General features: G+C 51.6%; 4 protein-coding genes across 10 annotated transcripts; 2 read left to right on the forward strand and 2 right to left on the reverse strand.

Moving 5' to 3' along the window:
- MAD2L2 (MAD2 mitotic arrest deficient-like 2 (yeast)) lies at positions 2,620 to 7,914 on the forward strand. The gene is made up of 9 exons (XM_005690676.3): positions 2,620 to 2,759; positions 3,196 to 3,247; positions 3,350 to 3,468; positions 4,772 to 4,843; positions 5,411 to 5,511; positions 6,309 to 6,403; positions 6,724 to 6,797; positions 7,253 to 7,345; positions 7,568 to 7,914. Exons 2-9 carry the CDS (start codon positions 3,208 to 3,210, stop codon positions 7,607 to 7,609), a joined length of 636 nt encoding a protein of 211 aa, XP_005690733.1. The 5' UTR covers positions 2,620 to 2,759; positions 3,196 to 3,207; the 3' UTR covers positions 7,610 to 7,914.
- Positions 8,004 to 28,551, reverse strand: LOC102183714 (F-box only protein 6). Of its 6 annotated transcripts, none has more exons than XM_018060343.1 (8): positions 28,458 to 28,551; positions 25,645 to 25,791; positions 19,643 to 19,906; positions 12,495 to 12,789; positions 10,296 to 10,422; positions 9,682 to 9,777; positions 8,639 to 8,774; positions 8,004 to 8,411 (listed from the first exon to the last, which is right to left on the reverse strand). In XM_018060343.1, the coding sequence occupies exons 4-8, from the start codon at positions 12,757 to 12,759 to the stop codon at positions 8,238 to 8,240; spliced, it is 798 nt and encodes a 265-aa protein (XP_017915832.1). In that variant the 5' UTR covers positions 12,760 to 12,789; positions 19,643 to 19,906; positions 25,645 to 25,791; positions 28,458 to 28,551; the 3' UTR covers positions 8,004 to 8,237. The 6 variants fall into 6 exon arrangements, with proteins under 6 accessions (XP_017915832.1, XP_017915835.1, XP_017915830.1 ...); XM_018060346.1 differs by having other exon boundaries at positions 19,643 to 19,954; XM_018060341.1 differs by lacking the exon at positions 19,643 to 19,906.
- Positions 31,653 to 36,742, reverse strand: LOC102184360 (F-box only protein 44). Of its 2 annotated transcripts, XM_018060349.1 has the most exons (7): positions 36,636 to 36,742; positions 35,460 to 35,731; positions 34,232 to 34,358; positions 33,993 to 34,088; positions 33,749 to 33,884; positions 32,724 to 32,812; positions 31,653 to 31,833 (listed from the first exon to the last, which is right to left on the reverse strand). In XM_018060349.1, coding segments are annotated over exons 2-7 (714 nt in total). In that variant the 5' UTR covers positions 35,725 to 35,731; positions 36,636 to 36,742; the 3' UTR covers positions 31,653 to 31,832. The 2 variants fall into 2 exon arrangements, with proteins under 2 accessions (XP_017915838.1, XP_017915837.1); XM_018060348.1 differs by having other exon boundaries at positions 31,653 to 32,812.
- Positions 36,803 to 43,152, forward strand: FBXO2 (F-box protein 2). The gene is made up of 6 exons (XM_018060347.1): positions 36,803 to 37,295; positions 40,756 to 41,127; positions 41,577 to 41,706; positions 41,779 to 41,874; positions 42,329 to 42,467; positions 42,703 to 43,152. Exons 1-6 carry the CDS (start codon positions 37,274 to 37,276, stop codon positions 42,835 to 42,837), a joined length of 894 nt encoding a protein of 297 aa, XP_017915836.1. The 5' UTR covers positions 36,803 to 37,273; the 3' UTR covers positions 42,838 to 43,152.

Below are 68,505 nucleotides of genomic sequence, written 5' to 3' on the forward strand. Positions count from 1 at the left end.
TGATTTGGCCCCCTGCCCCTGCCTATCCCCAGTCTTGGCCCCTTTGGAACCCCGAGGTCATCAGAGGTTTAGGGAACATCTGTCCAGCCCATTCATTTCACAAATGAGATGGAGGCCTTTTGGGAGATGGAGTCAGATTAGTTTGATCCCTCCTCATCTGTCTCCTAGCCCCCCTTCCTCTGTTTATGGCTAGCTCTGAATCCAAAGCCCCAAACAGGTATTTTTATGCAGTTTCTAGTTGACAAGGTAGGTACCCCAGGGTCAGACAAAGCTGTTTGGACCTCAGTGTCCTCACTGGAAAAATGTGAGTTTTGGGGTGTTTGTCTACCAAGGTTTCTCTGAAGTTCTTTAGCTGTGTGTGGCAGGAGACCTCTGAGTGGCTTGCACTATGTCTTCTTAGGGCAGGGGGCTGGAGCTTAGGGTCAATGGAAGGAACACCGGCATGAGTCCCCAGGTCACTTACACTGTGCATTGGAGGCCACCCCGAAGGAGTAACTGGGCTCTGAGCTTCTGCTACCTAGAGCTCCATCCTAAGGGACTTTTCACAAGAAACTGCCCCCTTAAGACTGCCACTTTCTATTACCAATGAAAATTCTGCTTGAGCAGCCTTCCGGGGGGGCAAAGAGGGACACTCATTTTCCCCAGTTTCCCAAGTATCCACAGTGATTAAGTCTCAAGGAGCCAAGGGACACCTGCCTACAAACAAGTGAGCTGCTCAGCTGGCTCCATATGGAAATGGTCCTCTCCTATGTGATGTGGGTGGGGTCTCCAGATCGGGGGAAGGATTGCTGTGCCCAGAATATGCTGCCAGGCACATCCATTTCTAAATTAAATCCTTCATTCTATTGGGTTAAACATTGCAATTTTATGAAATGCAGACTTTCCCTAAGCAATTAGGTTGGTTGCAATTCCCATACCTTCTTCAGCATCAGGCCCCTGGGAGCTTGTTAAAGGGCCAGTGCCCTATTGTGCACCCCGACTGATCTCATAGGTCTGGGAAGCCCAGGTTCCAAGTGTTTAACAGGCTCCCCGGGGATTTTGATGCAGATTTCCTGGGACTGCTTCTGAGAAATGCTCTGCTAGCATTTTTGGCTTAATGGGCCAGGTTACTTATTCTCTCCCCCATCACCACTGCCATATGAAATGTGTGAAGGCAGGTTTGAAAGCATCTGGGGTGAAAGGGGTGCAGGTTTCTGATACTAAGCAGTATACAGTAAACTTTCCTGGCTAGATCTGTGTACCAACAGATGGGCGTGATTTCTAACATGCTTTCGTGTCCCTGGAGGTCAAAGACAAGATCCCCGGATTTCTGTCCCTGGTCTGTTGTCCATAACTCCACAGCCACTTCCCTGACCTTGGTTTTTCCACCTGTAAAATAAAGGAGTTGAAAATATGGTGAAGCCCTGGAGTTAGAGTAGAAGTCAGAACTGGGTTTGTATTTCAGCTGTGTGATTTGGGCAAATTAGGAAACATCTCTGAGGCAGTTTTGAAGGCATCTATGAAGTAGGACTGTAAAATGGAGGCTTGGCTGTTATTGTTAATGACAAAATTAAAGAAATCAGTACTTGAAACATAGTGGGTGTTCATGTCAGTAATTATTTTAATATTAATATTATTTCCCAGGATTCTCTCAGCCCTTCCAGAGTCCATGCCTCTGGGGAACAGTTGGGCTATAAAGTGAAGTGGCAGAAGACATCTGTGTCCACACCCTCCCCCAGTAGCTAGGTAACCCGGGCAGGTTACTTCACCCCTCTGACCCTTGTTTGGCTCGTCTGTAAAACGGGGACAATAATAGCAACTGTTGCAGCGGAATTGTTTTGAGAATTTAGTGAGCTGGTTCACGGACACACTTAGCTCAGTCTCTGGCACTTGGCTTGTTCTTGTGCTTTGTGTACATGCTCAGTCGTGTTCGACTCTTTGAGACCCCATCCCATGGATTGCAGCCTGCCAGGCTCCTCTGTCCATGGGCTTATCCAGGCAAGAACATTGGAGTGAGTTGCCATTTCCTCCTGCAGTGGATCTTCTTCACCCTGTCTCCTGCGTCTCTCGCATGGGCAGGCGGATTCTTTACCGCTGAGCCACCCGGGAAAAGGCTCTATAAATGTCAGCTATTGTTACGATGCATATCCCGGGAGGTTTTTTCTTCTTGGGAGGTAAAGACTGGCTGCATTTAGGCTCCAGATGAGGGTGGGAACGGGGACGTCCCAGGTGTTCGCCGGCCCTCCCCTATCCCCGCCCCGGAGCCGGCGGATTCGCTTTCGGTTGGGCAGCTGAGATTCCGGGGATGGTGACTTTGGAGCTAGCGGTAGATGTCGCTGTCCAGAGTGCCCGTCTGTGACCTCCAGTGGCTCTCACCAGCAACATCTACCTGCCCTCGTCCCTTACGTCCTAAAGCGGGAGAAATCCCCTGAGGAGGAAAATATGTTGCGATCCAATGTGGAGACCAAAGTTGTGTGTGTTTTTTTGTGTGCCCACCTTTAATTGGAAGGAAGCGGCGTGGCGCAGCATTAGCGGACTTGGGATCACTTTGGCGCCCGGACAGGGCCCACCCCTCTGACAGCCCCTCCCTCCCGCACCCGTGGTTGGCTGAGAGGGAAGTGGGCGTGGCTGAAGCCGGCGTTAGGACCCGGCGGAGCGCCGCGGACGTCACGGAGCGGCGCCCCTGCCGCGGGTTGAGCGGGAGGCGCGCGGGAGTAACCCGGTCGGTGGTCTCCCTCGCTGGGGGCCGGGCCCCTAGCCGGGAATCGAGGCAGGAGCCGGTACGGGGAGGGAGGGGAGGGGCGGGATTCTAGCAGGGGAGGAATCCAGCCTCGCAGGGGGTGAAGTCCTAATTCCAGCCTAGTTTCGCTTTCCGCGTGTCCAGTTTTACGTTCCCGGCCCTGCGCATCCAGTTGTTCCCTCTGCGGCCGCTGCCCTGCCCTTTTATGCGGGCACAACTCTGGCCTTTTCTAGCGCCACGAGACTGCAGGCCGAAGCGGCCAGTGCACGGAGGCTGATCGTAGGCGTTAGGCTGCCTCCCAGCTCTAACACCTGCGTGGGGGGCGGGGGGTGGGCTTTCCCAGCTGCTCTGGTTCTATGAGAACGGACGGGCAGCCCTACCCGGGTTCCCTCCCAGGTCGAGGGGAGGGGCAGCGGGAGTGGGCGGGCCTTGCGGCTGCCTGGGCCTCTGGAACGAGCTCCTGCCCCACCCCCCAGGTGTCGGGAAGGATGACCACGCTCACGCGACAGGACCTCAACTTTGGTCAAGGTAGGGAGGCTGGACCTGCGGATCTGGGGCAGGGGGCGAGGGAGGGCCAGGGCTAGCGGGCTCCCCCCTCCACGAGCGCACCGGGTTCTGTTCCCCTCTCAGTGGTGGCAGATGTGCTCTGCGAGTTCCTGGAGGTGGCGGTGCACCTGATCCTCTACGTGCGTGAGGTCTACCCGGTGGGCATCTTCCAGAAGCGTAAGAAGTACAACGTGCCTGTCCAGGTGAGCCCCCACAGCCAGGTTGGGTGCACTGGGTCACCCCCGAATCACAGAGCGGATGGAGAGGGGATTTTTCACTCTTCCACCTTCAGGCTCAGCGCCCTCATTCCTCAGCGGCCTGACCTTGCCTTCTAGTTCACAGAAGCAGCTGATAGCTCCACAACCTCCCATCCCTCACTGCCATGGCATCTCCTTCCCTCCTCTCTGAACTGGGAATTCCCCTTGCCAGAAGTTAGGGACCAGGTCCTCTGATTAGAGTCCCCCCACCCCGCCATCTTTTTAAAGGTCTCCTGAAGCTGATGAATGGTTAGTTTGGAGGGGATTCCTATAAGCTCAGGCACCTTCTCTCTCCTCTCATTTACCCTAATTGTAACAGTTTGTTTTAGGTTAAAAGGCAGAGGAAGCAGTAAATACATGTGACTATATCACCAGCCTCTAGAAGTTCTTGCCCCTTAGAAAGCACTCAGTAAATATTAGAACAAATGACTGAACACTGGAAGGTGGCGGAAGCTTAAAAGATACACGTGGGGGGTGGGAAAAAAAAAAAGCAAAAGGATATATAGGGAAAATGAAAAAAAAGAATCAGCACTTACTGAGGACCCACTGTGTAGCATGCTTCCCTGGTGGCTCAGTGTTAAAGAATCCACCTGCCAATGCAGGAGATCCGGGTTCAATCCCTGGGGCCGGAAGATCCCTGGGGAAGGAAATGGGAACCCACTCCAATATTGTTGCTTGGAGAAGTCCATGGATAGAGGAGCCTGGTGGGCTCCAGCCCATGGGGTCACAAGAGTCAGACCCAACTTAACAACTAAACAACACTGTATACTAGGTACTTGTCTCACTTACTCCTCCCTTTTTCTTTTTAAATGAGATCTTCCACAGATGAAGTAAGGAAAGAGGAGTTAAGCCTGAGGCCACTCAGGTCCTTAGTTCCAGATTCTTAATGTTTGAAAATGGATTAAATTCCTGAATCCCTTCTCTGGAAAAACGCCTGTATACTCAAACCTCCACAATTTAGAGACATCTTAGACTCTGGAGGAGCTCAGTGGCCCTGCATTAGGAACTCCTAATGCTGTATTAAATGCTAATGTTGGAACTGAATTCTTAGGATCTTCTAACTTCTTCCCCTCTGTGGATAGTTCAGTTCTTAGCCTCATAATGGGTAGTCTGTCTCCTGGTGGGGAGCCCTAGGGAACAGCTGGGCCTGTCTCCAAAGGCAGGCAGGGCCTTGGGCAGCTGGAGAGGGTGTCAGGGTTCCCCCCAGCAGAGCTGCAACCTCACCAGCCATCGTGGGGGTTGTGTGTAGATGTCCTGTCACCCGGAGCTGAACCAGTATATCCAGGACACATTGCACTGCGTCAAGCCGCTCCTGGAGAAGGTGAGAACACCAGGCTGCCAGCCTACCCTGCCTCCAGTGCCCCTCCATGGTCCAGGATGGGGCAATGCTGGGACCCTTTCAGGTCCATATGACTAATAACACCCAGAAGCCTATTCCCTGCTCTCTGGAAACCACCCTTGCCCAGGGACAGGCCCCAGGGCATGGGGGTATGTTCAAGGCATGCTGGGCCTGGAGCCTTGGTTCCTGGAATTTGCTGAGTGGGGCCTGCCTTGAGGGTTTGGGGTCATTCTCCCAAGTTCCTTTCTCTTCTTCTGCCCCAAGTTCTGTCTGGGCTTGGCCCTTCAGGGATTCCCCCATCTGTTCTGCTCCCTGAGACATCCTAGCATCACAATGGGACCCAGCATCCTTTCCTCTCCGTGGGTACCACTGGGGTGCCTGCTCAACTTCTTTCTGGGATCCCAGGGATTCTGGGCCTGGAAGCTGAGCAGGAGTGCGAGTGTCTTTCCCAACCTTCCCTGGGCAGGGAGCAGGTGGCAGGGAGGGGAGTGGGTGGGGGAGGGGGAGGCGGGGACCCAGCTCTGGAGGAGGGGGTTCTTGTCCTTGCAGAATGATGTGGAGAAAGTGGTGGTGGTAATTTTGGACAAGGAGCACCGCCCAGTGGAGAAATTCGTCTTTGAAATCACCCAGCCCCCGCTGCTGTCCATCAGGTGCGCTGCCTTGTTCCCCATCCACAGGCTCCCTAGCAATACCCCTACTCTAACCCCTTTAAGGCAACCCCTGAATGCCTTGCTAAAGGCCCGGGAGGACACGTGGTGAGGTGTGCCACCTTAACGAGGCCTGTTAGTGGCCGAGGCACAGCTGGCCACCCAGCAGTCTCTGTGGACGTCACACAGGTTACACAGAACACCCTCCTGTATGACACCTGGAAAATCACGGCATTGGCAAATGCCTGGTCCCAACCTCATTTTATAGATGCAGAAATCAATCAACTGTGTCCTGGTTCTCAGATGATCTTGACCTGGTCACCCAGAGCCAGGACACAGACCCAGTTTCCTGACTTCCCAGTCAAGCATCCAGTCCATAGTCAACTAGAAGTTGACCTTGGGTGGCTGTGTTGGGCTGGTCAGCTGCTGGCTTCCTGTGGTAAGGTCAGGGCACTAGAATCTGTCCCTACTTGCTGTGTGGCCTCAAGCAAGCCCTGTCCCTTCCTGGCCTGGTGTCCTGGTTCTCAGACTGGGCTGCACATTAGAACCACCTACTAGGGTTCTTTATGCTCGCCGCCTACCCCCCTCCCCCATCCCCAATTCTGACTTAATTAGCCTGGGATGGGACAAGGCCTTGGTTTTAAACTCCCCAGAGGATTTTAACCATGTGGAATCAAGTAGGCAGGCCCTCAGAAGCACCAGGCCCTCTGTACCCCCAGGGCTGCTTCCAGGGTTGATTGCCTGCCAGGGGGAGGGGGCCGTGCATGTGCTGGGAGACTCTCCTCCTCTCTCCTTCCCAGCTCCGACTCCCTGCTGTCTCACGTGGAGCAGCTGCTCCGAGCCTTCATCCTGAAGATCAGTGTGTGTGATGCTGTTCTGGACCACAACCCCCCAGGTGTGCTCGTCCCCACCCCTTCCTCCCCGGGCATTTCCATGGCTCTGTGTTGGCCTGTGTCCTTGGGTCCCTACTTGGCTGCACCAAGCCTCTTCTCTTCCTTCCTGCCTTAGAACCCCTCTTAAGAACCCTCCTACTTGAGGAGGCCTCCTTGATTGACTCCATCTGGGGTTAAGACTCCCTGTTGAGTGTCTTGTCTGAGCACTGGGTTCACGCTCTGCTCTGTGGGGCTGCCGTGCCAGTTAGGCTCTGTGGGAAAAGGCTGTGTCCAGTGGCAGGCATGGGGTGGCCCAGGCTTGACCGAACTCTGGCCTCTTTAGGCTGTACCTTCACCGTTCTGGTGCACACGAGAGAAGCTGCCACTCGCAACATGGAGAAGATCCAGGTCATCAAGGTGAGAGATGGGACTGGTCTAGGAGGGTGGGCAGGAGACAGTGGGAGGTGCTGAGAATCAGAGTTCTGTGTGAGCAGGGGTGTTGCCTTAGCAGGGTACTCATCACACTGCTTATGGCAGTGCCTGGCATGAGTAGCTCTCCTGCATCAGCTCTGTGGTCACCACCTTGTCAACGCCCCACCTGGGCACTCAGCGCTGAGAGGAGAGGAGCCTCGATCCAGTTTCCGAACTGGTGTTTGGGGCATGTTGAGTCACTGGGGCCCCCAGGCCAGCTCAGATCTACAGACTAAGCCTTTCTGGTGGGGGAACCTGGGAATCTGCACAACAGCAATTCCCTGGTGGCTCTGATGCTTCCTGAGGTCCGAGGATGCCAATTCTGGAAGGGGAGCAGGGAGCAAAGTGAAGATGGGCAATGGGCCGGCCCCCTGCCACCCTTCCCTTGGTCCCCTCCCCAGGACTTCCCCTGGATCCTGGCAGACGAGCAGGATGTCCACATGCACGACCCCCGACTGATACCTCTAAAGACCATGACATCAGACATCTTAAAGGTGAGCTGCTTGGAGCCCCTGTGCTGAGGCCTCGCCAGATGGCTTGTGGACAGAGGCTCAGGGGAAATGACAGGGCATGCCTGGCATAAGGCTCCCAGTCCCCTCTTCTCTTGACCCCTGGCGGTGGCCACACAGCCCCACCCTGGATGCAGACCCCATGGGTTCCCCAAAGGCGGTGCCATGGTTGTCTGTCTGACTATGGTGTCTGTTCCTGTCTATCAGATGCAGCTCTATGTAGAAGAGCGGGCGCATAAAAGCAGCTGAGGGTGCACCTGCCCTCCCCAGTACCCCCCAGGAAAGCCACAACTGTCGGACTTTGGGGGCCATGCTGCAGGGCCACCCTGATTCCAAGTGCTCTTATTGTCTCTGTGTATGGACCACCCCTGCCTCCAGCCCCGGGCTGCTCAGGCCTGGTTGCCTTCGTGGAGGCATCGCTCCCTTCTCCGCCAGGAGGGCAGGGAAGAATGCTGGGACCTCAGTTTCTCAGCCTTCTGGGATTCAGCCGGCCAACGCTGTCTGTCTCAAATGCTGTGCTGTGAGTTGTTTCAATAAAGAGCTCCCAGGGCTGAGCTGTGCTGTCACTACCTGGAGGGAAGGGGCTGCTTCTCTGCCCAAGCACCAAGGACCTTGTAGCCCCACCCTTAGCCCCAGCCCCAGGTGAGTTTTGCTGAAAACATTTATTACAACAAAAAGTCAGAGCTATGTGACAGTAAGCCCCAGGTCAGAGCTGGGGCTGCCCCCTACAGGCTCAGCTCTTGCCTGCAAGGGACCTTTGGCACTCGGCTGGCCCAGGCAGAGGACGGATGGATGGCTGTCAGAGGACAGTCAGAGATGGCTTGTGGGGATGGAGTGCGGAGGGCAGGTGGGGTGCCTCCTCTGGCCCCTGCAAGGTCTAGGGCTGCGCCACGGTGTGGGGCGGGTTCCTGGTCACCCTGTGGCTGATGACAACGCTGCTGTTGGTGACGCGGGGCCCATACCAGCCTGCCCAGAACTGGGTGTCTTTGCCTCCGTGCTGGAAGAAGATGTGGCGGACGCCTGGAGGGTAATCAGAGAAGGTGTGGGAAACCTGGGGGGAGGGGAGAGAGAGCAATCACTAGGACTGGAGAGGTGATGATAGCTGAGCTGGAGAAGGGAAGGGTGGAGCCAAGTCCTGCAAGGCTGAGCCTCCAGGCCAGAAGGCAGAAGCTCCAGGCAGTGGACTGGGGCATTCTGGGCCTTGGGGCTGCCCCTGATTTCCTGCCATCCTGGCCTCGGGAGAAGCAGGTGGCGAGGGGCAAGCAGATGAGGCCTCACCTCTGTCCACTTGGCATCGTTCCACTGGTGGATGGTCACGGGTGGGGGCTCGAAGGAGGCCAGGACGAGGTAGTCGGCCGAGGCCAGTTGTACTCGAATGTGGTAGGTGCAGCCACAGTCTGCTCTAGGGGCGAACCTGTGGGAGGGCGGGGCTCAGGACTGGGAACCCAAGACAGAGGCGGCCCTAGAAGCAGGCAGCCAGCAGGCCCATTAACTGGGGGCCCGAGTTTCATTGCCTTGCTCTGCCCATGAGGCCCAGGTGGCTGTAGTGCTCCCTGTGCCCCACTGTGCCCGTGGGAGTACAGTCTGCTCTGGGCCTCAATGAGCCCATCTGAGAAAAGGGGCAACAACCTTCTTGGGTGTTCCAGTGGAGATTTCAACGTAATCTTTTTTTTCAACCTAAAAAGCAACAGGCTCTCTACAGAGATAAAGCCTGGGCTGTCAGATATGTGTCACCTGTACATTTTAATGGAGGTTTGGGAGGGAGGGCCTGTGTGATGGGGCTGGCACAGAGCTCAGCCTCTGGTCAGCCCCACTGCACTCCGAAACCTCTGTAGCTCTGCACACCTCAAACCCCACCCTCCCCCCTCAGAGTAGTGGGCCTGGCTGGCACCAGGGTTCAGCTTCTGCCCTGAGCCAGGCCAGAGTGTTGCAAAGCACTGGGCACAGAATAGGAGCTTGGGAAAGAGTTATGGGATGAAAGTTTAAAGGGGCAGGGGCGACAGACAGGCAAGGAGGCGTGTGAGTATCTGTGAGGTCCAAGGAGGCTGGGTTCTGGTGTCTTTTGCTCCCGTGCCTGTTTGTGACATCTGTAGGCCTCAGTCTCCCCATCTGTAAACTGGGGTTAACATCTGCTGGTGCAAGGCAGTGGTGGTGGTGGGAGGCAGGTGTTGAATGAGTAAGTGCTGGCTCTGTCAGCAGGAAGGAGGGCAGCCCGTGCCCCAGGACACTGCCGGGTTCAGCAGGCACTCCCTACAGGGGATCTCAGGAAGAGAAGAGGGAGGGCTGCAGAGTGTGAGACTCAGGTGGGGGCCCCCACTCACCAGTCCTTAACCACGATGTCTGGCCGGAACTTGTCCAGTAGCTCCTCCCAGTAGCCCTCGGCTCTGAGGTCTATTATCTGGGACTTGAGACACATGCTGGGGAGCAGAGGGAAAGGCATGTGTTTGCAGGAATGGCCTGGACCCAGGGGGGTAGTTTAAGGGACCCAGCAGTCCCCACTCGATCACTGTGGGCCAGTCACTGCTGCTGCGGACTCTGGCTCCTGCTTCCTGGCAGCCCCGTGGGGAACATGTGGGGAGCCTGACCCACTTGTGTTGGGCTGCATCCATCCCAGTCCTTAGGCCCAGTCTCCCAGCACCCTAAGGAGGGCGCCTGTAAACTCAGGTCCCTAGACTGGGGATAGCCTGTATCGGCCCTGACTTAGCCTCACCACTCAAACGGGCTCCCTGCCTCCTCAAACTGCTTTCCATCCCTGCTGTCTCTTCACGTGGCTGCTGAGTTGACTCCTACTCTAGGCAGCAGTAGACCTTGAGCTGGTTTTGGGAACTCCTTCCCTGGAGCTTTATAGGCAGGCCTTCACTTAGGCCTTGGGATTTGGCAGAAGGTGTCTGGACCCTCCTCCCTCCACACAGCTTCTTGGCTCATTGTGTCTTACTCATAGGACGTGACAAAGTACTTCTTGACTTCGGCGTCAGGAAAGCCTGTGCCATGTGCTCCGGGGAGGCTCTCCACCTTCCACTGGTCCCCTCCGTTGGAGTCGATTTTCCAGAATCTCATATCCTCTAGGAAAAACAGAAGCCCCAGTGAGATCCCTTGTGTGAATGCTCAGCCTGGCCCTCTCCACTTGGTCTTAGGAGGCGGGGCAGGGGTTGGGGAGGCTCAGATCTCAAGGCATGCCCCCCACACCACTTTGAAGCCACCCTGCAAAGACCCACCCCCCACTGCTCCACATTCCAACCTGTGCCCATCGCATCAGCTCTGATCCGAGACCCTCCCCTCCCACTTTCCCACTTTGTTTCTGACTGGCTAAATTCCTGACGTGAAGCTAGGGGCAAAAAACAAAAAGTATAAGCAGAAATTCTAAACCACACTTTCCTCACTTCCGTATTGGTGGGGGGGCGCTGGGAAATACCCAAATTTCAGTTCTCAAACCACTGAATGATGCAGGGCCCGTCCCGTGAGGGTAATTATGTTCTGAACGGTTAGTGTGACCACTTTCTGGCAGTCCCCCTGATGTTGACGTATGGGAGGTCAACTACGGAACTGAGATCCAAGGGGGTTTGCTGGTGGATGGTGGGAACCTGCTGCCCTGGGCAGGATGGAGGACTCGGGGGCTGGGCATCCTCTCGGTTGGTGCCGTGTAGTAACCCTCTATTTGTGGACAGGTTCCCCACCAGGTTGGCAGAGTAGGTTTGGAGGCATAAGGCTGTCCTTTCTGTCTTCCCCAAAACAGTGATTCCTCTCCAGGCTTTCCAGAACAATCACCAGGGGAGCTTTTCCAAATTACTCCTTTGTTTCCTCTACTAGGACTTCCCTGTAGCTCATATTGTAAAGAATCTGCCTACAGTGCAGGAGACCTGGGTTCAATCCCTGGGTCAGGAAGATCCTCTGGAGAAGGGAATGGCAACCCGCTCCAGTATTCTTGCCTGGAGAATCCCATGGACAGAGGAGCCTAGCGAGCTGTAGTTCACGGGGTCACAAAGAGTCGGACACAACTGAGCAACCAACACTATTACATACACTACTCCCTTTACTAGGAGCCTACATCTATTCCCCAGGTTCCCTGGGGGCTCCCCCAGCAGAGAACCAGAAGAACTCAGAAATCCAGGAGCTGGGCCACTGCCCAGGGCAGGCCCACAGGGAGAGCTGAGCAAGGCTGGGTGGCCGGCTCTGCAGGGCTGGATGAGCCAAGTTGGTGGCCTGGACCTGCTGGGCAGCTTCTGAGCAGAATTTAGGGCAGGCCAGGAGACTGAATGGGGCGCTGTCTATGGGGCCTGAGGACCTTTAGTAGTCAGGACCAGACTCCAGAAGCTGGGCAGTTCTAGATCTTTGGGCAAGACACTCATCTTGGGGGGCCTCATACTCCCCAACTATAAAATGGACCCTACCTTTCTTTGGCTAACCTGCGTGATGCTCGTGAGAACAGAGAGAGAAAGCAAGCATGAAAAGGGTTCTAAGCGTACAGACTAGGCCTCTTGATCAGTTGCTGCTATATCCCAGCAGGAAGCATGATGCCTGATATGAAATGAACATGCTAACAAAGGGGAAAAAATAAGCAAACCCTGGCAAATATAAGAGAACGTAAGCAAAACTGGAGCCTCAAACTACGTGATCATAGTCACCTCTCAAAATTCCTCATTTTCCTCCTCTGTATCATGAGGTGACAGGAGGATAATGACTCAGACCAGGCACATGGCCCACTTGCACATAGCCCTTAGGCAGCAAAGACTGAACTAGATGGGAAAGGGTGCTGGGTGTATGCTCATTCATTCAACCAGTGTGTCCTGAGCACTTGCTATGTGGGCATGGGGTGCCAAGTGGCAAGATCTGTCAGGCCCCAGGAATTTGAAATTTGTAGCAGAGGGGAAAAAAAAAAAACCCAAGAGATTGAGTCATTCTAGGTTATGACCAGTGCAATGAAGGAAGGAAATGGGGCGACATGACAGAGGTGGGGGCACTGTTTTCAGATGCAGGATCAGGGCACATCTCTGAACTGAGATCTGATGGATGAGAAGGACCAAGGGAGCGTGGCAGGTGTTGGGGCGGGGGGGTGAGGAACAGTCCAGGTAGTGTGAGAACAGCAAGTGCAAAGGTCCTGAGGTTCAGGAAAGGGAGGGAAGCAGCCCCTGCTCACCTTCGGCACACGGGTTGCGCAGCAGGTTCCTGCGGAGACTGCACAGAAAGTAGAAGACCTTCCAGTCGGACACAGGCTGGTTCCAGTCCTCGGTGACGTAGCCCTCCCGCAGGCACTTGCGCTTCCAGAGGGACACGAGGTCAATGAGGTCGCGCCAGAGGCAGCACACGGGGCGGCAGTTCCGCAGCAGCTGGCGGGCGGGCACGTGTGTGAACACCTCCAGCAGGATGTTCTCGGGCAGCTGGTTGATGCTGACCAGGGCCATGGCTGCGGGGGGTGAGGTGCACACACAGGCCTGTGGGGAGCAACAGTCGTCATGAGCTTGGACCAGGAAGGTGGACGCCACAGATCCCCAGGGACCCAGGCCAGGAAACATCTGAGCCCCCTTCTAGTACACGGTGGGCTTCCCAGGTGGCTCAGTGGTAAAGAATCCACCTGTCAATGCAGGAAATGCAGGAGATATGGGCTTGGGTCAGGAAGATCCTCCAGAGAAGGAAATGGCAACCCACTCCAATATTCTTGCCTGGGAAATGCCAGGGACGGAGGAGTCTGATGGGCTACAGTCAATGGGGTTGCAAACAGTCGGACACAACTGAGCAACTGAGTATACACATTAGTATACGGTAGACTGAAGTGACGTAGCAGCAGCAGCAGCCCCTCACAATAAAGTGGTCACATGTTATGCACGTTTGAAAGAGCGCAATAATATTGATAAAGTCTTCAGGGATTAATTTTTTAAGAGGCTCCATCCCCCCATTAAAAATTAACGGCTTAATTTTTAGTTGGTGGGCCTGATGAACTGTAAGATTTTGCCAAGACCATGCTGTTGTCTGTAAGCTCTGCAAAAGCTTTCAGTGATATTTTAAGGATGTGAATTCACCGTTAGAATATAAAATCTTTATCGCATCCACAGACTAGCTCACAACTTAAGTAATGGGCTAGTCCCGAGAAAACAAACTTCTCTCCCCAAATTGTTCACTTTAGCCTGGAAAACGAATGTGATAAAATGTTCCCTTGAGGAGGTCCCCCCTCCCCCACCCCCGCCCCTGGAAAGTTCTGGCTTGGGCTTCAGATCACTCCGAAATGCCCAGAAACTGAAAAGCAGATTGAGGGTGAAGATGCAACATCGCTTGTGTTTTAGTTGTGGCCTTCAGTGACTATCTGGGAAGACTGTTGTCTAGTTGCTAAGTCATGCCCAGCTCTTTGTGACCCCATGGATTGCAGCATACCAGGCTTCCCTGTCTCAGGAAGGTAATCCCCCCACACTGCCCCAGGTGGAGATAGTAGGTGTCCTGACCTCAAAAGGCCTGGGAGGACTGAATAGGTACAAGTAAAGCATTGAGCACAACTGGTCAAGAAGCGCTCCAAAGCATCATTGACTCTTTTGTTCTTGTTTAGTTGCTTAGTCATGTCCACCTCTCTTTTGTGACCCTGTGGACTGTAGCCCGCCAGGTTCTTCTGTCCATGGGATTCTCCACGAAAGAATATTGGAGTGGGGAGCCATTTCCTTCTCCAGAGGATCTTTCCAACCCAAGAATTGAACCCCGATCTCCTGCATTGCAGATTCTTTACCAATGAGTCACCAGGGAAGCCCTGAATTGCACAGGGTTTTGGGAAAATTAGAGTGGTGTCACTAAGTGCGGGCGGCGGCGACCGGTGCACTAAGCGTGGCCGTGAGGAGCTACCCCACGTCCGAGGTCAGGGGCAGAAGCCGGGAGGACCCCATGCCTGAAGGGCAGCGGCCAAGAGGAGTTACCCCATGTCCGAGGTCAGGGGCGGCGGCCAAGAGGAGTTACCCCATGTCCGAGGTCAGGGGCGGCGGCCAAAAGGAGCTACCCTCTGTCCGAGGTCAGGGGCGGCCGGGAGGAGCCACCCTGCACCCTAGGCCAGGGGCGGTGGCCAGGAGGAGCCACCCAGCACCAGAGGCCAGGGGCGGCGGCCGGGAGGAGCAACCCAATGTCCAAGGAGCGGTGGTTGTAAGGGCGCTGGAGGGCCTAGAGGAGCTATCCCACATTGAAGGTTAGGAAGGGCAGCAGTGAGGAGATACCTCTCCTCCAAGGTAAGGAGCAGCAGCTGCACTTTGCTGGAGCAGCTGTGAAGAGATACCCCACTCTGAAGGTAAGAGAAACCCAAGTGAGACAGTAGGTATTGCAAGAGGGCATCGGGGCAGACACACTGAAACCATACTCACAGAAAACTGGTCAATCTGATCACACTAGGACCACAGCCTTGTCTAACTCAATGAAACTAAGCCATGCCCGCGGGGAAACCCAAGACGGGGGCGTCATGGTGGAGAGGTCTGACACAATGCAGTCCACTGGAGAAGGGAATGGCAAACCACTTCGGTATTCTTGCCTTGAGAACCCCATGAACAGTATGAAAAGGCAAAATGATAGGATACTGAAAGAGGAACTCCCCAGGTCAGTAGGTGCCCAACACGCTACTGGAGATCAGTGGAGAAATAACTCCAGAAAGAACGAAGGGATGGAGCCAAAGCAGAAACAATACCCAGCTGTGGATGTGACTGGTGATAGAAGCAAGGTCCGATGCTGTAAAGAGCAATATTGCATAGGAACCTGGAATGTCAGGTCCATGAATCAAGGCAAATTGGAAGTGGTAAAACAAGAGATGGCAAGAGTGAACATCGACATTCTAGGAATCAGCGAACTAAAATGGAGTGGAATGGGTGAATTTAACTCAGATGACCATTATATCTACTACTGTGGGCAGGAATCCCTCAGAGGAAATGGTGTAGCCATCATGGTCAACAAGAGTCCAAAATGCAGTACTTGGATGCAATCTCAAAAACAACAGAATGATCTCTGTTTGTTTCCAAGGCAAACCATTCAATATCACAGTAATCCAAGTCTATGCCCCAACCAGTAACGCTGAAGAAGCTGACGTTGAACGGTTCTATGAAGACCTACAAGACCTTTTAGAACTAACACCCAAAAAAGATGTCCTTTTCATTATAGGGGACTGGAATGCAAAAGTAGGAAGTCAAGAAACACCTGGAGTAACAGGCAAAGTTGGCCTTGGAATGTGGAATGAAGCAGAGCAAAGGCTAATAGAGTTTTGCCAAGAAAATGCACTGGTCATAGCAAACACCCTCTTCCAACAACACAAGAGAAGACTCTGCACACGGACATCACCAGATGGTCAACACCGAAATCAGATTGATTATATTCTTTGCAGCCAAAGATGGAGAAGTTCTATACAGTCAACAAAAACAAGACTGGGAGCTGACTGTGGCTCAGATCATGAACTCCTTATTACCAAATTCAGACTTAAATTGAAGAAAGTACAGAAAACCGCTAGACCATTCAGGTATGACCTAAATCAAATCTTTTATAATTATACAGTGGAAGTGAGAAATAGATTTAAGGGTCTAGATCTGCTAGATACAGGGCCTGATGAACTATGGAATGGGGTTCGTGATATTGTACAGGAGACAGGGATCAAGACCATCCCCATGGAAAAGAAATGCAAAAAAGCAAAATGGCTGTCTGGGGAGGCCTTACAAATAGCTGTGAAAGGAAGAGAGGTGAAAAGCAAAGGAGAAAAGGAAAGATATAAGCATCTGAATGCAGAGTTCCAGAGAATAGCAAGAAGAGATAAGAAAGCCTTCTTCAGCGATCAATGCCAAGAAATAGAGGAAAAGAACAGAATGGGAAAGACTAGAGACCTCTTCAAGAAAATCAGAGATACCAAGGGAACATTTCATGCAAAGATGGGCTCAATAAAGGACAGAAATGGTATGGACCTAACAGAAGCAGAAGATATTAAGAAGAGGTGGCAAGAATACACAGAAGAACTGTACAAAAAAGATCTTCACAACCCAGATAATCACGATGATGTGATCACTCATCTAGAGCCAGACATCCTGGAATGTGAAGTCAAGTGGGCCTTAGAAAGCATCACTATGAACAAAGCTAGTGGAGGTGATGGAATTCCAGTGGAGCTATTTCAAATCCTGAAACATGATGCTGTGAAAATGCTGCACTCAATATGCCAGCAAATTTGGAAAACTCAGAGTGGCCACAGGACTGGAAAAGGTCAGTTTTCATTCCAATCCCAAAGAAAGGCAATGCCAAAGAATGCTCAAACTACCGCACAATTGCACTCATCTCACATGCTAGTAAAGTAATGCTCAAAATTCTCCAAGCCAGGCTTCAGCAGTACATGAACCGTGAACTCCCTGATGTTCAAGCTGGTTTTAGAAAAGGCAGAGGAACCAGAGATCAAATTGCCAACATCCGCTGGATCATGGAAAAAGCAAAAGAGTTCCAGAAAAACATCTATTTCTGCTTTATTGACTATGCTAAAGCCTTTGACTGTGTGGCTCACAATAAACTGTGGAAAACTCTGAAAGAGATGGGAATCCCAGACCACCTGACCAGCCTCTTGAGAAATCTGTATGCAGGTCAGGAAGAAACAGTTAGAACTGGACATGGAACAACAGACTGGTTCCAAACAGGAAAAGGAGTACGTCAAGGCTGTATATTGTCACCCTGCTTATTTAACTTCTACGCAGAGTACATCGTGAGAAACGCGGGACTGGAAGAAACACAAGCTGGAATCAGGATTGTCGGGAGAAATATCAATAACCTCAGATATGCAGATGACACCACCTTTATGGCAGAAAGTGAAGAGGAACTAAAAAGCCTCTTGATGAAAGTGAAAGTGGAGAGTGAAAAAGTTGGTTTAAAGCTCAACATTCAGAAAACGAAGATCGTGGCATCTGGTCCGATCACTTCATGGCAAATAGATGGGGAAACAGTGGAAACAGTGTCAGACTTTATTTTTGGGGGGCTCCAAGATCACTGCAGATGGTGACTGCAGCCATGAAATTAAAAGACACTTACTCCTTGGAAGAAAAGTTATGACTAACCTAGATAGTATATTCAAAAGCAGAGACATTACTTTGCCGACTAAGGTCCGTCTAGTCAAGGCTATGGTTTTTCCTGTGGTCATGTATGGATGTGAGAGTTGGGACTGTGAAGAAGGCTGAGTGCTGAAGAATTGATGCTTTTGAACTGTGGTGTTGGAGAAGACTCTTGAGAGTCCCTTGGACTGCATGGAGATCCAACCAGTCCATTCTGAAGGAGATCAGCCCTGGGATTTCTTTGGAAGGAATGATGCTAAAGCTGAAACTCCAATACTTTGGCCACCTCATGCGAATAGTTGACTCACTGGAAAAGACTCTGATGCTGGGAGGGATTGGGGGCAACAGAGGATGAGATGGCTGGATGGCATCACTGACTCGATGGACGTTAGTCTGAGTTAGTGAGTCTCCGGGAGTTGGTGATGGACAGGGAGGCCTGGCTTGCTGCGATTCATGGGGTCGCAGAGTTGGACATGACTGAGGGACTGAACTGAACCACCTTGGCCTGAATCTTGCCTGGGGGGATCGTGGTTATCCAGCTGTCTAAGGGGATTCCCTTGGGGTGGAGGTGGGGTGGGCCTGTAGCCACTATCACTCAGGGCCTTATCTGCTTACATGTGGGAGGGAATAGTCTCCTCCCACATGTAGGGACACTGGGAGACTTCTCATTTTCCATTGTGACTTTGGCCAAAAAAGCAGTTGTTAACCTAAAACAATAAAACAGCCAGATATTTTACCAGCAAAAGAGATTTATTTGGGAGTGGCAAGGAACTGCTTCCCTGGTGGCTTGGACGGTAAACAATTTGCCTGCAATGTGGGAGACCCAAGTTCGATCCCTTGGTCGGGAAGATCCTCTGGAGGAGGGCATGGCAACCCACTCCAGTATTCTTGCCTGGAACAGTCCATGGACAGAGGAGCCTGGTGGGCTACAGTCCATGGAGTCACAAAGAGTCAGACACAACTGAGAGACTAACACTAACACTGGCAAAGAATTGCAATTTGGGACCTACAACTGGTGAAACGCTTGTAAATTTTCTTAAGCAAAGGAGAAAGTGAAAATGAAAGTCCCTCAGTCGAGTCGGACTGTGACCTCATGGACTATAGTCCATGGAATTCTCCAGGCCAGAATACTGGAGTGGATAACCGTTCCCTTCTCCAGGGCATCGTCCCAACCCAGAATCCAGATCTCCTGCATTGCAGGCGGATTCTTTACCAGCTGAGCCACAAGGGAAGCCCAAGCAAAGGAGAGGGAATTCTTTTATAGAAGAGACATGGAAGTCAGGAGGGACAGTTATAAAGCTGGAGGAAACTGGGAGTTCCAAATATGGTTGACTTTTCAATGGCTGAGTTGTGACAGTCTCCCATTGGCTAAGCTGTTGCCAGGAAAGGAGAAAATTTTTCTTCCTTCTGCTGGCACTAGTAGTGTTACTTCCTGCTGGAGATCCATATTGATTCTTCCTGTTGGGATGTGTATTGACTGTCAAGTTCTCCCCTTTCTGTCCTCCGCAGTCCATTTTAGTAAGGTTTCCCTTGATTAATTTTCACGTTTCTCCCTTTTGATCAAGATCTTTCTCCAAGAGCATCCCTGATCAAGACTCAGGGTTTTTTGTTTTTTTAACTAGCATTCAATCACTTTTTGTCTCTGGATGCCAGGAAGGACCTTTCCTGAATGTCTTGTCCTATGTCAGAGGGAAAGTGCACATATTGGACACCCACTGTGGTCACATTTAAGTATGAAGGGGGGGTGGGCAGGAGGAGATCTCTCAGGAATTTCCCATCTAAGAGTCTGTATCTTCTAAGAGTGAATACAGCAATTTGTTGCTAAGTCGCTTCAGTTGTGTCCAACTCTTGTGACCCTATGGACTGTAGTCCACAAGGCTCCTCTGTCCATGGGATTCTCCTGGCAAGAATACTAGAGTGGGTTGCCCTGCCCTCCTCCAGGGGATCCTCCCCACCCAGGGACTGAACCCAAATCTCTTTTGTCTCCTGCATTGGCAGGCAGGTTCTTTACCACAGGTGCCAACTGGGAAGCAAAGTTATGCTCAAAACTGAAGGAATTAACAAGAACTTTGGAATGACACAGTGTAGGAATAAACATGGAGTAATTAGACAGTATTGTTATCTCTAAAGAAACTCTTCAGAATCAGATGTTTCATCAGCGATACAGATTGTAGGTTGCAAACGCAGAGACTCAATTTGGCTAAGAATCCAGGGTCAGTTTTATAGTCTAGATGAAAGACACCCACATCTGTGAATACTGAACCTTCTAACAGGTTGTCTAGACATCTGGGTCAAGCCACCTCATTGGATGTCATCTGCTTCAATTCCAGGAAATCTTTATTTTCAGGTCACCAGATGGTGTGCAGGTCCAGTCAGGTTCTGGCGCTTTCTTTAGATGCGTCACATGAATCCAAGAGTCTGTTCTCTGGGGTCTGGCAGCACAACAGGAGGTTAGCAGCTGCTGGGGCCTTTCCAGGGAGGCTGAAGAGAGTCCTTCTTGAGGTGTCTTTTCCAACAGATGAAATCTCTAGGTTGAAAGGTGTGATACTTAAGGTCTTCATCTCCCAAGAGCACACTATGAAGAAGATTTTATAATAAAGGCTTAATTGCTTCCATTAAAAATAACAATGCTGTGGTAGAGCAATGTTCTTCATAGTAGCTCAGCTGGTAAAGAGTCTGCAGGCAATGCAGGAGACCCTGGTTTGATTCCTGGGTTGAGAAGATCCCCTGAAGAAGGGATAGGCTACCCACTCCAGTATTCTTGGGCTTCCCTGGTGGCTCAGATGGTAAAGAATCTGCTTGCACTGTGGGTGACCTGGGTTTGATCCCTGAGTTGGGAAGATCCCCTCAAAGAGGGCATGGCAACCCACTCCAGTATTCCAGTAGCTGATGTACTTAGATTTTTGTTTTTCTGAGCTCCTCGGGTAGCTCAAATGGTAAAGAATCTGCCTGCAATGCAGGAGACCTGCATTCGATCCTTGGGTTGGGAAGATCCCCTGGAGAAGGAAATGGCAACCCACTCCAGTATTCTTGCCTGGAGAATCCCATGGACAGAGGAGCCTAGCAAGCTATAGTTCGTGGGGTCGCAAAGAGTTGGACACAACTGAGTGACTAACACACACAATATTAAAATAGATCTCCTTTTATCAGCTGTGGGGACTTGCGCAGTGACTCAGTGGTAAAGAATTCACCTGCAATGCAGGAGATATGGGAGACGGAGGATTGATCCCTGGATTGGGAAGATCCCCTGGGGGAAGGAATGACAACCCACTCCAAGATTCTTGCCGGGAAAATCCTAAGGAAAGGAGAACCTGGCAGGCTACAGCCCAGGGGATCACATGTTATCCCAAATTCATAGGCTGCCCCAAAGGCATAGTGACTGTCAGTATAAATATAAGCAGTTTTGCCTTGGCTAAACTTTGAAGCCTCCGTGAGAATATATAGTTCAGCCTATAGGGTAATTAAGCCACAGGTAAAGATGTTGCAAGGGGATCAAACCAGTCAATCCTAAAGGAAATCAACCCTGAATATTCCCTGGAAGGACTGATGCTGAAGCTCCAATACTTTAGCCACCTAATGCAAAGACCCTGTTGCTGGGAAAGATTGGGGGCAGGAGGAGAAGAGGGCAAGAGAGGATGAGACGGTTGGATCACATCATTGACTCAATGGACATGTTTTTGAGCAAACTCCGGGAGACAGTGAAAGACAGGGAAGCCTGGCATACTGTAGTCCATGGGGTGACAAAGAGTTGGACAGGACTTAGCCACTGAACAATGAACAAAGGTGTTGCTTCAACAATATCAAAAGGAGCTGTAATAGCATACACAGCATAGTATTTACCACTTTCTCCCTTTAAATAAGGACCATCAGTAAACCATGAAAAATCTGCAGTGATTAGACACATCTCCTCTAAATGTTTATGTGGAGTCAAAGAGTGACCTGTGAGGGTCAGGCAGTGCAGGGGTTTCGTGGTGAAGGAGGGGAGAAGAGCAGCTGGGCTGAAGTTAGTAAATGTGAAAGGGTTATGTGGGGAGCAGTCAGCAAAAGGATTTCATACGAGGTGAGGCAACTGACTGAAAAGTGTCGAGTGGGTAAGAATTCAGGAGGGCTTCCACTACCTGGGGTACAACCGTGGTTGAATGGGATCCCATGGTTATCTCTTCAGTGGCCTTAAGCAGAGGGCAGCGGCAGAAATGGCTGAGGCATGGGTGGAGGTCGGGGGGAGGTATTCCTGCACCGCAGGGTCCAGCTGTTGGCTACAAAAACCTGCAGGTCGATGATGGTCCCCATGTTTTTGGGTGAGTGCTCTGAGGACAGTGCCTGCCTTCTCATACACAAAGAGGAAAATGGGAAGCTGGTGATTAGGATGTTCAAGGGCAGGTGGTCTCATTAAGATTTTCTTTAAGTCTTCAAAAGCTGTATCATCTTGACCTCTCCAATTAACGGAGTCAGCTTTACCAGTTTTTCATATATCACGTAAGGGCTGAGCCATAGAGAGAAATTTGGGATCTGATTTCAACAGTAACTAGAGAGCTGAGAAAGCCTCATAACTGGTGCTTAGTTTTTGATTTGGTGAAGTTTAGGATGTCATGGAGCCTGTTGTGCAAGTGTGTTAAGTCACTTCAGTCTTGTCCGACTCTTTGCAACCCTATGGGCTGTAGCCTGCCAAGCTCCTCTGTCTACGGGAAGAATACTGGAGTGGGTGGCCATGCCCTCTTCCAGGGGACCTTCCCGACCCAGGGATCAAACTTCACATCTCTTCCATCTCCTGCATTTGCAGGTGGGTTCTTTATCACCAGTGCCACCTGGGAAGCCCATTATGGAGCCTAACTGGATCCAAACATAGTCCCTGTTCTGAGATCACGTGATCTACATATCAAAGCTGAATTTGAGCAAAGTGCAGTTTTTCTTTGGAGACTTTATGTTTCAAAGTTTTAGCAAGTGGATGCTGTCTTCCTGTGAGGCGGTTTGAGAAGGAGAGCACAAGAGCAAGTCATCTGTGTATTTTAACAAAGCAGAATCTGTAGAAAACTTTATATCATCTAAATCCGCTTTCAAGATATGTGAAAAGTAAGGACTTTCCGTGAAACCCTGGGGCATCACTGTACAGTTGTTTTGCTGTCCATTCCAGGTGAAGGCAAAAAGATTACTGGTTAGCTTTATCAACTGGAGTACTGAAAAATACACTGCATAGATCAGTTGCAGTGAAAAACTTGCTTCCACAGGGAACAGATGTCAGTAGCATGTGGGGGTTAGGAACAACTGGGTGTTGAGAGATAGTGTTTGATGCTTGGAGGTCCTGGACAAACCATCTTCAGCACCTGGGTTTTACCCCTTGGGTAAAATAGGGGTGTTACAGGGACTATTGCAATGGATAATGAGACCATGAGCCTTGAAATCTTCTATTATGGGCTTTACACCTTGAAGGGCTTTTTTACTTATAGACTATTGATTAATTCTGGAGAGTTTAGAGGGATCTATTTGAATCTTAATGGGAGGTACACTGTGAATTTTTCCAGTATCAGTTTGAGATTTGGCCCTTAAGGAGGGTGGTAGTTGATTCATCAGGGACAAACAATTGGTATTTCCAGAATCAGCCCCTGTAGTGTTAGACACAGAACAAATAAAAGATGTCAAAAGGTCTTTTCATTTACCTGGCTGGCTATTTTGATGGCTACTGTCAAATTCTAGAATTATTTCCTCCTTTTGGGAGGAAGAAATTCTGGTATAATCTTCTTTCAAGAAGCCTTAACCTAATAATAAATGGAGTTGGAGGAGCTAAGAGAACGGGTGTGTATCTCTCAAAAGGCCCAAACAAAAGGGAGAAGGCTTGGAGAGAGGAGCCTATTGAGGGTTATTAGAGATTCCCCTATCTGAACTGTATTAGTTCTCTGCAGTGGGGTTGAGCACCAAAAGCGTGGCTCTGCTCTCAGTAAGGACAGAAATTCCTTCCTAAGCTGGAGAGATGTTCCTTCGAGCTGATCAACAGGGAAGATTGGGAAGAGCCCCTGTAGTTCTCAGAGCCCTCTCACTGGGCATTAGAAGGACACAGGAAAGGCTGATAAGAGACTTGATGAGAAGACTGGAAGCTCCTGAAATGCTTAAATTAGTAAAAATCTTTTTTCTGATACCCTGATTCTCTTCTAGTTTCTCAGAAACTAGAAGGTTTTGGATCTGTTTAGGGACCTTCACTTGCTGGAGCTGAAGATTAAGAATTTTAGAAGTCTTTCTTTCTGGTGGCTCATTTAGGGAGCAAGTAATCTGATTTACCAAATGAATCTAAGAGTGGACACAGTTTCCCATTCCATTCTCATGCTTTTAACTAAAAGAAAAAGACCCCAGTTCAGTCCACTAATAAACATGGAAGTAACAATTACCCAAGGGGACTCAACATCTGAAGGAAGCTGAATATTTCTTTAAAAATAACCTGAAATCATACAAATGCTCAGGGATTGGTTTTTCCCTCCAGAGCACCAGAAATGCTTCTAATGAGCAGTCATTATTTAAAAACAACTGGGCTATATGATGATCTTTTACTTTAAGTTTGTTTCACTTTTTCTATTTCATATTCAGTGTTCCCATTTCATCTAGTTTATGTTCTCCAATATCTCCATCTCTTTTTTTTGATGTTCTTTCTCAAGCCTTTATCAAGTGTAGTAGAAAAGCTTTTGTATACATATACAAATATGTATTATATATATTTTAGAAAACTTATGAATTTTTGCCTAACTAAAAAATTTATGACATTTTGATTCCACTTGTTTGACTAAGTATGAATAGAATGCTAGATTTTTAATTAAAAAATAGATATGCCACAAGCAACAAAGGTTTATGTATAGCATAGTAAACTATAGTCAATATTTTGTAATAACACATGATGGAAAATAATTTCAAAAATAATATGTGTATTTGTATAACTGAACAACCTTGTTGTGCACCTGAAACATTGTAAGTCAACTATACGTCAATAAAATACATATATTTAAAAAAATTAACCTTAAGTCGATTAGACTAATCATGAACAGAATAATCATCAGATTTTTGTGTTTAAGGCCGCATTTTGTTCCAATCAACAGGCTTAGGAAAAGCTACTGTCATTGTTCAATGGAGGTTTTCAATGAGTGTTCTAGCCTCTTGCCAAAAGGTAGGGGTTTGCTCTACTAAAACCCTTCCAGAATATTTCCATGGGGCTACTTTCATCCAATGTTTACTTGACACTCACCAACAAGCACGTGGACTGATGATCTGAGAAAGCAGACTGGCAGGTTTGAAAAACTATTAAAATCTCCAGCAAACCTATGGGGGATCCTCAGTTACTTTAGGAAACACTTTTAACTATGGCTCACAATTGGTCCAGGGAACATAGGTAATCTGCGATTTATTTCAATCCTCAGAAGATTAACTTTAAGGAGCATGTTCCGATAGGCTCTGAGCAAGGGAGCATCAGGGAGCCAGCATCCACAGACGAAGAAGAGGGGGTAGGGAAAAAAATACCTCAGAAATTGTTTTGTCTTTAAGGTTTGCTTCAGTTACTTTGAATAATTTTAAGAGAGGCAATTTGGGGAGTTCAAAAGTTTCCTACATTGGTCACTGATGTTCTAAATTACATCTGTTTCAGTTGGTCCATTTAGTTAAAAATGCTTATAAGGAGAGACAGCAGGTTTTTTTTTTTCTTTTAACATAAAATTGCCTCGGGTCCCTGAAAAGGGGAGCACCCTCAAAACATTTTTATATAACTAGGATCCCATTTTTCAGGGCTTTTTCTCTGGAGCAAAAGAATCATTCTTAAACAGCCCCCAGGCCAAATATCAGCACAGTTTCAATAGGAAAAGCCTGGTTCCAAAAGTAGCCGGACCGGAAGCTAGCACAATTACACTAGGAACAGTCTGATTTCAACATGGAGTGAGGCCTAAGAGCTAACCAAGTACTCACAGACAAACAACGCCTTAATAAAAAAGGATGGCGCCTTCAAACTGATTCCAAATAAAGCCTGTGTGTTAGTCACTCAGTCGTGTCCAACTCTGCTACCCCACGGACTGTAGCCCGCCACACTTCTCTGTCCGTCGGATTTTCCAGGCAAGAATACTGGAGTGGGTTGCCATTTTCTTCTCCAGGGGGTCTTCCTGACCTGGGGATCGAACCCGAGGCTCCTGCATTACAGGCAGATGCTTTACCATCTGAAACTACTAGGGAAGCCCCCAAATAAAGCCTGGAGAGCTTCAAGACACAGGAAGAGCGGAGCTCAGATCCAGGAGAAAAACTTACCCTCAAACTGCCAGGTTGGGAAGAAAGTAGTGAGCCCAGTGTGTTCCTTGAATTGCGGCACTTGTTTGCTCACCAGCCTTGGAGTTGTTGGAAGGTCTTCTCTGGATCTCTGCAAAACCTCCGTGGAAACCTCTGTGTAAAGTTAACCTAAAACAGTAAAATGGTCACTTTTTTACTAGCAAAACTGGTTTATTTTGGAGCAGCAAAGAACTGCAATTCAGGCTGTGCAACTTCAGCAAACCACTTATAAGTCCTACTCAGTAAAGGAGAAGGGACTCTTTTTATAGAGGAGAAGGGAAAGTTGGGTGGGGCTGTTATAAAAAAAAAAATTCACTGGAAGATACTAGGAGTTGGAAGCATAATGGCTTTTCATTGGTTGAGTTGTTAGTCTCTCATTGGCTGAGCTGTTGCCAAGCGAGGAGAAGATCATTTTTGTTTTCTGTTTGCAGCAGTATTGTCACTTTCTGCCAGAAATGCCCAGTATGCCTCTTAATGCTGGGATTGTACTATCAGTTTCCCTTTATTAATTTTCACACAGTTCACAGTCTTCTAAACACATTCATCCCATAATAAAAAGAGAGTGGGCACACTGGCACCTGCCCAGGGAGAAGGTTTTACCATTACTAGAGACAAAAAAAATCGAAGGTGATGGCACCCCACTCCAGTACCTTGCCTGGAAAATCCCATGGATGGAGGAGCCTGATGGGCTGCAGTCCACGGGGTCGCTAAGAGTCGGACACGACTGAGTGACTTCACTTTCACTTTTCACTTTCATGCATTGGAGAAGGAAATGGCAACCCACTCCAGTGTTCTTGGCTGGAGAATCCCAGGGACAGGGGAGCCTGTGGGCTGCCGTCTATGGGGTCGCACAGAGTCGGACACGACTGAAGCAACTTAGCAGCAGCAGAGAAAAAAATAAACAGATAAATAAGATATTTGTCCCCGGGTTGAGAAGATCCCCCGGAGTAGGAAATGGCAACCCACTCCAGTATTCTTGCTTGGTAAATCCCTTGGACAGGAGCCTGGTGGGCTACAGTCCATGGGGTTGCAAAGAGGTGGACATAACTTAGTGACTAAACCACAACCACCATCATCACCACAAGGTACACGTAGCTCCTGCAAGGACTCACCTTCTCTCTGCTTCCTCCTCCCTCTGGGAAGCCAGAGTCCTCCTGACCTAGCCCCTGCCCTTCGGGGCCACACCCTAGACCTCTCCCTGCCGGGCCACGCCCTAGACCTCTACCCTGGTTTCCTGGATGCAGGGAGGGAGGTGGGCCCCCACGTGGACAGCCTGAACAGAGACTGTTGAAACTTTGACCTTGAGCCTGGTTCCTACCGTCCCCTGGTCCCTGGGGCAGTGATGGAAAAAGACTCCTTGTGGCCAGGTCTTCCCATTTTTCACGAGAAATTTTAAACATTTTTTTTTAAAAAACATGAAATCTGTCGATTTTTAAAAGTTGGTAACTTCTAAAAGCATTGTCTAGACGAAGTAAAAGTCCCTGGGCTCAAAGTTCAGTTCAGTTGCTCAGTCGTGTCCGACTCTTTGCCACCCCATGAACTGCAGAACGCCAGGCCTCCCAGTCCATCACCAACTCCGGGAGTTTACCCAAACTCATGTCCATTGAGTCGGTGATGTCATCCAACCATCTCATCCTCTGTCGTCCCCTTCTCCTCCTGCCCTCAATCTTTCCCAGCATCAGGGTCTTTTCAAATGAGTCAGCTTTTCACATCAGGTGGCCAAAGTACTGGAGTTTCAGCTTCAACATCAGTCCTTCCAATGAACACCCAGGACTGATCTCCTTTAGGATGGACTAGTTGGATCTCCAAGTTAGAGGTGTCTTAACCTGTGGTCCAAAGTCTGGTCCCATATTGGGCTTCCCAGGTGGCTCAGACAGTAAAGAATCTGCCTGCAATGCAGGAGAACCAGGTTCCATTCCTGGGTCGGGAAGATCCCTGAAGAAGGAAATGGCAACCCACTCCGGTATTCTTGCCTGGAGAATCCCATGGACAGAGGAGACTGGTGGGCTACAGTTCGTGGGGTTGCAAAGAGCTGGACATGACTGAGTGACTAACAACATCAGGTGGCACCAGCAGTAAAGAACCTGCCTGCCCAAGCAGGAGACATAAAAGACGCGGGTTCGATCCCTGGGTCGAGAAGATCCCCTGAGGGAGGGCATGGCAACCCACGTTATTACTGGACCCCATCCCCAAAGCCTGACTGCAGAGGGGGTAGCTGGGGATGTTGGGTGGGTGAAGGTCATTCTGGGGCACTCTTAAGCGGAAACGACTACATCAGCGCTACGAAGCAGCCTCTCGCACCTACTGGGCTTTCTGCGGACCAGTCCAGAAGCCACGCACTAGCCTTTACTCCATAGACTCTCCCCAGAACCCTTTGAGACCCTGTTACTAAGTCCATTTCCGAAAGCGGAAGCTGAGGCTTCGGTAAGTTTGGCCTCGTCCCAGGCCCCGCGGGCGTGACAGTGCCCAGAGTCCCTAGACTGTCTCCTGGCCAGGGCGCTGCTCTGGAGGTGAGGAGGCAATGGCCCCGGAAGCCGAGGATGCTTCGGGACAGCCAGGCCGGGAGGCGAAAGATTAAGCGCCGCGGCGACCAGACCCCGGCGATTGGCTCCGCCCTCGCCACGCCCCCAAGAGGCTCCCTCAGTCCCTTTCCGCCTGTCGCGGGTGTCGGCCCGCCAGTGACGGCGTCCTCGGGTTCGGTCAACGTTGAGAGACCCAGAGACCCGCAGCGCCTGACATCCAAGCCCCCTCCCGCGCCTGTCGCCCCCCTACCGGTCCCCTAGCTGGGCTGAGACCTGGGCACGGGGCGGCGCTCCCCGCGGGACCGGAGCTCGGGAACGGCATGGAGCCTGCGGCCTCCTAGCTGCCGTGCGCTCTCGCCCCGCCCCGCGCCTGCGTCACCGCGCCGCGCTGCGGCCGCCTCCCTCTGGGCCGCTCCTAAACCAACGTAGCGCCGGAACCCCTTCACCCACGGTGTGCCAGGGAGTCTGGGGTTCTCAGGGCTGGGGCCGCGTCAGGGGAGCTCCAGACCTCAAGCTTTCCCTTCTGGCGGCGGGCGGCTTAGCGGCGGGGACCGATCTTCTCTCCTCTTTCCGGGGAAGCCGGAGCCGCCTCCTGACTCAGCAGGTCCTCCCCTCTGGGGCCACTCATATCTACCCGGAATCCCGGGACCCCGGGAGCGAAGTTGCTCTAGAGGGAAACTGCTGAAACTCTGGCCTTGAGCTTGGCTCCTACCATCTCTCGGGTAGCCCTAAATTAACTCGAAGGTAATCCGCTCTGTGTTTTTTTGTTAGGATTAAGTTAATTCCTTTCTCTATTCAGGGCTTCCCTTATGGCTCAGCTGGTAAAGAACCCGCCTGCAATGTGGGAGACCTGGGTTTGATCCCTGGGTTGGGAAGATACCCTGGAGAAGGGAAAGGCTAGGCACTCCAGAATTCTGGTCTAGGGACTTTCACTTTCTCTATTCAATAAATAATTAGCAAGCACCTACTAAAGGGGCTTCCCAGGTGGCTCAGTTCAGTTCAGTTCAGTCGCTCAGTCGTGTTCGACTCTTTGCGACCCCATGAATCGCAGCACGCCAGGCCTCCCTGTCCATCACCAACTCCTGGAGTTCACCCAGACTCGCGTCCATCGAGTCAGTGATGCCATCCAGCCATCTCATTCTCGGTCGTCTCCTTCCTCTCCTGCCCCCAACCCCTCCCAGCATCAAAGTCCTTTCCAATGAGTCAACTCTTTGCATGAGGTGGCCAAAGAACTGGAGTTTCAGCTTTAGCATCATTCCTTCCAAAGAAATCCCAGGGCTGATCTCCTTCAGAATGGACTGGTTGGATCTCCTTGCAGTCCAAGGGACTCTCAAGAGTCTTCTCCAACACCACAGTTCAAAAGCATCAATTCTTCGGCACTCAGCCTTCTTCACAGTCCAACTCTCACATCCATACATGACTACTGGAAAAACTATAGCCTTGACTAGACGGATCTTAGTCGGCAAAGAAATGTCTGTTTTGAATATGCTATCTAGGTTGCTCATAACTTTTCTTCCAAGGAGTAAGCGTCTTTTAATTTCATGGCTGCAGTCACCATCTGCAGTGATTTTGGAGCCCGAAAAAATAAAGTCTGACACTGTTTCCACTGTTTCTCCATCTATTTCCCATGGAGTGATGGGACCGGATGCCATGATCTTTGTTTTCTGAATGTTGAGATTTAGGCCAACTTTTTCACTCTCCACTTTTACTTTCATCAAGAGGCTCTTTAGTTCCTCTTCACTTTCTGCCATAAGGGTGGTATCATCTGCATATTTGAGGTTATTGATATTTCTCCCGGCAATCTTGATTCCAGCTTGTGTTTCTTCCAGTCCAGTGTTTCTCATGATGTACTCTGCATAGAAGTTAAATAAGCCGGGTGACAATATACAGCCTTGACATACTCCTTTTCCTATTTGGAACCAGTCTGTTGTTCCATGTCCAGTTCTAATTGTTGCTTCGGCTTCCCAGGTGGGAAGAATCCCCCTGCCAAGCAGGAGACCCGGGTTAGATCCATGGGTTGGGAAGATCCCCTGAAGGAGGGCATGGCAACCCACTCCAGTATTCTTGCCTGGGAAATCCCATGGACAGAGGAGCCCAGGGGCTGCAGTCCATAGGGTCTCAAGAGTCGGACATGACTGAGCAACTGAAGAACAACGCTTCAGGTAATCACAAAGGGTCATAAAGGCCGCGCACTGCCCAGGGGTGCCTGACCCAGGCTAGGCTGTTAACTCAGGGCTGTGTCTCCTCCAAGACAGAGTGTCCTTTGCTAACTTACCATACAGTTAACTGGGTGGTGGTTCTGAGACAGGCTGGGTGGGACCAGGGACTCTTTGCTGCAGGGCTTGCACCTGCTCAGAAGTCCCCTTGAGCAACAAAATACAAAGAAACTATAAGAGACTGAAAATAAGTGCCTGCATGCTAAGTTGGGGAAAATTATGGACTAGATACAAAAGACCAAAAACCCAGTTGTCACTTCTGAAGAGCTGGGAGCCAAAGCAAATACTGCAGATGCCCCCTTGCACACATCACCAAAGGGGTGGGCAAACTACCTAGGCCACCCCTCCAGCGCAAGCCCTGGAACACACCCCTAACAACCCTACCGTCACCCTATGTAAGGAACCAGCTCACCAAGCTGAGTCCCCCCACCCCGACCCCTGCTCCCACCCCTGCACTCCTGGAGCTAGCCAGGGAGCAAGGAAACCTGTTATTTGGATTTCTTTCCTTCCTACTCTAGTGGAGGTCCCAATAAAGGCTTACTTGAACTTCCTATCTGGCATCTTATCAATTTCTGTTGCTAAGGAGGGCAAAAACCCTGGTCAGTAACAGTCCCTGCCCTGGTTGAGGCCCTAATTTAGCTAACTGTTGAGTGAAGATAATGCAACTTAACAGTACTTATTGAACACCTGCTGTGTGCAAGTTCTTGAAAGTGAAAGTCACTCAGTCGTGTCTGACTCTTTGCGACCCCATGGACTATACAGTCCATGGAATTCTCCAGGCCAGAATACTGGAGTGGGTAGCCTTTTGCATCTCCAAGGGAATCTTCCCAACCCAGGGTTCGAACCTAGGTCTTTTGCATTGCAGGTGGATTCTTGACCAGCTGAGCCACTATAAATTCTTAGGCTTCATCCAGTGTCAGTAAAGCTCTGGACAGTGAAAAAAACAGCAGTAAGTAGTGCCTGTGGTGGCACTGCTGACCCAGCAAGAGGTGTAGGCAAGAGCTGCCCAAGAAACCTGCATGCCTCACTCCCCAGCTGGTGGCCAGGCCTCCAGAGGAAGCTGCTGGGCTGTGGGGGTCAGCAGCTCTTCCAGTGGTCTGTCCCAGGACCCTCATTCTTCGAAGTCTGGCTCCTGAAATGTCATCCCCTCTATGTACCTTGGACAGGGCCATACAAGTTGTACCTTCTGCAGGCCAGAGGCAGGACCTCCCATGAAGTTTGCCATTTTCCCCCAGAAAACACAGGGCACGTGTTGGGCTGGGAATACCTTTTATTTGGCCACATGCAGCAGGGGTAGGACCAGAGCACAGCTCTCTTTCCAGCAGGAGGGAGAGGTGGGAATGTGGGCAGACAGGGTGGGAAGGTCCTGGGAATGGTAGTTCTGAGGGTAGGGTGGGGGCCTGGAATGCTCTCCAAGTTCCAGAGAGTGTGGTCTAGGCATGGAGATAGACAGGTGGTTCTTGAAAACCCCTATCCTATTCATTCAGGGTTCACATATCCCAGTTCTCAGGGACCAGTCCTGGCACTACCCCCACTCCCACCTGCCCTGGCTTACCCTGCACAGAGTTCCAGGGGGGTCTTTTGGAGAGCCCTGCCCCCACTTAATACCTATGTGGCTTCTGGGGCTTCCCTGACAGTGAAGACCGTCTAGACCTGGCCAGGACCCCACCCACTGGGCCTATCTCAGACCAGGCCTGAGCCTCTGGGCCAAAGCCACCTCCCTGAGTAGGGGCATAGAGTCAGAGAGTTTGAGGGTGGTAGAGAAGGGGTCAGAGGATGGGCCAGCAGAACCCTCTTTCCACTCCTAGACCTGTCTGAGCTACACGGTTACCTCCCAGCATCTGTACTACATAGGGCAGTCACTGGCTTGCCGGAAGTCCTGACTGTCCCTGCTCTGAGGGCCCTGAAAGAAGACAGTGAGAAAGTGGCCCAGGGAGAGAAGGTAGACACACAGATCTGGGTTACCAGCAGAGCTTGGAGACCCTCCCTCAGAGGTGATAGGGGGAGGAGCCTGGGGGAATGACCTGTGCCTCCCTAACCTCAGGGGCCCCATCATTCAGACTGAGACCCCTGGCAGAGAACTAGCTACCCATAACATATGAAGGCTGCACAAACAAAGAGGCTCCACAAAGTGGCAATTGGGGAGCTGGGGGCAAAGATTAACTAGGAGGTCTGGGGGAGCCTGGCCTCTACCTCCCTTTCCCAAGCCCAGCCCTTCTCTGACAGCAGTTTTTCAGTTGGGATTAGGTGGCTGGGGGCTTGGGGGTGTCATGGCAGTGGGGGCCCGATGGTGATGCTACTGTTGGTGACCCTCGGGCCATACCAGCCAGCCCAGTAGTGAGTGTCCACACCGCCATGCTGAAACCAGATATAGCGGACGCCGGGCGGATAGTTGGAGAAAGTGTGGGAGACCTGGTGGGGTGGGGCAGAGGAGGAAAGGAGAGTGGTCAGGGGAGTTGACCCCGAGGGTGGCACTGCCTGAGGGGGTGATGGGGCCAGGATGGGCTGAGGCCTTAGTGCTTGACCCGGAGTCAGGAGAATAGAATTTGAGTCCTTACTCTGATTTTGGGCAGACTACCTCCCTTGTCTATGCCTCAATTTCCTCATCTGTAAAATGGAGCAAAATCTTGCCGGATCCACTCCATGGGATTATCTAAGTGCAGCTCAAAGGAACTGAAGGAAACTTCACAAGCTGCCAAAAGACGTCCAGTCATCACTGAGCACATGTGGCTATTTAAGTTAAAATTAATTAACGTTAGATAAAATTAAAAATTCAGTTCCTCAGCTACACTACAAACTGGCTCTTACTAAGTTTTCAGTTGTTGCGTGTGGCTCTGGGCTATCAAACTGGACAGGGCAGACAGACCGTTTCTGTCACTGCAGAAAGTTCTTCTGGAGATCACTGGTCTAGATCAGGAGTTAGGAAACTGGTCTAGGGGCCCACTACCTGGTTTTATAAATAAAGTTTTATTGGAACACAGCCATGCCCTTTTGCTAAAGCTGCTTTCATGACAATGGCAGAGCTGATGAGCTGAGTAGTTGAGACAGAGACAGTACAGCCTGCAAAGCTTAAACTACTTGTATCTGGCCTTTTAAGAAAAAGATCACTGATCCCTGACCTAGACAATAGTTACAACTGGTAGTAATTAGTAGTAGTCAACCTTTTTGAACATATCTTTCCAAGCATCATTTCATTGAAGTCTTTTAGAGGTCAGAGCAGCCAAAGCCTAGGTCAGAAGCAGTGGAACTGGAATCTGAACCCAGGTCTGTGTGACTGCGGTCTCAGCCTTGGACAGTATGCCCCCATCCCCTTCACAACTCACACACCTCCCTTCATGACTCACACACCTCCCTCCACTTGGCATCGCTCTTCTGCTGGATCATTGCTGGGTCTGGCTGGAAGGTCCCCAGAGGTGCGTGTGCTGACGATAGGAGCTGAACACACAGCTGGTACTTGGACCCGCAGTCTGGCCTGGCTGCGAACCTGCAGGCAGTGGGAGGGCCCATTAATAGGGCCTTGGAGATGGGGGGCAGGGTAGGGGTGGGGCACCTGAGTGGCAGGCCCCCCCACGCCCTTACCCCAGGCACTTACCAGTCTTTGACCTGGATATCTGGCCTTGTGGTGTCCATCAGCTCCTCCCAGTACCCTTCGGCCTTGAGATCCACCACCTGGGACTTGAGGCAGGTGCTGGGGGTAGGTGGAGGGGTGGGAGGGGCTGGGGCTCGCCACCAGGGCCCTCTAGGGCTAGGCCTGCCCTTCCCAGAGCAGGAGAGGCCTCAAGGTGCAGTGACTTGGGCTTCCCCACCTCCCGGAGACCCCATGGATCTTACTAATAAGAAGTCACGAAGTATTTCTTGACCTGGTCATTGCGAAATTCCTTCCTCTGGTCTTTGGAGAGATCTTCCACCTTCCACTCATCACCTCCATTCACATCCAGGCTCCAGAATTCAAACCCCTCTGGTGGGAAAGCAGAGTTCACATCAAAGGGAGGCCCCCCTAGTGGTCAGCGCCTAAGCACCCCTTGCTCCCAGCATCTCTCCCTGGATTTCAGCAGCTTCCCTCAAGCCCCCAGCTGGGGAACCCTGCACATCCGGTGTGCCAGGCACCACCATGACTGACTTCTACTGAGAATCCCGACAGTGGGAATGACCAGAAGACTTCTGTTAGGGAATGCTCTGATGCCAGGCAGATCTGGATCTAGTCCCAGCTCTACCAATACTGGACTCTGTGACCTTATGCAAGCTGCTTTCTCTCTCTGAGCCTTGGTTTCATCCTCTGTAAACGGGTCAGGAACAGAGACTGGAAAACTTTTTCCACAAAGTGTCAAGTTTTGTGGGCTACATATTGACTATCACATAAAACCTTAGAAATTCTTCTTAGCTCCTGGGCCAGATTTGGCCTATGGACTATGGTATGTCAACTGCTGGTCCAGAACATAGCTGTTGGGGAGTCAGGTGAGGAGGCATCTGAAAGCTCTGGACAGCTTTGGGTGGTTTTATTATTTCACTCCAGAATTTGACCACATAATGGAGAATGAGGTTCTCATCCCATCCCAGTGTCTAATTAATCAGTTACAACACAGCAACAGAAAGGGGGGCCTCTGGATAACCACAGAAGTCATGTTGCACCTGCTGCTGGAATGTGTTGGAAAGATTAGATCTCTCCCTCTTTCATGAGCAAAGTCACCTTTGTCCTCTGGGACACTCCTAATAGGCTTAATCCTGGAGTCTGGGAACCAGGCCAAGAAAATATGGTTCTGACTTCCGGGTCTTGTGTCCTGGGCACAATTAGTCCCAACTGGCCAACATTCCTTCTCAGAAAGGTCACTGGGGAAATAACCTTAAGAGTGGAATAGGAAATGCCACTGTTGGCCTCAGTTTTCCCATCTGAAAGATGGGTGCCTAATAGCACTTACCTCTTAGGATTACTGTGAGAGGATGAAAGGCATTAAGCCCCCTAAAATGCCTGGCTGGCTCATTGTTAGAGCTTAATGAATGTTAGCTGACATCACAACAGTATGTGTGTTTGGGGGCATGTCAGATCCAGTCAGCATCCCACCTTCGGCACATGGGTTATGCAGGAGGTTCCTGTGGAGGCTGCGGAGGAAGTAGAAGACCTTCCAGTCGGCCACAGGGTGGTCCCAGTCCTCGGTGATGAAGCCCTCGCGCAGGCACTTGCGCTTCCAGAGGGTCACGAGATCGATGAGGTCACGCCAGAGGCTGCAGACCAGGCGGCAGCGCAGCAGCAGCTGGCGGGCAGGCACGTGTGTAAACAACTCGAGCAGGATGTTCTCAGGCAGCTCGTTGATGTTCCCCACCGCCATAGCTCTCCTGTGGGCATTGGCAAGCTACACTGCAGACCTGGCCCCCTCCCAAGGACCAGGTACTCACAGCACCCTGGTGGAGGTTCTCCTCCCAGCTCTGCCACTGATTGTCTCAGGAAAGTCACCGGGCTTCTCTGAGCCTCAGTTTCCTGCTCTGTAAAGTGGGGCTAGGAACAGTACTTACCTCCTGGAAAGGGTTCAAGGACCTCTCTCAGGAGAAGCTCAGTAAAAGGTGAGCTCTGGTTTTTTTTTTACTGGCACCTCACAATAGCCCCTAAGGGAGGCGAAGGAGGCAGAAGAGGTGGGATCTGCCCGAGGCCACACGGACAGAAGCAGCGAAAGGAGCCTGAGCCCTTTCTGAGTCTAGAGCCAGCCTTTTTCAAAAGGCCAGTCTTTCGCCTGGAAATACAAACGCAAAGCCCCGCAGGCTGTCTGGCACCTTCTCATTCTCTCTCCCATCCTCAAAACAGAGGAGGGGAAAGCATAATTGTCATTGTCTTCGACCGACGTCCAAAGGGCTCAAGCCACGTTTCCGAGACCACGGAGGAAATGACCTGCCTGGGTGAGACTGGAGAAGCGGTAGGCGAGGGCGAGCCGCCTTTCCTATACCTCCATCCCCATCCCCGTGGCTGGGCTCCAGGCCCAGGTGCCCTCGCGCGTCTTCGACTTCCCATCCCTCCTTGTGGCTTTCAAAGTCTAGGCTTGGACCCCTGCCCATCGATGGCGACCCCAGTTGGGTCTCTTGCCCGCGCCGCCGCCCGAGGCCGCTCCGCGCAACCCAGCCGCCTGGGCCTTGTTCGCGCTGGGCCTCTCTCGGCACACTGCGGCGGGGCCCGGAAGCACCGAGGCCCCCGACCCCCGCAACCCTCATCCGCGCCCCGGCGCTCCCCACGCCAACTCCCACCGGTCACCTGCGCTCGGCCGCCGCTATGCGATCCCGTTTGGCAGCCGGGGCTGAGCCTGCCTGGACCTGCAGTCGCGGTGGGTGGGGCCTCGCCTACGCCGCCGACCAAGCCCCGCCCCGGCCCGCCCCCGCGGCCCGCTCCGGTCCCCGCCTCTTGGGGAGCACTAGGCTTGGGACGCCCCCCTCACTGATGTAGGAAAATTACCTGGGGTGGCGGGGGTGGGGCGGGCGGTGCCGGGAGGAGCTTCTGCCCTCTTCCTCCAACTGGCCCGCGCACCCCGCACCCTCCGCCCCTCACCGCCTCCTCCAAGCAGTCACCCCAGGAGGGTGCAGGGAGACGCCCGGAATTGGGCTCCCCCTCCTCCTACATTAAAAAACAAAAACAAAACCCGACCTTTCCGGGCCTCCTGGGTCTGCCAAGGAACCGGGAGCCTCCGGCCTCTGGCCGATCGCTCCGGACTGCAGGGCGTCCCGGCGCGGGGCCAAACGCTGGGCGGGGGCGGAGGCGGGGGCCTTTAAAAGGCTCAGTCGGCCGGGACCCGACCCAGACGCGGGCAGCGCCTGGACTCGCCGCCGCCGCCTCGGGACTCGGACAGCCCCGCAGCGCTCCGGGTCCTCCTCCTCTCGCGAACGCCCTCCGCAACGATGGACGGAGACGGTGACCCAGGTAGCCTCCGCCACCGGATCCACTCGCTCAGTCTAGGAGGGGTGACCGGGGCAGGCGGGCGAATGCTATGGAGAGGGCGCATCAGAGAGCGAGGGGGCCCCCCAGACCCAGAGCGGCAAACTTTCACCCAAGCAGAGCCCTTGAGACAGTCTCTAAGGAGCACAGCCTTCTGTCTGGTATCTTGATGTGCGGGAGGCCTTGAGAGATGACAGGCAAAGGGAGGACTCCTGGGTCCCATTTAACCCGCAGATAGCATAGGAGCACGTTCCTTCCTCCTCTTGGCTTCCTGAGGGTCTGATGACCGGGATCTGGGACCCATCTGCGATGGAAGAGGCCGCAAGCCTTTTTATTCCATCAGCTTCTTGCATTTGCCAACTCTGGGCCGTGAGTTGTCTGAATCCCCACGAATTTCTTGGGGTTACTGCCCTCTCCCCACCTTATCCAAGCCTTCCTCCTGGGATCCCTTGTCTGGAGGGGCTATCCTCATTTGGTTGGCTGGATGCCCAGTGGGCACCAGGCCAGTGGTGAGAGAGTTCAGGCGTCAGCTCTAGCTGATGCTTAGAGCCCTTTGAGACTGCCCAGTCATCTTGTCTGGCACCAAAGACCCCCTCCTCATCTCTAGGAATTCCTGCTGGGCCTGGAGGGGTTGCTTGCTGAGTCAGGGTGGGAACAAGACCTGCCCACTCCCAGATTCCCTCACCCCTTTGTCATTAGGCCCATCTGAGAGGCCATTGCTTGGGGGAGACAATGGGTAACAGTGATGCTCACTAAGGTGGCCGAGATGCCCTGCCCCCACCTCTAGCCCTGAAAATCCTACCTCCTTCAGCTCTTGCTCCCAATCCATGGCCCCCTTGCCACACCTTTCATAGGACCCAGAATGGGTTCCTGCTTTTTCCCAGGGCCCAGCTATTCCCCGGACTCAAGGGCCCAATCCAAGTGAGTGAATAAGCCTCGGAGGCAGTTTCCAGGACCCAGATAACTTTCCGAAGGCAACAATGTGGGGAGTTGTATTTGCTCCAGAGAGGGTGGGGGGCCTGTAATCAGATCTGGGGCCTTGAGTGCCAGGCCTGGGGCCAGGAGAGGGGACTGGGTGAGGTGCACCTTTCTGGGGAGCATCAGGTGTCCACCAGGGCCAGGGCAGGGCAGGGCAGGGGGAGGGGTAGAGAGGTGAGGACACTGGGCCCAGCTCCCTGGAGAGCTGTGGGCAGCAGGGCAGGCAGGTGACATGGCTTCAGGGCAGGCATTTTCCTCTACGCCATCTCCACCATTCTACGGTGTGACTTGGGAGAGGCCAGTAAGCCTCTCTGGGCCTCAGTTGCCTCCTGGCCAGAGGGGTGGGTAAAGCACCATATCATAAAGATGTGGCAAAAAATAATAATAAAAAAAGCTAATAATGAAGGGAACTGTGCTAACTAATAAGATCCACTGAATAAGATATCCTGAGGACTCCCTGTGTACTCCGGGGTCTGAAGAGGTAAACCCTGATTCGGCTCTCAGGGGTCTGACTGGGGTTTAGGGGTGGGGAATGCTGCATGTGAGGAGGTGAAGGACTGGCTGGCCAGGTCCTGGCAACCCCCAGCCTTGGGTCTGGGCCCTACCTGTTCCTCCCCTGGTGTCTGGCCTGTTTCCGCCACTGCCTTGGCTTTCTAGGGCCCAGCCCTTAGGGAACCCTCCCCACCCCTTCTTAGGTCTGAGAGCAATGGCTTCCCCCATCACTCAGAGTGGCTCCATCTCCTCCTCACTGTCTCCAGGGAAACTGGGCACACAGTATCTGCTTATTCAAGGCTCGGATGGCCCAGCTGAGGCCAGCCAGGATCCAAAAGACAGTTCAGCCCACAGCTCCTGACATGGGTCCCTCTCATAATTTAGAATGCCCTTGCCCACTCCTCAGCGGAGGTGATCATCAGTACCATTGGAATGCCTTGGTGCAGGGATTATTCCTATTTTATAGACAGGGAAGCTGAGGGCCAGGGATAGGAAAAGGAGTGAAGAAACCCTCCTTCCCAAGTACGTATTACACCTCCCTGTTTGACACACACATTGTCTTTTAAGGAGCCTCCCTCCCCCATCTGCAAGCCCCTGTTTCTTCTTCCCTTCAGGCCTCAGGTCCCTGTGTCCCCTGCCTGAATACCAGCATTGTGACCTTTGGCAAGTCATTCCACACCTCTGAGCCTGAGCATTTTCACCTGTGAAATCAAAATTATAACTCCCAACTCCACGAATTATTTTCTCAAGGCTGTGGCGGTTAAAGGCAGCTCTGGAGCCTGACGGTGTGCTCAGTTGCCTCAGTCATGTCTGATTCTTTTTGACCCCATGTGACCAGGCTCCTCCGTCCATGGGATTCTTCAGGCAAGAACACTGGAGTGGGTTGCCATGCCATGCCATGGTTGTCATGCCTGACCCACAGATCGAACTCACATCTCTTGTATCTCCTGCATTGGCAGGTGGGTTCTTTTCCGAGAATCATCTCGGAAGCTCCATTGCCCGAGTTCAAATCCAGGTTCCAGTCACTCATTTGCTGTGTGATTCTGGGTGGTTTCACCTTTCAGTGCCTCAGTTTCCTTATCAATGGAATGGGATGGTAATACCGACAACCTTGAAGAGATGCTGTGATGATTTAAAGAGTAAATACAATTAAAATGCTTAGGATGAAATAGGGCCCAACTCTTGGTAGTGTTAGTTGCTCAGTCACGTCCAACTCTGCAACCCCACGGACTGTAGCCCTCAAGGCTTCTCAGTCCATGGGATTCTCCAAGCAAGAATACTGGAATAGGTAGCCATTCCTTTCTCCAGGGGATCTTCCCAACCCAGGAATCGAATCCAGGTCTCCTGCATTGCAGGCAGATTCTTTACGGTCTAAACGATCAGGAAAACCCAGCGCAATTGACAATAGCTGCTGACAGTGGGCAGGGCAGTGTGTCAGATGCCAGGCACTGGGGGTGAAGCAGTGAGTTGCCCAGATCCTGTTCTTCCCCTCATTCCCTCAGTCTAGTCCAAAGAAAGGTGTTTATAAACCATCACATTCTTGGATAAAAGCTAGAAAGGACGGAACTCCCAGTGGTGAGGTGAGAAGACTTTGTAATAGGGGAGGTCCAGGAGGGCTCCTTTGAGGAGGTGACTGGAGCAGAGATCTCAGAGGGCTGGCTGTTCAGAGGGATAAGGGACTTCCATGTGTCAGAAATATCATCAGTTATTGCTCTCGGCTCAGGTATGTATGTGGTGTACTGGCTGTGCAAGGGAAACAGTCCTCTGAGGCCACTCTTCAGACCTGGGCCTGGTCGGTGGCCCCGGTCCCCTGGGCTTCCTCCACAAGGCCCTACTCTCGGGTCACGGAATCCGGCCCCAGTTGCGGACTGTCGGAGCGTGGGTGGAGGCGATGCCCTTCACATAGAGGTTGTGGGGCGCGGCGGGGGACAGTCGTGGGGAATCTCAGCCGCACCCCCGCCCCGCCCACCCTCAGAGAGCGTGGGCCAGCCGGAGGAGGCCAGCCCGGAGGAGCAGCAGGAGGAGGCGTGCGCGGAGGAGACGAGCGGCGGGGAGGAGCGGCCCGAGGACGAGCGGGAGGAGGAGGCGGCATACCTGGACGAGCTGCCCGAGCCGCTGCTGCTGCGTGTGCTGGCCGAGCTGCCGGCCGCCCAGCTGGTGCAGGCCTGCCGCCTGGTGTGCCTGCGCTGGAAGGAGCTGGTGGACGGCGCCCCCCTGTGGCTGCTCAAGTGCCAGCAGGAGGGACTGGTGCCCCAGGAGGGCCTCGAGGACGAGCGCGACCACTGGCAACAGTTCTACTTCCTGAGCAAGAGGCGGCGCAACCTGCTGCGCAACCCGTGTGGGGAAGGTGAGGGGTCGCGCCCTGTCACCCTGGCCTTGGGAGCTCAGCTTCCCCTTCTATACAGTGGGCCGTAACAAGGCCAGCCTGCTTTGAGCGGTAGATGAGATAAAGTGCTTGGTGCTGTGCCCAGCAAAGAGTATCCCCAATACAGACTGTAGTATTATCTTTCTGTCTTGCTCCCTGGGTTAGGTTTGTGGGGGGGGGGGGGGTCCGCTCTCCCTGGGGGTCCTTTCATCCCTGGGAATCTGGGGCAAGACAGATCCCGCGGAAGACCCTCCCGAGAGCGTGAGGAAATCCGGGAGAAAACCAGGAAGTGTTCACCGTTTACCTCCACCACCCTCTGCCCAACGTTCAAGGACCACGTTCGCCCTCCCTCCACGATGGGGGCAAGAGCCAGTCCCCCCACACCGTCGCAGGGACGGGGTGGCCAGCGTGGGGCTGTTGTGTTCCTACAGAGGACCTGGAGGGCTGGTGCGACGTGGAGCACGGTGGAGATGGCTGGAGGGTAGAGGAGCTGCCCGGAGACTGTGGGGTGGAATTCATCCATGATGAGAGCGTCAAGAAGTACTTCGCCTCCTCCTTCGAGTAAGGGGAAGGGGGACGGATGGGAAGGGGAGGGGAGGAGCCTCCACTCCATCCTAACCCCCAGTCTCCCAGGTGGTGTCGCAAAGCGCAGATCATTGATCTGCAGGCTGAGGGCTACTGGGAGGAGCTACTGGACACCACTCAGCCGGCCATCGTGGTGAAGGACTGGTGAGCGGCCGGCGGGCTAGGGGAGTGGGGGCGAGGGCCAACTGGAACCGGCTACCCCGCTTCAGGGACCCCTGCCTCCCAACTCTAGAGGCTGCGACAACATGGGCCACGGGTTTTCAGGAGAAGGTGGAAATCTGCCTCCCCTCTTGAGTTTTAAATGTTGACAAGCTTTTTTGGTTTTGTTTTTCAATATCCATCTGCGATCCAAACAAGAAGTTTCTCGGCAGGTTTGGTTTTGGTCCCAAGGTTCGGTCTGGCCCATCTGGGATTTAGTTCTTGGGTTCGGACCTTGAGCGAGTCATTTTCTCTCTCTGGCCTCGGTTTCCTTATCTGTAAAATGGGGTCATTGGTAGTACCGGCCGGCAGGGTTAATTTCCGTTAAGAGCTGGGCCCAGAGTATCGGCTCAGCAGGGCTGAAGCCTGCCGGGGGCGCTCGCTCTCTCCCTCTGGGTAGGTACTCGGGCCGCAGAGACGCCGGCTGCCTGTACGAGCTCACGGTGAAGCTGCTGTCGGAGCACGAGGACGTGCTGGCCGAGTTCAACAGCGGGCAGGTGGCAGTGCCGGCGGACAGCGACGACGGTGGCTGGATTGAGGTGAGCTAGGAGGCCGGAGGGCGGCCGGCGGGGCCTGGACGCGAGGGGCGGGGCTTGTAGAAACCCCGCCCACGGGGCTTGTGGGCGGGGCTAGCCTGGGCTGTAGGAGAGACCCGAAGGAGGGATGCTGCGCTGAAGTCCAGGGGACTAGAGGAGAGTCTGGGCGCCGGGGTGGGGGTGGCTGGGGAGGCCCCAGGGCTCTGAGTCTGACCCTCCCCTAACTCCCCACCTCCAGATCTCCCACACCTTCACCGACTATGGCCCTGGCGTCCGCTTCGTCCGCTTCGAGCACGGGGGACAGGACTGCGTCTACTGGAAGGGCTGGTTCGGGGCCCGGGTGACCAACAGCAGCGTGTGGGTGGAGCCCTGAGTGGCCTCTCCCAGCCTCTTCCAGCCTCTCCCAGCTGCCTTGGAGGGGCAGAGGCCCGGGATTAGATAGGCCTTAGTAGCATCCTCACCCTCCCCACCCCCAGGCACTCCTCTCGGTCCCATACTCTAAGCCCAGCCCCCACGCAGGAAGAGAGAGGTTTTGCTGGTATATATTTGCGTCCAGAAAATAAGATGGGTGAGAGTGTGGGCCTGCATTGGGCTGACCACTAAATCCCTTAGCACTTGTCCTCTAGCACAGTGCCTGCCACTGTGGGCGTTCAATAAATATTATTTGTCAGAGGAAGGAATGAATGAACAAACGGATGAATGAACCGCCCTCCCTTCGCTCAGTCTCTATCTCTTGAGGGCCTCTGTCCCCGTCTGGAAAAACACTTGGTGGGGTTCCAGCTGCTCTGGTTTCCAGGGGCCCTTGGGCGGGTGTAGAGCCAGCCGGGCCTGGATCCACGGGACAAAGGCTGGGATTGTGAGGCCGAGGATGGGGAGCTGAGCCTGGCACCTGACTGACACCCAAACTGCCCAGAAGCCAGAACAGGGCGTGTGTGGGGGCTCCCTTCCTGGCCTCTCTTGATCCCCTGCCCTGTTCCTTTCTGAAGGCAGGATGGTGAGTGAGGCAGCACCTAGTCTACGGTACCAGTTCTCTTGGGCCCATGATTAGTGCTAGTGGTTCAAGGTGGGAGATTCGGGTGGGGAGGTGACCAGGTGGGAGGCACAAGAAGGGTCAGCTTGGTGTCCCTCTTCAGTTCATACCCACTTCATGCTGTCTTCCTTGGCCTAGTATTGGACTGGACAGGAGTCATTAGCATCTGGTCTCATGGGTCATTTTCCAAGCCCTGCCCAGAGGCTAGCCCCTGGCACTGATTCAAAGGGAGAGGTGGAGGGAAGGATGTGTACCAGGCTCTGGGCCAGGAACTCCTTTTCTGGCCTCCCCAACAGCTCTCAAACCCAGGCTTCTCCCCAGGACTCTCAGCTGCTGGTCTTGATGGTGGTTGAGGGTCTTGAGAAATCTGTTCTCTCCAAAAAGATGACCAATAAAATCTCCCTGCCCCTCCAGCTTTCCTTGATGCCACCTGCTGGTCAGTGGGCTTGCAGAGTTTAAGCAGCAGCCTGCCTGCCTTTGTTCTTTGGTTCATTTATTCACCCATGACTCCTGAAATCTCAACCTGGGGCCAAGCCTAGTGCAGGGTCCTAAGGTTACAAGGTTGAGAAAGACACTCTTTGTCCCTGGAAAAGTCAACTGCCTGGCCACATCGAGGATGGAGCATCTGGGGAAGGGCTATATCCAATCTAATGGTGGAGATATGCTCCCTGCTCTGGGAGCATCCTCAGTCAGATAGGGAAGACACATCCCTTAAAACTCCTAGTCTGAAGGTGCAGCCACAGCCCTCTGTCCCATGAGCACCCTTGGCCCTTTCTAGAGGATTTCACAGTCCAATGGGAAAGGTGTTGTTTACACATACCTGAGTTGTCAATCAGACAGGGTAAGCAATACCTTACCTTGGCGACCCAGTTTGCTGAGGAGCCATGAAGGTAACCCCTTGAGCTCCCAGCTTTAAGTAAAGGAGTAAAGGGCAAGGTGATACTTTGGGGGTGAGGGAATAGGATGGGCACATGGGGAACGAGATGGGAATGAGTCGGGACCAGAGACCACCCTGGGGGTTTGGGAAGAGATTGGACAGAGAGTTGCAGTGGGTATGAGAGGCCAGGAATCTGAGTCCAGGGGTCCAAAAGGACTAGGTATCAGGGCAGGGGTATGGGGGCATGAAAGATGCTGTAGGTAGGGAGAACTCCCCCAGGGGGTGTTCAGGAAAGAGGGTCATAAGGAGTCTGGGCTGGAGATATAGAAGTTGCAGTGTCTGTGGTCTTCAGCCAAAGCCAAGGGCACTGTGAGATCTGGAAACAAGTGTGGAATGAGGCAGGGAACCCTTGGCCTCTGAGGCCACGATGGGGGAGACAGCAGCCAGGGAGGTGGGGGTCAAGTGAATAGGAGGATGCAAGCCCAGGAAGGCACTCTCCAGCCAACTGCCAGCTCTCAGAGGAAGCAGCTAGAGGGACAGAGGCCAGATTCTTTCCCAGGGCACAGGGCCCACAGAGGAGACCCAAGGGGCTCAGATAATGGGGTGCTCCAGACTGTCCCTGCGTGTCTGTCCCTGGAGGAACAGCAGATACCTGGTGGTGTTTCACTTTGGAAGACAAGACGGCTTCTCGTGCATCATCCAAGGGCTGACGCTGGGGGTATGGGGGCCCGCAGGTCTCCTTGTGTGCAGGGTACCCTCACACCACACTGCCTATAACCCAGCTAGATGCTGGGGAGGGGCCAAGGGCATCGTTACCCGCCTTCTGCCCATAAGGAGGCTTGAATGAGAGACTTTCCTGCCGTATGACGTGAAGAATAACTGGAGAAGCACAAGTTCTGATCCAGGTGGTTCTGACTCCAAAGAGCCAGGTTTACTGTCCCCTACGCGGAAGTGGAAATTTGACGGCTACCGCAGGTTGCGATCACAAAAACAAACCCATTCGCTGTCCAGCAGGGGGAGCCCGAGGGCCCAGAGAGTGTGAAAGTCAGAGACAGCGGACTGGTTGGCCGCTTAGCTCAACCTGGACGTGATTAAGGAGAGGCCTGCCTGGCCCTAAGATTTCTTTCTAATCAACCGGTAATTTTAAGCACTTGCTCTTTGCCAGTCTAGATGGAGAAACATAAACACATGCAGTTAAATAAATAGGATAATTACCAACATGATATAACACTTAGAGACAACAGGCACTACTCCAAGAGATTTACATATATTGATTCATCATTATACCTTTATGAAGTAGGAACCATTATTATTAATATTTCCATTTTTACATATGAGAACTGAAGAGAGGCAAAGCAAGTTGTCTGAAGCCACACAGCTAGTAAGTGGTAGAACTGGAGTTCTATCCAGCCACTTAGGCACTTGACCTCTATAGCATAGTAAACGAAGTCGAGAGTGAGCATGGCAGTGCTGCTGTACACAGTCAAGGTGATCAGGGAGGATCTCTCTGAGAAAGTGACATTCGAATGGTGATGAGAAACCAGATATCTTGGGGAAGAACATTGCAGGAGTTGTACATGCAAAGCCCCAGGGTAGGGAATGAACTTACTCACAGATTAAAAGGCAACCAGCATGACTGGAGCTCACTGAACAAGTGGGAAAGTGGTTTGACATGAAGTTGGAGATGTTGGCAGGTGATCCTGAGAGTTTCCCGAGCATCTACCATGTGCTCTGTCTCATAGGCTATAAATGCTGCAAGAAGCAGAGATAATAGCAGTGTCCCTTAAGGAAAAAAAATCTCTTCTGTCTAGCAGGAACTGGGGATGAGGAGCTAGAGGTGTGAGCATGTGTGATCAGTTGTGTCCGACTCTTTGGTGACCTCATGGACTGTAGACTGCCAGGCTCCTCTGTCCATGGGATTTCCCAGGCAAGAATACTGGAGTGGGTTGTCATGTCCTCCTCCAGGGGATCTTCCCAACCTAGGGATTGAACCTGTGTCTCCTGCACTGGCAGGGGAATTCTTTACCACTGAGCCACCTTTAGAAGGTTATAGTTTAGTGGATGAAACCGAATTTTCAGAGAAGCAGGATGAAGAGGATGATAGTGATGATGGTGGTGAGGGTGATAGGCATTTGCTAAGGACTTTCTGCTGCCAGTTCCTGTGCTAAGCACACAGGCTTGTTTAATCTGCTCAGTGGCCCTCTCTGGTAGATACAGGCACTCCCATTTTATGAATGAAAGAGATAAGACTCAGATGTTGGGTAACTAGCCTAGGGTCATATGATGAGTAGGTAGTTGACCTGGTCCTAGCTACTCCACTGTGGTACAGGGTCCAAGATGAGTATGTGCCAGAGGACAGAGTTGGGGCAAGAGAAGTGGAAAGAGTTGGAAATGACAAGGACTGTGAGGCTTCTGGGCTTCTCTGCTTATTATCGCCCCAGGCAGAAAGAGGGGGTTCTAAGGGGTCTGGGCCATTTTGGTGAAGGGGTCAGGGAAGGTAAGATGAATTTTCTTTTAGACTTCTTGGTGGAAATTTATTTAACCATTTTGAAATGGCTAAAAGTCCCTCTTCCTCTTTCTGATTTACTTTGTAAATCTGGTTTGTTTGGTTTTTTTGTACATGGTATGCCGGGAGAAATATCAATAACCTCAGATATGCAGATGACACCACCCTTATGGCAGAAAGTGAAGAGGAACTAAAAAGCCTCTTGATGAAAGTGAAAGTGGAGAGTGAAAAAGTTGGCCTAAAGCTCAACATTCAGAAAACGAAGATCATGGCATCTGGTCCCATCACTTCATGGGAAATAGATGGGGAAACAGAGGAAACAGTGTCAGACTTTATTTTTTCGGGCTCCAAAATCACTGCAGATGGTGATTGCAGCCATGAAATTAAAAGACACTCCTTGGAAGAAAAGTTATGACCAACCTAGATAGTATATTCAAAAGCAGAGACATTACTTTGCCATCTAAGGTCCGTCTAGTCAAGGCTATGGTGTTTCCTGTGGTCGTGTATGGATGTGAGAGTTGGACTGTGAAGAAGGCTGAGCGCTGAAGAATTGATGCTTTTGAACTGTGGTGTTGGAGAAGACTCTTGAGAGTCCCTTGGACTGCATGGAGATCCAACCAGTCCATTCTGAAGGAGATCAGCCCTGGGATTTCTTTGGAAGGAATGATGCTAAAGCTGAAACTCCAATACTTTGGCCACCTCATGCGAAGAGTTGACTCATTGGAAAAGACTCTGATGCTGGGAGGGATTGGGGGCAGGAGGAGAAGGGGCGACAGAGGATGAGATGGCTGAATGGCATCACGGACTCAATGGACGTGAGTCTGGGTGAACTCCGGGAGTTGGTGATGGACAGGGAGGCCTGGCGTGCTGCGATTCATGGAGTCGCAAAGAGTCGCACACGACTGAGCGACTGAACTGAACTGAGCTGATGGTTTGCTTGGGGATGTAGAGGGAGGATGGAAGGAAGGACCAGTTCCTCTAAGCGCCGCTAGGTGTCAGCATTGTCAAGGGAGTCCCCAGGCTCCCTTGACGGGAGGGTTCTGGCCAGGCCGGGGGGGTTCTGGCCAGTTCTCTGCAGAGGAAGTGGTCTCAGAAGTCAGAATCTGAATCCAAATCCTGATTTCTTTCCGTGGACTTGGGTTGAGTCTGTGTCCTCAGAGGCTGAGCTCCCTCCATTGGGACTGGTCTTATGGCAAAGGCTCCTGAGAAATATGTAGGAGACTTGGTCCTCTGAGGCCTGAGTCCTGTAAGACTGGAAAGGGCTGGTGGTCTCCAGGGTTTCAGCCCCAAATGGATCTGGGGGCCAAGGTCTCCCTGGCCTGTCCCTACGTCAGCAGAACTCCAGGCCTTCCGCGTGGCCCCTCGCTTACAGTGAACACAGAACACCCAGGCAGATCCAATCCTGATCTCCTGGTGAGTAATGACTTTGCTATTTTTTCCCCCATAAATTAAACCTAATCTTGTGTTGACTCTGCTGAACAAGGAGAATAATGAGGAAGATTAAGATGAGATGGTATTCATTCTCCTCTAACAAAAGCCTATGAATTGTCAGCAAGATAACCGCCCTGAGCCAGGAGCGCCACCAGCTCGCAGATGGCATAGGCAGGGCTGGGGACATCTTCTGGTGCTTCAGCTAGGGTTTGTTGGTGATGTAGCATGAAAGGTTTCAGTTAGCTGTAAGGAAGAACTGCCTGGATAAGGGGAGAGGCTGGAGCCAAAGAAGGGAGATGAAGAGCATGGACTCAGCCACCCAGGTGATGTTTGTAAGACACAGAGGGAGGCTCCATGGGAATCCAGGGACCCCTGCACATACCAGGCATTTGCTCTGTGAGGCTCCAGTGCTCTCCGATCACTCACCCGTCTCCATCCCAGGCTGCCTGGCACCCTCCCCTACTTTTCCTCCCATAGGGGATCTCTCTGTGACCTGTCTCAGCCTCATGGACTCCATTCTGGGGTCACCTTTGATAAATGAACCTGCACACAGGGGTCCCCAGCCTCCTCCCAGCCCTAATCTCCCTCTTCCCTTTTTCTCCGAGGAATTAGGGAGGCTTCTCACCCAGGGTCAAGTGCATGGAACAGAAACACTTGGCTTTGCCCCTTATACATGCTTGCATGCTCAACTTCAGTCATGTCCGACTTTTTGCAACCCCAAGGACTGTAACCCGCCAAGCTCCTATGTCCATGGGGATTCTCCAGGCAAGAATACTGGAGTGGGTTGCCATGCCCTCCTCCAAGGTATCTTCCTGACCCAGGAATCAAGCCCGCATCTCTTATGCCTCCTGCAATGGTAGGCGGGTTCTTTACCACTAGTGCCACGTGGGAAGCCCTTTGCCCCTTATCTATAAAATGGGACCTGCCACCCCACCTGCCCACCTGCTTTGCTGCTCCAAGGAGTCAGGTTCCAGGTCCAGCTCCCTGTGCCTCTGAGGTTTTCTGTACAAGATGGGCGGTTGATGGGATTGGGCTGACTGCTGCTGCTGTTACTGAGAAATGGGAAGGAATGACTCCCTCTCTATCTGCTACCCTGGTTACGTGATTGGCTCCCCACAGCAGTCCCTGGGGAAGCTTCATTTTGTCATCCCAATTTATGGACAAGGAAGCTGCGGTTCTGAGGGTGGATCTCACGGTCAAGGTCACAAAGCAATCAGCAGCTGAGCTAGCTGGGTCCAAAGGGCCCCCGACGCTCGTGCCCCTCTCACCTCCACATGACTCCAAGGCACTGGATACACACTTGCTGAATGCCTGAAACACCCATCAAGTGCTGCTTCTGGTCCAGTGAGCCCCTGTTTCAGACTCTCCCACATCTCAGTAACTCCCAGAAGTAAATGGATTGCATGTGCTTTGCAAAATTCTTCTTGGTAGTTCTTGGCAACTCACCCATCTTACTGCCACTATTAAGAAAAATCCACCCTTCCACTGAGATTTCAGAGCTTGCTTCATTGACTTGGATTGATAAGGTTTCGTTATTTTTCTGACTGTGGCAAGTGTATCCCCAAAGCCTCCATTTTCGAGTCCAGGATCTTTCACACCTACTGAGTGCTCACTACATGCTAGGTGTGCTGGAAGCCCCATCGGTGCATGGCTTTGTCTCATCCTTCTAGTGCGCTGGGTACTGTTTTCATTCCTGTCTGAGAGACTGTGACAGAATTAAGGCCCAGAGCAGCGCAGTCCCACCCAAGGATGCACAGTTGGAATCTAGCTGATGACTGTCCCACTCCAGAGCTGGAATTTGCTCCACATCAGGGGGCTTTCCCATGTGACTTTTACGGGGTTTTCTGTCCTGGAAGTGGTGGGATTGTTGGAGGATGGCGGCCTCTGTGTTTCGCAAACTGACAGGGTCCCTGTCCCTTGGGACCTCACAGACTAAAGGCGGAGACACCTGGATTCCCAGTTCTCGCCATCCCTACCTATGTGACCTTGGCCAAGTCACATAACTAGTTGGTGCTTTAGTTTCCTTGTGTGTAAAATGGGGCTGATCATAGTTCCTGGTTGTTAGGAGGATTCAAATGAATTAATATTTGGAAAGCACGTGGATCAGGGCCTGCACATAGCAAGTGCTATGACGAGTTTGTTACATACATAAAAGTCTGGCAACTACCATCAGATAGTGAAAGGGCTGTGAGAGGGGAGCCCATTGCATTTTGGGAGCCCCAAGGTGGATAGCTAACTTGGACCTTAATCAGAGGCGGCTTCCTGGAGGAGGCAATGAGTGGACTCTTATCTGAGAGGTGGTAGGAAAGTAAATTACTTCCTTGGCCAGCTCTTAGCTTCCTGTCCCATCAGTCAGAGCTGTGGTACTAAGTGGTCTTTTCCCCAGGCTTGTTATAATTTATCAACATGCTAAGCATCATGTCAACAGACAGAAATCTGAGCAAACTCTGGGACATAGTGAAGGACAGGGGAGCCTGGCGTGCTGCAGTCCATGGAGTTGCGAAGAGTCGGACATGGCTTAGAGACTGAACAAGCACCATAATGTCGCCCAAATTTGAATAGAAACATCTGTCCTCAGGGACCCTTGATTGAGGAGGGGTGGGCAGAAAGGGTTTTGAATCTTCTTCAGGACAGGAAAAGAAGACTCTAGATGGGGTAGGCAGGTTCAGGAAGTCTCTGGTGTAGGGTTGTAGCAAGGCTGTAAAGCCTACACAAAGACAAAGATGTCTCTGGGAAAAAAAAAAAAAGGAGGGGAGAAGCAGGCAGGGAAATGATTTTCTCTGCTGGCGTTTCTCGGGGAATTAAATCTTGTTTTTCGTCACTGCCGAGTGGAATAATCCAATATATTAAAGCAGAAGCCCCCTGACTCTGACCTAGCAGTCTCAGAGCTGCATTTGGAATCAGATGGTCCCGAGGAGGGAGAAAGGGAGGGAGGCGTCAGCCCCCTGGATCAATTACTCTCCTCTCCAACACCGGAAAAATGAATTATTCCCCGAAAAGTAGGCTCCTCATCCGATGAATTCTGCACTGCAGAGCTGGTGGAGTTATACAAAATTGAATTTGGTATTTGAGAGACATTTAAAACCAGGTGGAGTGTGTGTATGGCTGGGAGTGCCTGACTTCAGGGTGGGGGGAACCTCCGTTGCCTGGCTGGGGAAGCCACCTGCTCACAGACCTCTGGGGTGGGGGACAAGAGCAGTCATCCCGCCTGCCTGAGGGCCACCTGCACTCTGCAGGGTGAGACATTTTGTTGCCAGCTTGAGGCTCAGAGAGGTGAGGTTGCTTGTCTGGGACCACACAGTGAGCCAGTAACCATGGCAACCTGTTACCTTTTTGTCCCTTGTCCTGCTGAAAATGGCTTCAGAGCCTCCCCCAGCCCCCTTCCTCTCAGAACCTCAGGGGGAACAAGTTCCAGTTGCGAGATACCCCCCTCCTCCGCCCCAGCTCTGGATCACTGGTTCGATACACACAGATTGATAGCTGTGTGACCTGGGGCAAGTAGTGTAACCTCTCTGGGCCTCAGTTTCCTGATGGAAAAAATGAGGTGTGCTGAAATACTTGTGTTGGTTGCGAGTCTGTCAGCTATGAATGACAGAAATGCAATTCAAAGTGGTTTAAGTAAAAAGTAGATTTGGGGGCTCACATAACAGAGAAGTCTAGTATAGCTTTCCTTCAGGTAAAGCTGGATCCAGGAACTCCAACAGTATATTCAGAGCTTGGGTTTTTTGCTTTGTCTCTCAGTTCTGTGTGGCTTTATCCCAGAAGGGACTTGAGTACCCCCAGACCCGTGTCTTTCTGGCGTCAAGTCCAGGGGGTTCATAGGCCCACTTCTGAGCTAATTATTGTGGTGAGAGGAGTGGTATTCTAATGGGAAAGGCTTGGAATGGAGTCACTGAGAACCACAGGGCTGAGAGGAGGAGGCTGGGCAGTGCAACGAAAGTTTAACATAGAGTCCCACCCCATATAGCCTCGGGCAGGGATGAGTGGGTGTTTGGCTCAGTGTTTGGTGCAGGACAAGCATTCAGTTGGCCACCACCTTGCTGACAGCAGTTGCTTCCAGTTTTCTGGGGACTCGGTATTCTCTTGGGCAGGATACAAGGGGCTCTGCCGGGACTCCCTCTGCCTCCCTTTTGGTCTCCAGAGCCATCTGCTCCCCCAGCCCAGCCCTAGGCCAGATCCCAGCATGTAGCCCTCTGTCTGGCCAGGGATCCCCAGGGAGCAGTGGAGGGGGGCATTCTTCACCACACAGCCTGGGAGCTGCAGAGACTGCACTTTCACTAATGATGCGGGGAAGAGAGAAAACACCTAGCCTGATATGGAGATATTTTAGCTGAAAAACCCTCCCCCTGGATTTGAGCAGGTTTTTCAGGGCTAATGAGCTGGGGCCAAGGGAGCTGCTCTGAGGGGGAAGGGGCAAGTCCGATCCATGCTGGGGTTCCCGAGGGGTTGGAGGCCTGACTAAGGAGAGAGGAGCAGGAACCTGGGGAGGGGGACGATGGGGGCTCTCACCCCACAGTAGTTCTGCTGACTCCTCAGTTAATCCTGCCCACCTCCTGCCCCACCACAGTCTGATCCACCTGTGACCAAGATAATTTTGCCAAGTTGGATTATCTCTGTCCTGCACTGTGAGAACACTGAGTATCTGTTTTATTTTCCCCCAATGTAAAGTCGTGTTTTAATATTGCAGCTGCCTTTCTATATTATACTCCCCACCCCCAACCACACCAGAAAGATCTACCCTGTCAATCAAACAACTGCCCCCAGGGATCAAGGAAGAAGGAGGAGGAAGAGGATGGAGAGGAGAGTCCTGTTTTACACCCCTGAGTGCTGGCTCTTTCTATCTAAGGGGTATGCACTCGAGTCACTCCCTGGCCCTGACCCCACACTTTTCCAGTTACAGGTGAGGAAACTGAGGCCATGTTGGGGGAGGGGACAGATGTGCATCTCTTGAGGGTCAGTCTGATTCTGCCAACTCCGGATCTCGGTTCTGGGATCAGCTGTGTGCATAGGTGTGGGGAGGGAGGTCAGCATCCCTGCCCTGGTTTCCTTTGGGTGGAGAGGAAGGGCTTGGAGGAGGAGAACCTAGGCTAGGGAGGGAGTGTGGAAACATTGGGAAGTTTCTGGAGTCAGGAAGGAAATGAGGAGGACAGTGGGCAGAGCTGGCAGAGACCTGGTTTTTAGAGGTCCTCAAGTGCCTGATTGGACTTCCTGGCCCCTGTCCACCAGGGACAAGGGATCTCAGGAGCCAGAAGGTAGGTGGTGATAAGCACAGCAATGGACTTCATGTCAGGTTCTGAGAAGTGGCAGAGCACAAGGTTCCCAGCTCAGGTCCTGCTGCAGAGTGACCAGCTCATCTCTTCTTGGCTGTGTGATGCTGGGCCCTCTCTGAACTTATCTGTCAGATAGGAAGAAATGTTGGGTCAGCTTGTTGGGCAGTCGTAAGAATGAAATTGGATGCTGTACATAAAGCATTCAGTGCAACTCTGGGCACAGTTGGCACTCAAAACAAATATCAGGGCTTATTATTTTTTTCCCCTAAGACATATAGGTGACTCCAGGCCTCTGGAAGAGAGCAGCATATGGGTGCATATGCACCCATGTACCCTCTTGAGTCTGGTTTGAATACCGTAGTTTCAATCTCAGGTCCCCACATTTTTTTCCCAAGAGGGCATCTGGCCCCCCCTGGCTCCTGCCAGCTCCCCTTCCCTTCTGAGTAGAGTGGCCTGGGGCATTAGTACAGGAGAATGGAGCTTCTCATGTCCAGAGCTCAAGTCCACATGCTGTTGCTTTCTCTCAGGATGGCCTTGGACAAGTTGCTTCACTTCTGTGAACCTCAGCTTCCTTCCCTTTGAAATGGGATAATAGTACTTAGGGCACAGGCCTGCTGCCAGAGCCAAGGAGGTGTGTGGTTAAGAAAATGCTTTGTGAACTGCAAATAAGTTTCTACAGAGCCAAAGAGCTTTCTCTCATATAAAACTCTCCCTTGGAGAGCCAGCCATGCCCCAAACACACAGCCATGGGAACACTGTTTTAGCCAGATTCTGGGCTGCAGCCTCCTGACCCCCGCCAATTTCTAATTCTTTGGGCGAACATTCACCTGCTGGTCTGCTGACTGGGCTTGACTGGGAAATTAGATCTGACCTGATACACTGGGTAGCTGCTGCTGCTGCTGCTAAGTCGCTTCAGTCATGTCCGACTCCTAGCGACCCCATGTACTGCAGCCTACCAGGCTCCTCCGTCCATGGGATTTTCCAAGCAAGAGTACTGGAGTTGGGTGCCATTGCCTTCTCTCACGCTGGGTCGATTTCTGGTTTTCTCTGGGTCTTTGGTAGCTGGTCTGTAAAGCAGGGGTGATTATCTCTGTCTGGTCCTTCCCTCAGCCCTAATTCCACCTGATTACAAGTGTTCTAGGGTGAGGGGGCAGGCAGTGCACGCAAATATGCTATCATTGGCCACTTGCAGCTTCTCCAGAACCAGCTTCTCCCTGGTACTTGAACCAGCACATGCTGTGGCCAGAGAAGGCAGCCTGTCTACATCCTGTTTGGAACCCCAAAATAGAGCAGGGATCAGCTTGGGACAATAAAAACCTCAGATACAACCTGATGGAGCCCAGCAGCTGGACTTTTCTTGACTGAAACTGAGGATTTTCTGTGTCAATAGGGTTGGAGGACAGGGTCCAGGGATGTTGTTTCTTTGAGTTCCACCGCTCCTCAGCCTGGATTTTAGTGACTTTGGAATATGGGGAGGCAGAACCTTAGGAGAAAATTTGGACCTTTGCCTCCCAACTCACCTGCAGTAGCAACCTGGGTTGAGGGAGATTCTCAGAGCAGACCAACCAGGCAGGAGGGAGGAGATAACTCATGAGGAACTGAAAGTAAGTAATAGGTGTGGTTCAGCACCGCAGACAGCGACCTGCCACCATCTAGGACCCAGGACCCAAGGGATGGAAATCTTAACTGGGAGAGCTCCAAGTTATGGGTGACAATGTAAGTAAGGGAAGAAGAAAGGAGAGGCACAAGGATTATTGGCACTTATTTCAACCAGCACCAGTGTTGGACACTTGAATACTTATTCCAACTTGGTCTCATCTTTATTCTCATTTTCAGTTCAGTTCAGTTCAGTTCAGTCGCTCAGTTGTGTCCGACTCTGCGACCCCATGAATCGCAGCACACCAGGCCTCCCTGTCCATCACCATCTCCCGGAGTTCACTCAGACTCATGTCCATCGAGTCCGTGATGCCATCCAGCCATCTCATCCTCGGTCGTCCCCTTCTCCTCCTCCTCCTCATTTTACAACTGAGAAAATAGAGACTCAGCAAAGTTAAGTAAGTTGCTCCAGGTCTCAGAGCAGGTTAGTGGTGGAGCAAAGATCTCAGTCCAAGTTTGTCTGGTTCCTGAATCTCTTGCTGTTTTTGTTTGTTTGTTTGTTTGTTTTTTCGAATTGGATAAGACGGGCCACAAGCCCCTCCACACTTATTTCAATGATGCCCTCAAAGCCACTGGATTTGTAGCTGGGAGTCTGTGAGTGGGTGTGTAGTTTTGTGAGTGCCTTTGGGAGTGCACAAGGGTGAATTCAGTGGAGTGTGACTGTCTACAGGAGGCTTCACGAGTCCCCGTGAGAGCCAGAAGATGAGAGTTATGTCACATTTCAGAGACCCTCCCTCCTCCTGGAAAGAGACCTAGAATTCACTGTCGGCTTTTTTTTTTTTTAGCACTTAAAGAACAGACCAGAACTGATAGCTAAATTAAACCTGCTGAGAGTGCCTGTTTAATTGAAAATGCCATCTGTAATTTAAATGTCAGAATCGGGATAGTTATTACGGCCGCCTTGAAGACTGGGGCTCATTTCACAGTTTCAAAACAGACCGAGAAAAGCAGCAAATGGACCATGGCCTGCGGCATCGTGGAGCGATTAATAACTTCCCCAGTCCCGCTGAGCTCAGGCTCCCACAGGGGCCCCCCTCAGAGGGAAGTCTGGCTGAGAGCTAGGAGCTGGGGGCTTGGGCGCTAGGATTCAGCTTCCTGCCTTGCCTCCTCTACACCTCTTTTCCAGCCTTCACTCAAATGCATGGCAACCCTTCCAAAGTTCAAGGCTCATCCTGCCTCTCTTCAGGGTCTCCCTGGCACTTTGGGATGAAATCTCAACCTCTTAGATGGGTGATCATGATCTCTGGGAGGCAAGGCCCCGCCCACTTCTCCAGCTTCAGCTGCTGCTGCTGCCTGCTGCAGACTTTCTGAACGCCTCCAGTCCTTTGGACAGGCTGAGCCCTCTGCTTGCAAACACCATGGCTCAGTCGGTAAAGAATCTGCCTGCAGTGCAAGAGACCCATGTTCGATCCCTGGGTCGGGAAGATCCCCTGGAGAAGGAAATGGCAACCCACTCCAGTATTCTTGCCTAGAAAATCCTATGGACAGAGGGGACTGGCAGGCTACAGTCCATGGGGTTGCAAGAATTGGGCTAAATTGGTTGCAAGTAGTGACTAAACCACCATCACCTAGTGTCACCACTCCCAGGAAGCCTTCCCTGACTATAACATGCCTCCCTAAAGGACAAAGCCAGGCAGAGTTAAGGGCTTCCTTCCTAGTCTCCCATGGCCCCTTTGCTTACTGCTGTAATTGACTTACCACAGCACTGTCTTTTTCCTGTTCTTCCTATATTAGGAGCTCCTCAAGGACAGAGATGGTGCCTCAGTCATCTTGAGGCCTGGTGCCCTGCCTTGAGCAACAACGACAGCTAACATAGTTTCTAGTATGTATCAAGCACTGTCATCAGCCCCATTTTAGAGATGGAAAAACTGAGATTTGGAGAGTAACTTATTATAAGCCAGTGGACAGACACAGTCTGCTTCCAGAGGCCAAGATCTTAGCCACTATACTATAATGCCTCATGCTGGGCCATCAGCTTGGAGGATGTTTGATCATGGAGTACATAAATTACTTGTCAGGTGTGTCCCAGTCTACCTGGGGAAGACAAGCTATAATCAAATGATTGAGCATAAAGTGCAAAGGGAGTTAAGCCAGCCCTCATGATAAACTCAGGCCTTGTTGCGTCTTCCTTGCCGGAGGGGTCTGCTGGAGGGGGTGCCTAGGCCTAAGGCTGCTACGGCTTCAAGATAGGTGTGCTTGTCCTATCTTCCACCCCTCCAAAGGCAGCTCTCCACCTGCCCACATTCTGCCTTTGAGCCCCAGTTGCATATAATGAAGCAATAAGTGCGATGGGACAAGAAGAATTGATGCTTCGGCCTTTCGCTTAGAGGCTTCCCCAATGTCTCAGTGGGTAAAGAATCTACCTGCAATGCAGGAGACATGAGTTCGATCTCTGGGTCAGGAAGACCCCCTGGAGGAGGAAATAGCAACTCATTGGAAAAGACTCTGATGCTGGGAGGGACTGGGGCAGGAGGAGAAGGGGATGACAGAGGATGAGATGGCTGGGTGGCATCACTGACTCGATGAACATGAGTCTGAGTGAACTCTGGGAGTTGGTGATGGACAGGGAGGCCTGGCATGCTGCGATTCATGGGGTCACAAAGAGTCGGACACGACTGAGCTACTGAACTGAACTGAACTGAACTAGTATTCTTGCCTGGAAAATCGCATAGACAGAGGAGCCTGATGGGCTACAGTCCATGGGACTGCACAGAGTCAGACACGACTGAGCATTTAAACTCATTATTCTGCTTAGAGCCATGGAAACTTAGCAGGACATTTCACCTCTCTGAGCTCACAGTCTGCATCTTTGAAATGGGTCATAACAGTACCTAACTCAAAGTGCTGAGGGTTAAATGAAAGCCTGGAGATACAATGCTTCTCAGAGGCACACAGCAAAAGTTCACGGTATGAAAGCCCTGCCTCCCTCCCTCTTTCTTTCTTTCCCCCTTGCCTCCTTTCCTCCTCTCTCTCTCTCTCTCTCTCTTTCTTTCTTAGTCCGTGTCTCCAGAGGTAAGAGACTGCATTCTCTGTGTCCTTGGGCCCCCAACTTCCAGCTTTGGCGGATTTTAAACTGCTTGATGGAAAGAGAGACTGCAAAATCCCATTTTTGTTTGTGGCTGATGCTACATCCAACATGCTCTCAGTGTGACCCCAGTCTCGCAGTCCTCTCCCCTCTGGCTCATACCCCATCTTCACGTTCTGTCTGCCCTCTGCCCTGCTTTGCTCTACCCACTGACCTCTTCTCTGGGGTTGTCGTGCAACCATTTATTAGCACAGCCGAGACAAAAAGAGAGAAACTCACTCCTAATTAGATGGATTTCTGTCTTCCCAGGTCTTTACTTCTTGCATGTTCTTGACTTGTTAGAGGAAATCCTATATCGACATTGGTATTGATTTGCATAATTCAGGTATAATTAGGAGAAAGATTTGCCAGAGTGGCAGGTAGTGGAGCTGGCTCTGTTGCATCCTGCTGACCTTGGCGAGAGCTTGGAACTTGGGCCTTTAATCTTCACCACGTTTGTGGCTCTGTGGGTACTGTGCCCAGAACTTTTAATTCTCCACTGAAATGTCAAAGCAACAGGAAAGCCCTCTGCCCCCAAAGTAGTTCCTTGACTAGCTTAGCATCTGACTGCCCATGAAGTCTGTCCCGTGGGAGCCTGCTGGGATGCAGGAAGACATGATGCTGGAGGAGGTCAGTGGACACAGGGCCCATGCTCATGGTGCCCACCATCTGGATGCGGGAAGAGGCCTGCAGAGTAGTGTCATTATGATAGTTGGAGGAAAGGAAGAAAGACTAAGAAAGCCAGAGACTAGAGATGAGTGTGACCTGGTACATTATACAGCTGCTGTGATGAAAAGTGGTGTGCATCCTTGAAAAGATTAGCAACATAGCAAGGCAGAGAAATAGATGAAAAATGCACACACATGCCTGTTCTGCTCTGCAACCATTTCTTTGGGCCTTCATTTATTCATCTATTCATTCAACAAATATTTACTGAAGGGCTATTATGTGCCAGGCAAACAGTAAAGAATTAGGTGTCAACACTGGGGAAACAGATATGATCTCTCATCATTGTAACTGGTGGATTGGGTTCCCACCCACTCCAGTGTGGAAGAGTGGATACTGGTATAGGGTTTAGGGCTTGGGGGACAGGCTCTGGGAAGGACTAGTGCCCAGAAGACCACAGGATGTTGCCTTTGAGTTGTGCCTCTGTCTGTGAGCTGGTTCTGTCCCAGGAAGGCAAGTGACAGCACGGGGGTGTGATGGGGGTACTCCCGATCCAGTGAGAACCTGGGAAGTGACCGGACAGGGTGGGGTGGAGTTCCCAATCAGGTGAGCTTCGTGGGAAGCAGGAAGATGGTCAGGGAGTTTCTCTCCATGTGAAAACCCCGCCCCGACTCCTGCCCCCAAATGACCCCTCCTCCTCCCACGCAGCACCTGCAGAGTGGCCATCACCAGAAGCCACATCCAATTTCCCCAGGAAGCAATCTCCAGGTCACTGATTTACTCGTTGGCTGTCACCACAGGCACTGAATAATAAGGCCTCTTCCCGCGGAAACAATATTAGAGGCTGCAATGGGAAGGGCTAGGGCAGTGTGATATTTATTTTCTGGGCATTTGCTGCAATGAATCACAGGCTGTCTCTAACCTGCTCTCATGCAGCACCACAGGCCCATCCACAGACCCCAGGGTCCTGGGTTGGGGTGGGGGGCTTGCCCGGTGATCCGTTCCAGGGCCCCAGCCACAGTCCAGGCTGCCTGCTGTGCATGTGCTTGGACTGAGAGAGAGGGGGGAAAGGCTTCCATCCCCCACTTGGAGAGAACGCTGGGATTCATTCATTAGCTCATCTGGCAAACATTTATGGAACAGCCGTGTTTCCCGCGATGCCCTAGGCTGGGGACTGGGCATAGAGCATAAACCAGCCAAGCCTGGTCCCCGTCCTGGGCACCTGAAGTTGCGCTACATTTTCCTTCCCTCTGCTACCACCCAGCTGGTGAAACTCTGCACTGAGCTTGGCAGGGGGTGGGAACTGATTCTATGTTCTCTTTCCTGCCCCCTCCCCTGCAAACCCACCCCACCTCATCTCTACCCAGATGGTTCAACAAGCTATTCAATCCCTAAATGCTCAGGTGATATTTCTCAACTTTGTGCCAGGACTCCTCTGCTTTCCTTGGGTGGAAGAAGGGAACCCCTGCTTTATCAGCACCAACCTCTGTTGACGCTTCTCGAGGGTGATGGTTATTTACCATGATCTCATTTAATCTTCATTTTGCGGATGGGGAGACTTGCAGAGGGGTCATGCCTAAAGCAGTGGTGTGCCAGGCATACTCACCCCAGTCTGCATCTCCGTTCAGAGACGCTCAGCTTGGTAGTTTGAAATTGGCTAGGGTATTGACAACATGGAAATTGACAAATGCTGCAAAGCAGGGCTTTTCCCCTTTGGAGAGCTGGTTGTTAAGCATTTATCTGCACACCAGTGCCCCTAGGCGCCTTGCCCAGTACTGTCCCCTGCCGCAGTAGCAAAGGATGGGCATCATATCGGAGCTGCCAAGGATGTTCCTCCTGCCGGTAAGTGGCCTCTTCATCCTGGGAGAACTGAGGAAGAGCAAAATGAATTCCTGTTGAGAAGTGAGGAGCTGTCAGCCTCTGTTTGGCCGCTTCGCAACATCATAGGTCATTTCGGGAATCAGATGCGGTTCCCACTGCCCTCTGTTCTAACCCCAAGGCTATGATGGAGTTAAGACCTTGTGGCTAATTGAGGGCTGACTCAAGGTTAACGGGTGCTTTTATTGGTGTGAGTGATAGCTTTTTGCAGGGCTCTGCGGACAAGCAGGAATCTGGTGGTGGGGGGAGTGCACTGAGGCCCCTCCTCAGGGATAAACATAGACACGTCCTCTAGAAGACCCTTTTTTTATGTTTGGGTTTCCCCCCACCTCATCCTTCTGTTTGCAGCTTAAATGGCATCTCCTCTAGGAGACCCCAGCCATCCTATCTCCAGTATGTTTCTCTGCACCCATGATCTTCTCTTTTATTTTCTGTTTTTCTTCTTTCTTTGTTTCTTTTGCTAAAATGAAAGCTCCACGAAGATGGAAGGACTTTGCGATTTTGGATGCTTTTATTTATTTAATTTTTTATATTAAAAAAATTGGCTGTGCTGGGTCTTCATTGCGGCACATACAGGCTCTTCATTGTGACATGTGGGCTTCTTTATCTAGAAGCTCAGACTTCTCTTGTTGTGGTGCACGGGCTTAGTTGCCCTGTGGCATGTGGGATCTTAGTTCCCAACCAGGGATTGAACCCATGTCCCCCATATTGGAAGGCAGAGACTTAAGCCTGCACCACCAGAGAAGTCCCCTTGGTTGGTTTTATTTGTCATCTCCTCACTGTGGCCTCATGATTCCTGATCTGGGGCACACATGGCTCCCAGCTATTTTCTCTTTGTAGCTCAGCTTGAATCAGTGTTAGGTCCTTGGGCTCCGAGGCAGAGCCCTGAGTTTGCACCCTGGTTTTGGGGCTGCCTCACTGCGGGCTCATGGGGAGGGAATAGAAAGGACAGCCTAGAACAGAAGTTGTGGGAGCGAAGGGAGCCCACTGCCCTCTGGCCCCGCAGTCCAGCACTCTGTGGCTTTGCTCTCCCAGGCCCAATTTTTCTAGACACTCTAAGGCCTTCCCTGCCTTAAGTTTTTTTCTTTTGATATTATAAAAATAATGTGTTTCTTTGGAGAAAACTGGAAAAGGCAGGACACAATTAAGACAAACGAAAAAGTCATCTTTTAGGCAAGAGAAGTGTGTCTGTTTTACTCCCTTCCTTTCCTGAATTAGTCCCGCCCACCTGAGCCCAAAACCCCACCCCCTCAAGCAATTATAAGTAACATTAAAACTGCCTCCTGAACCAAGTTATTACTTCCAAGAATAATAGTCTCTGTTACTACAAGAAACTAATTAACAGCATGCAATGAGGGGGAAAAATTCAATTAATTAGTGGCTTAATAAGCACTAGCAATGACTCTGGGCTTGGTTTGAGAGTTGAGGTTGGGGAATGGAGACCCCAAGAGGGTTAGAGGGTGGGGGCTTGAGAGGTGGGGGGTGAGCACTGAGCTCAGGAATGGGTGGGCTCCTGAGCGAGCCTGAGAAGCTGCGTGGTTCACGAGGAGAGAGCCCCGTTTCTGTTTCTGCAAGATTTTTGCTCTGCCTCCTGGGCTGAGGCACTGGGTCGCTTGGCAGCGTTAGTGCAGAGGGAAGTTCTCAGTCTCTTTTGAATGTGGGGTTTGGGAGGCTGCAGGGGAAGTCAGAAGTGATTTCCCTTCTCTCTCCTATGGGCAGGGGGATGGGATGGGGAGGTGGGCACACAGGGTCCCTCTCCTGGAGCCCCCACACCCGCCGCTGCCTCTTTGAATCCTCCCGTCTTTGAGCCAGTAGCTTGGCGTCTTCCTAACATTGCCCCTTCCTTAAGCCCCACCTTCAATCTGTCCTACTTATATAGCATCCTCCCCATCCTCCCCAACTCCCAAGCCTCCATGTCCTCTTCCTGGGATTCTTTTTTTTTTTTGGCTACACCACACAGCATATGGGATCTTAGTTGCCAGACCAGGGATTGAATCAAGGGCTAAAATCCAGGTATGGGCAGGGCTGCATTCCTTTATGGCTTCAGAGAAACATCTGTCTCCTTGCTTTTCCAGCTCCTAGGGGATGCCTGCATCCCTTGACTTGTGACCCCTTCCTCCAGCTACGCTGGGTCGAGTTCTTCTTACGCTGCTATCTCTCTGGTTCTCTCTTCTGTCTCCCTCTTCTACCTCTAAGACCCTTGGGATTACATTGGGCCCATCTGGATAATCCAGGACAGTCTCCCTATTTTAGGTCAGCTGATCAGCAACCTTAATTCCATCTGCAACCTTAGTTCCCATTTGCCATGTAACCAAACGTTCACTGGTTGTGGGGATTAGGGCATAGACATCTTTGGAGGGGCGTTTTCTGTAGACAACAGTAGGACATAAACCTGTATCAGCTCTACAGACAAAGAATGTGTCTGTATGTGAAGCTTGTGTTTTATGCATTCCATATAACAAACTCTAGTAAGTGTATAGATTAATATATATGCGTGTGTGCATTTTATTCAACCATGCTGAAAGAATTATCTTTCTGTCTTCTCCCTTGAAAATGAGATTCCAAAGCCTTGACATGTGAAGGGGGAATCCAACAGTATGTAGCCAAAAATGTAAGAAACTGTTATAGAGGTGCTAGGCAGTTAACAAAAAAAAACTGCCTAGCAGAGGAGCCTAGTGGGCTAAGGTCCATGGGATCGCAAAGAATCAGACACGACTTAGTGACAAAACAACAACTCTGAAATTGTTGACAAGGACAATCACAGCAATGTCAGAACCCTTTCACCTCAGGCACCTGCAGAATTGATGATTGACACACGGGAAACCTGCATGTGTCTGTCTTTCCCACTAGATGCCAGATCCGTGACCTGTGTGTCTTGCTCACTGCTGTTTCCCCCAACAGTGAGCACAGAAGATGGCGCTCATTCAGAACTCTGTAACTACGTGCAGCTAGATGATCCTGAATGCAGATATCTTTCAGAGAGCATGCCACTGGCCTGTGCTGCAGCTGGGATTCAGAACCCAGAACTTGACTGTGTCAAAGTATGCCCTTCTAAGAGTCAGATTCATAGAATCAGAAAGAGAACTGGTAGATTCAAGGGACTGGGGTTGAGGGGATGGGGGTTAGTGTTTCATGGGGACAGTTTCAGTTAAGGAAGGTGAAAAATTCAGGAGTTGATGATGGTGAGAGTTGCACAATGTGAGTGTCCTTAGTGCCGCTGAACTGCAGTGAAATGTGGTTAAATACTATGTTTTGTGTTAGGTGACTTTTTACCACAGTAAAAAAGCATAAAAACGTGCCCTTCTAGCACACCACACATTTGAGGCCAGAGGTCATTTTATGGATGCCCATGTGGTGGGTGGCAGAGGCATGTGTCAGCAGATTTTAAAGCAGAAAGTTGGTGAAGTGCCAGGCTGCCTTATGTTGTGGGGGTAAAAGGGAGCCGCGGCTGGTTCTGAAGCACTACCAGGTGCCGCGGTCTGCCCTCATGGGAGGTTCTCTGGAGAAGGGCCCCCTGGCCAGGCCCCATCAGCTTGGGCTGGCAGCTGGGCCAGAGTCTTCCCCGCCTGCTGCCCGCCTGGTTGCATGACCCGTCTTCCCACAGCGTCTCCATTATGCCTATCAGAGCCGGCCGCTGTAGGCCAGCCATTTCCAGAGGGAGGCCGATAAGGCGTTTATTGAATTTATGATTTTAATTTATGACAATTCTAATCCCATTATGTGTTCCTTTTTGTCTGCTGCCAGCATGGTGGCGGAGTTTAATTACAGCCAAGTGAGATTTCCCCAGCTGGGGGGACCTTTTCTCCCAGTCCCTGAGGTCCACCCCCAGTTGCTTGAGGGCATTTAGAGGCCTGGTGGTGGCAGTGGGGGTGCTCAGTGAGGGCAGGGAGAGGCCCCCCTACACCCCCCCACCCCGTCTGCAGGAGTGACAGACCACAGCAGCACTCTCTCCAGTTGGCAGCTGCACAGGGCAGGACGTGAGGGACGTGCCGTGATGCCTAGTGAGTGACAATTAGGACTGCAGCATGTGGCTGCTCGGGGCAGGGTTTGCCGTGCGCAACCTGCACAGCTGTCTGGGAGATGCTGGGGGGCTCCAGAGACAGGCAGTATCCAGGGGAGGAAGAGAGAGCAGGAGCTCAGTGATCTGCCAGGGCTTGTGCTTCAAAGGCTCTGAAGAAATGATGATCCTGGGTGGGCCAGAGACTCCACTGCCAACCCCAGAAAAGGGGGTGTCTCTCAAGTGGTTGGGGCCCTGGGAAGGAGGCCCAGCCAGGGGAATGGTTGCGCGATGTCCTAGAGTCCCTCCTCGGCTCCTGTGGAGGGCCGTGCAGAAGGGAGAGGGGAACATGGGAAAAGAGAGGCTGGGATGACTGTAAATGGAGGAGGCAGAATAGAGGGCCTGAGTATCAGGAGAGAGGCTCAGTGGGAGCTCCAGGCTTGGGCCCCCGGAGGCCGTGCCCAGGAGAATGCCAGGGGGACCCAGACCTGATCCTAGAGCTAAGGAACTATCAAAAGAGTCAGAAGGGGAAGAGTGATGAGGGAGAAAACAGCCTTTGCTGGGTGGCAAGGGAGACCTGGGACCTGAGAGCTGCCTCGTATGTTACGAAGAGGGACCCAGAGTCTTGCCTCAGTTCCTTCATTTGTAAAATAAGCCTGCGAGCAGCACCAGCCCTTTCCCCCTGCCGAGGGGAGGAATGGGAGTTGAGACCATGTTGGTGGGGCGGGGCTGGGTGACGGGGCAGGCAGGGAGCAGCATTTCATGGCTCTTTTCTACCCAGTCTCTCATGTATAACTGATGGGTTGCCATTGTTTAGTTGCTAACCCCATGGACTGTGGCCACCAGACTCCTCTGTCCAGGGGATTTCCCAGGCAAGAATACCAGAGTGGGTTGACATGCCCTCCTCCAGGGGATCTTCCTGACCCAGGGATTGAATTCATGTCTCCTGCATTGGAAGATGGATTTACCACAGAGCCACCAGGGAAGCAAAAAGACGACCTGCAGGAATCCTTTCACCTCAGGTACCTGCAGAATTGATGAAACAAAGAAGGCTTCCTGGAGGAGTCAGTCTAAAGGAAGGGGAAGGGTGGAACTTTTTTCAGATCTTCAGGTCTCAGATCCTGACTCTTTGGATGAGGGTGGAGGAAGCACAGGAGAGGAGACAGTACAGTGTCGGAGTTGAAACCCAGACACATGCAGGGGTGGAGAAAGTGACTTAAATGAGCCAAGCAGACAAAGTGTGATACAACAAGGGGTGGTGAGGACTGTGGCAAAGTGGAGTGTGCACGCCCACCTCGAGGGGCAGCCATTTTTATGCTCCAGAGATGATTGCCATGAGGCTGATCCTGGGTTGTTTTATGGTCTCAGTCTTTGCAAGTGTCCCCATCTGTAAAATGGCACAGTAATATCTGTGTCACAGAGTTGGAATGAGGACTAAATGAATTAACGTAGGCAAAGTGCTTAGAACAGTGCCTGGCCCATAGTAAGTGACACTGACAGTTCCTATGATTGTTCTTGTCATGCTCTGTCTGCACAAGAGAACAGCTGCCTTCCTTCTTCTGACTCCCAACACCCTCTGGGTGGGAAGGTAGGGGGAATCTATTCATTGTGGTCCAGTTATCTGGGTTCTTTGGGGCAACAGACTTCTCTGGCTGTCCTTGGACTGGGCCTGAATGGTTACTGCAGACAAGAAATGTTTGTGCTGTTGGGGAGAAAGCAGATGCTGTTAACGCTGCTATGAGCGGAACACTTTGAGTTATCTGGAGGCACTTCAAACTTGTTTTTGTTTTATTTTGGGAGGTTATGCTGAGCCTGAGACATACGTGTTTGCAAGAAGGATTTGTCAGGCTTCACTGGGCTGAGAGGGCTGTGACAGAAACTCATGGGGTGAGGAGGGGCCATGTGGAAGGCATGGAAACAGTGCCAGCTGGAGAAGGGGCTGAATTGTGAACCTAAAAGAGCTTCCCCCAAAAATAAAAAATGAAAGAGATTCCTAGTTTTGTCCAAGGACAAGGAGGAAGACATTAGAAGTGGGATTGAGAGGATAATTGTCTAGCTAGTCCTCAAGTATACACTCTCTCTTTTTTTTTTTTTTCAATATAATTGCTTTACAATGCTGTGTTAGCTTTTGTTGTATAGTGAAGTGGATCAGCTATGTGTATTAAGTCGCTTCACTCATGTCCAACTCCTTTCAACCCTATGGACTGAAGCCCACCAGGCTTCTCTGTCCATGGGATTATCCAGGCAAGAATATTGGAGTGCCATTTCCTCCTCCAGGGGATCTTTCCAACCTAGGGATTGAACTTACGTATCTCTTACATCTCCTGCATCGGTAGGTGGGTTTTTTACCACTAGCGTTACCTGGGAAGCCCAGAGTTATGTGTGCATATATCCCCACCCTCTTGGATCCCCCTCCAGCCTCCAAATTCTACCCATCTAGGTCATCAGAGAGCACTGAGCTGAGCTCCTTATGCTCTACAGAAGCGCCCACTAGCTGTCTCTTTTACGCATGGGAGTGTACATATGTCAATCCTAATCTCCCAGTTCGTTCCACCCTCCCCTTCCCCCACTGTGTCTTCACATTCGTTCTCTACATCTGTGTCTCTACTCCTGCTCTGCAAATAGGCTCATCTGTACCATTTTTCTAAAGTCCACATATAGAGACTGCTTACATTCTTAATTCTGCCTGGGCTGGCAGCAAGAGCAGGTATGAACGTGTGTGTGCATACCTGTGTGTGTGCATACCTGTGTGTGTATACCTGTGTGTGTGTATGCCTGTGTGTGTGTATACCTGTGTGTGTATATACGTGTGTGTGTATGCCTGTGTGTATACCTGTGTGTGTGTATACCTGTGTCTGTGTATACCTGTGTGTGTGTATATACGTGTGTGTATGCCTGTGTGTGTGTATACCTGTGTGTGTGTATGCCTGTGTGTGTGCATACCTGTGTGTGTGTATGCCTGTGTGTGTGCATACCTGTGTGTGTGTATACGTGTGTGTGTATGCCTGTGTGTGTGTATACCTGTGTGTGTGCATACCTGTGTGTGTATGCCTGTGTGTGTGTATACCTGTGTGTGTGTATACCTGTGTGTGTGTATACGCGTGTGTGTATGCCTGTGTGTGTGCATACCTGTGTGTGTATACCTGTGTGTGTATGCCTGTTTGTGTGCATACCTGTGTGTGTGTATGCCTGTGTGTGTCTATACCTGTGTGTGTGTGTATACGTGTGTGTGTATGCCTGTGTGTGTGTATACCTGTGTGTGTGTATACCTGTGTGGGTGTATGCCTGTGTGTGCATACCTGTGTGTGTATACCTGTGTGTGTGTATGCCTGTGTGTGTGTATACCTGTGTGTGTATACGTGTGTGTGTATGCCTGTGTGTGTGTATACCTGTGTGTGTGCATACCTGTGTGTGCATACCTCTGTGTGGTGTATACGTGTGTGTGCATACCTGTGTGTGTGTATGCCTGTGTGTGTGTATACCTGTGTGTGTATAGCTGTGTGTGTGTATGCCTGTGTGTGTATGCCTGTGTGTGTATACCTGTGTGTGCATACCTGTGTGTGTATACCTGTGTGTGTGTATGCCTGTGTGTGTGTATACCTGTGTGTGTATATGCCTGTGTGTGTGCATACCTGTGTGTGCATACCTGTGTGTGTATACCTGTGT

This window comes from Capra hircus, chromosome 16, assembly GCF_001704415.2.
Source record: "Capra hircus breed San Clemente chromosome 16, ASM170441v1, whole genome shotgun sequence".
NCBI lineage: Eukaryota > Metazoa > Chordata > Mammalia > Artiodactyla > Bovidae > Capra > Capra hircus.

Coding starts and splice junctions, on each gene's coding strand:
- MAD2L2 (XM_005690676.3), top strand. CDS start 3,208: ATGACCACGCTCACGCGACAGGACCTCAACTTTGGTCAAG. Junction 3,469..4,771: donor AGTACAACGTGCCTGTCCAG/GTGAGCCCCCAC, acceptor GGTTGTGTGTAG/ATGTCCTGTCACCCGGAGCT. Junction 7,346..7,567: donor TGACATCAGACATCTTAAAG/GTGAGCTGCTTG, acceptor CCTGTCTATCAG/ATGCAGCTCTATGTAGAAGA.
- LOC102183714 (XM_018060341.1), bottom strand. CDS start 12,759: ATGGCCCTGGTCAGCATCAACCAGCTGCCCGAGAACATCCTGCTGGAG. Junction 10,423..12,494: donor GCGCAACCCGTGTGCCGAAG/GTGAGCAGGGGC, acceptor TGTTTTTCCTAG/AGGATATGAGATTCTGGAAA. Junction 8,775..9,681: donor GACATCGTGGTTAAGGACTG/GTGAGTGGGGGC, acceptor GCCCTCCCACAG/GTTCGCCCCTAGAGCAGACT.
- LOC102184360 (XM_018060348.1), bottom strand. CDS start 35,724: ATGGCGGTGGGGAACATCAACGAGCTGCCTGAGAACATCCTGCTCGAG. Junction 34,359..35,459: donor GCATAACCCATGTGCCGAAG/GTGGGATGCTGA, acceptor CTTTCCCACCAG/AGGGGTTTGAATTCTGGAGC. Junction 34,089..34,231: donor TACTTCGTGACTTCTTATTA/GTAAGATCCATG, acceptor ACCTACCCCCAG/CACCTGCCTCAAGTCCCAGG.
- FBXO2 (XM_018060347.1), top strand. CDS start 37,274: ATGGACGGAGACGGTGACCCAG. Junction 41,128..41,576: donor GCGCAACCCGTGTGGGGAAG/GTGAGGGGTCGC, acceptor GTGTTCCTACAG/AGGACCTGGAGGGCTGGTGC. Junction 42,468..42,702: donor ACGACGGTGGCTGGATTGAG/GTGAGCTAGGAG, acceptor CCCCACCTCCAG/ATCTCCCACACCTTCACCGA.